Source organism: Archocentrus centrarchus, chromosome 18 (assembly GCF_007364275.1).
Source record: "Archocentrus centrarchus isolate MPI-CPG fArcCen1 chromosome 18, fArcCen1, whole genome shotgun sequence".
Lineage (NCBI taxonomy): Eukaryota > Metazoa > Chordata > Actinopteri > Cichliformes > Cichlidae > Archocentrus > Archocentrus centrarchus.
The window spans coordinates 23,014,832-23,086,543 of NC_044363.1; the positions used below are offsets into that span (position 1 = coordinate 23,014,832).

At 41.7% G+C, this 71,712-nt stretch overlaps 3 protein-coding genes across 7 annotated transcripts in view; 1 reads left to right on the top strand and 2 right to left on the bottom strand.

The window, feature by feature from the left end:
- The window catches only part of agfg2 (ArfGAP with FG repeats 2), a 19,269-nt gene extending 8,671 nt beyond the window's left edge, over positions 1-10,598 (bottom strand). For 3 of the 4 annotated variants that reach the window (XM_030753812.1, XM_030753810.1, XM_030753813.1), the window contains exons 1-11: positions 10,285-10,598; positions 9,365-9,458; positions 5,912-6,027; positions 4,912-5,056; positions 4,367-4,487; positions 4,164-4,268; positions 3,677-3,709; positions 2,262-2,510; positions 652-724; positions 483-526; positions 168-266 (exon numbers count right to left, since the gene is read on the bottom strand). In XM_030753812.1, the coding sequence (XP_030609672.1) occupies positions 168-266; positions 483-526; positions 652-724; positions 2,262-2,510; positions 3,677-3,709; positions 4,164-4,268; positions 4,367-4,487; positions 4,912-5,056; positions 5,912-6,027; positions 9,365-9,458; positions 10,285-10,451 (1,246 nt within the window). In that variant the 5' untranslated portion in view covers positions 10,452-10,598. The remainder of the gene's footprint in view (positions 1-167; positions 267-482; positions 527-651; positions 725-2,261; positions 2,511-3,676; positions 3,710-4,163; positions 4,269-4,366; positions 4,488-4,911; positions 5,057-5,911; positions 6,028-9,364; positions 9,459-10,284) is intronic. The other variant, XM_030753811.1, reaches the window with a different exon arrangement.
- A 7,264-nt stretch (positions 10,599-17,862) lies between these two features.
- On the top strand, positions 17,863-42,994 carry acap1 (ArfGAP with coiled-coil, ankyrin repeat and PH domains 1). The gene is made up of 23 exons (XM_030753997.1): positions 17,863-18,434; positions 20,925-20,982; positions 24,147-24,266; positions 24,592-24,645; positions 24,812-24,870; positions 26,124-26,307; positions 26,540-26,584; positions 26,734-26,829; positions 29,975-30,049; positions 31,097-31,209; positions 31,309-31,360; positions 31,462-31,562; positions 31,760-31,871; positions 31,968-32,185; positions 32,300-32,369; positions 32,554-32,648; positions 35,613-35,800; positions 35,935-35,982; positions 36,119-36,294; positions 36,874-36,983; positions 40,757-40,867; positions 40,946-41,007; positions 42,287-42,994. Exons 1-23 carry the CDS (start codon positions 18,382-18,384, stop codon positions 42,382-42,384), a joined length of 2,298 nt encoding a protein of 765 aa, XP_030609857.1. The 5' UTR covers positions 17,863-18,381; the 3' UTR covers positions 42,385-42,994.
- Positions 42,995-44,029: 1,035 nt separating this feature from the next.
- Positions 44,030-50,904, bottom strand: slc16a13 (solute carrier family 16 member 13). Of its 2 annotated transcripts, none has more exons than XM_030753867.1 (6): positions 49,128-49,182; positions 48,823-49,089; positions 48,391-48,534; positions 47,406-47,662; positions 46,634-47,162; positions 44,030-45,746 (listed from the first exon to the last, which is right to left on the bottom strand). In XM_030753867.1, exons 1-6 carry the CDS (start codon positions 49,180-49,182, stop codon positions 45,496-45,498), a joined length of 1,503 nt encoding a protein of 500 aa, XP_030609727.1. In that variant the 3' UTR covers positions 44,030-45,495. The 2 variants fall into 2 exon arrangements, with proteins under 2 accessions (XP_030609727.1, XP_030609726.1); XM_030753866.1 differs by lacking the exon at positions 49,128-49,182 and adding an exon at positions 50,776-50,904 and having other exon boundaries at positions 44,031-45,746; positions 48,823-49,068.
- Between the last annotated feature and the right edge of the window lie 20,808 nt (positions 50,905-71,712).

Below are 71,712 nucleotides of genomic sequence, written 5' to 3' on the forward strand. Positions count from 1 at the left end.
ATTTCTTATCTTTATATTTTTAAATGAAAATTAAATTGAATTCTTTGCTTTCATGAAAATCTCCCAGAACACGATTACAGCAGTGCTAATCTAATCAGCCGAAGGTACTCTAACACGTTAAAAAGTTGCAGCAGAAAGTATCAGAAAGAGCGAGCACGAGGGCTTACCTCCTGAGGCATTACTGAAGGGGTTACTGGGGGAGAGGGCGACGGGCTGCTGGGAAGCGGAGCTGGAGCTGGAGCTGGAGCTGAATGGGTTGGGGAAATCTGAGACACACAGGGTGGGGGTTGGGGGAGACAGGGAGATAATTCACAGTGTGCTGCCTGGGGGTTAACAGGTTACATTCTTGCCTTTTCAAACCAACACTGCTCTGAGTTTCAGTCTAATCAGGAGCGCTGGACTGTTTTTTGAAGATGAGAGAACTGAATGTAAATCGTGCAGGTTAACAGGAGCAATCGATGCGGTTCGTGCTCGGCACCTACTTGCAAAATTTTGGGAGCTGGAAGCGGTATCGACACCGGGGGAGCTGGGGAAAAAAAAAAGGGAGGATCGATCAGAATTTGACCTTTAAAGGGCTCCAGAAGCAGGAAAGTTAAAAATCTGCCATGTTTAACAAAAAAACGATTTGACGAGGCTGCTCTTTTTCTCTACCTGGCAGGAGTGGAGCTGGATGAGAGCCTGCTGCCGAAGATGGCGCTGTACTGCGGAGGGCCACTGGGTGGAGCTGCAAACAAGCATTTCACACGCACCACAACACAACCCAACATAACCTCAGGCCTGTAACGAGGCCTAATTTACGAGATCAAGCACTACTACGATTTTGAAATGTGAGTAAAAACCTTTGAAACAGTTCAATCTGCTGATCTTTGGCATGCAAGTCATCACAGAACAAAAGAATTACAAACACCCTGAATAAAATATCGTCTCTATGTTCAGCTTGATATAAATCAAAGTGAGCCGGGGCAGAAAATCAATAACCTCCCTACTCTGCCGGGCAGTGGAGGCGATGAGGATGGTGGAAAACAACAAAAGCTTCCTGGGCCTCTCACATGAATCCTATGCATTAAACCGGCCAGCTTAGTTATAAGACAAGCACAGCTGATTTAAAAAAAAAAAAAAAAAAAAAAAAAAAAAAGGTATCAACAAGGTCCTTTGAATCACGATGTGCACGATCTGAAGCAAACACAATGAGCATAATTCAGCTGCTAAAAGCCTTGGCATTTGGAGTAATGATGTTATGCAACCAAGCTGAGCTGGCTGTGATAATCTGTATCGAAGGCACACGCAAGCCCTCAAATCAAACTATCTGTTACACAGTGCTGGAAGATGTGCTCGGGTCCTTATTGAAGCCAGAGTAACACCACAACAATGAGGAAAAAAATTTAAAAAATACTCGGGTCAAGCTGAAGCGAGGTTTAATTATTCTGTATTCAGTCGGGGAGTTTAGTCCCTCCTTCCTGCTCCGGACAGGTCAGAGAGGTTGTGAGAGGATTAACGGGACTGAAAGAGAAGAAAAGTGCTGCAGCACAAGTTTAGATTCGTTTTCTTGTGTTGGTTCTTACCAGCACTTTTTGGTGGCGACCTCTGGGCCTAAAATACGAAGCCAATACTGCAGTTCCTCTAATGACCGCGTGAGGCTCCGAAACCGGTTCAACCCCCATTAAAATGGTCTCTATAGCTAACCCCCCCCACCCCCCTTATGACAATGAAGCAGCAGGTGAATTTTTAAAGCCACCTTGAGCAACAGGTAGATGCCAGCTGCACATCTGTAAGGCACTGCTTCAGCTGATGATAGTCACAGGACCTCTCAACCACGTTTATGGTTTTGGTCCCCTTTAGTGCATTTATAATGCAAACACAGCTTCCTGTGCAGTCGGCTGTACTCACAGCCCTTCCAGGAAGTGTGCGCTCCAGTTTCGGTGAGTCACACTGTGGTATTACTTAGCTGTTATTTAGCGCTAATTAGCAGTTCCCCGTGTCTGTGTGTGAGACACATCAACCCATTTGCTAGCATTATCTGACAATAATATGACTGATTATCTGAACTTAACACTCCAACCTTGTCTCAGTCCTCCAACCAACAGGTTAATCTTTTATATACAGTCTATGTGAAGACCTGATGCAATCTGAAAAACAGGACAACTCTTATTCAATAAAACTATGAAATAAATGCAGTGAACAAAAATGGAGCCACGGCTATGTACAGGTCCAAGAAATCAGCATCTATACTAAATTTCACATGACTCACAAACACGTCCTACCGGTGGCCGATGATGTATCAGAGAAGACGCTGTCCAGCTGTGACACAGCAGCGTACTTGTCCTGGGCGCTGGAGCTGCTGACCGGTGGAGTCGTCTGACCTACACCGGCAGGCTGCTGCTGCTGAGGCTGAGACAGAGACTGGGGCAGAGGCTGTGATTGGGGGTGGTTCAGACCTCCGAAGTCCACGCTCAGAGACTTCGGGAAGGCCCTGAAGGGGCCCGTAGCCCCCGAGGCCGACACCGTACGACCTGAGAGGGAGAAAACAAGATTACACCTCAGTATGTACTAATGGGCAGAGGTTTAAACACCTCGCTGTTCTTCAATAATACAGTATGATAATGATATGGTAGTTACATATGTTGCAGATATAGTCCCAAGTACTGGAAAAAGCAAAAAACAGAAAAACAATCTGCCTAAAGAAGCAAATGATCTCATGCCATTTAAAGATCATCATGCTATGAGGTGTACCAATGGCAGCATTAGTTTAGCATGTTGTAATAAAGCACACACAGTCACCATGTTTAGGGATCTTTAAAAAAAAAAAATAAAAAAAAAAAAGAACCGGAAAGGTGCAGCACAGCAGCAAGCCAAAAAAAAAAAAAAAAAAAACGTCTTAGAAACAATTGTTAGAGGTTAACAAAGACAGGAAATGACATTTAACATCAGTGTGTGTCGCAAACAAATCAGGGTTTGGATTCGCCAATTAGCTATTAGCATCGGATCAGAAAGTAAAATCTGACACAGTCTCCTCTGAGGAGATCAGCGCCGGAGCAGACCGGACCTGCTGCAGATTATCTGCTGATACAACGCGCGAGGCTGCATGTTTTTAGCATATGGGCCCGCCCATCTTCGAGAGCATACCTGAACTTCTTAACGTACTTACTGGGGATGTTAATGTGTATTGTGGGATTACAGCTGTGCCCTACATAGTTTTTAAGTGCTTCAACGCCAACGTGGTGCGAAATATCAGCGGCCCTCTGCTGACAGGGGCAGCAGCAGCAGCTATGGCCTAAAAATAGCCCCACTTTAAACTTGTTCTCTCTCCTCTGAGGGTGGGAGCAGTGTGTGTGTGTGTGTGTGTGTGTGTGTGTCTCCTTGACCCTCACAGCCTTCAGATCTGGGCTTTGAAGTGGGAAACCTGAGTGATGAAGAAAAACATTGACCCCAGTTGCAGTATGTGACACTGGCCAGCCACGGCTCGGAGGGCTAAATGAACACAGAGCGCTGCGTCTCCTCTTCTCTCACACTGCTCTAAAACAAAGTCCAGCTCACATCCACGTGAGGCCCAGTAAACCCCAGCGCGCCCCGCAGATTGGCCATATATTATAAATGATACAGCACTGGAAGAGTTTATTGATTTCAGCACACGAACACATGCACACACTCAAAAGCATCGGCCGGAGATGCGTCTTACCTAATGTGAAGTGGTTTTTGAACGAGCTACTGGCTACGAGGTTGGAGAAGAGAGGAGGAGACAGAGGAGAAAAGAGGACGGGAGACAAGGAGAAACAAGTGAGTGTCACTGACGCCACACTGAAACGGCCGCTTGGAGCCAACTCTGACGAGCGCAGAGCGACATCAGTGAGAATATTCGATGGTCTTCACACTGTGAAACGATGCACTGCCTAATGTTCTTGCTCAGAGGGCTCAAGAATAGAACAGAGAAAGCACAGTATCTATTTTTTAACCAGGAATTTGTGCAACCACAACTGTTTCCTAAGATCACATGAGAGGAGGAACTTAGCTTCGCAAATACAGCAAACACTGCAGCATTTTACTACACTCAAAAATCCATGTGACCAGTAAACTGGAACACCCTTCCAAGTAACAAAGCTACTAAATCTCATCAACACTGATAGTGGCTCGGTACTCAGTGTTTAAAGCGTGGGCGGAGGGCACACCTGAGGGCCGTGGAAGGGCGGGGAACGAGGGGCCGTGACCCTGACCTCCCAGTGCTGACGACAGAGAGCCCGGTCGCTGTCTTTCTATCCCACACAGGGTGGGGTCTGTGTCGGAGAGAAACAACAGATGGATTACAAAAAGAGGGATAAACACATGATAATGCCACAAATGTTTGCTCCTCCCACATAAAGATTCCTCTCACCTTTCAGAGGGGGGTCTCTAAAGCTTTGGGAGCGCGACGGCCGAGCCGTGAACACGTCCGTCCGCATGTCGGCGGGAGAGACGGCGGGGGCTCGGTCCCAAGACGGCAGCTGGGACTGAGACTAGAGGATGGGAGATAGAAGGAGACAGAAAAGAAGCAGATGGGAGGTAGAAAGAGAGACACAAAGCCAGACGAACTGAGTCTCTTTCATCCTCTCTCAATAATTCATAAGCAGAGGCTTTGATGCTGAGGCTACCTGGCCCTCCGACTGTCCGACCCATCAGTCTTTGTCTCTGTGCTGCAGCAAATTCAGGTCATTTCTTCACTTTCTATTCTTTCTTCAGTACTCTTTGAAAATCTCATCTACTTTCCCTTCCCCTTTTTTTTTTTTGTTTTTTTTTTTTTTTTTTTTTTTTAAATCACACACACACACACACACACACACACACACACACACACACAGCACTTTCTCTCTTAAATCCTCATCTTCTCACTTTCACTCCCCCCACTTTACCTCCATCCATTTCACACATTCAGCCGCTCACCAGTGGTCTCGTGGCTCTGGCATTCAGGGGCATGTTATGGGCTGGGCCCTGGCTCGCTAAGGGACCGTGAGAAGGGGGCATCGCCTGGACCCCTGGACTCCAGGGACCCTCCACGTCTCTCCGGTTCTTACTTTTGGAAAAATGCCTGGAAAGATACAGGGACATAAAGTGATGCTGTGAAACTAACTGGTCTCATTATCAGCAACAGCCTGACATTTGATTATCTATTTACCAAATGACATGACTGGGAATATTTCTAAGGCTTGAAAATAATAAACCCAAAAGGAGATACTGGCCTTGAGATAATTTTTCCAAGTAGGCGTCTCTCTTCCAAACATCGAATATCTAACTTTGACACGTCTAGTTTTACCCCACGTTCCCTTTTAACCTCTCAAAATAACGCTTTTTTTTTTTTTTTAATAGTTAGATTTTTAAACTTGTTTATTTCACAAGCAAAACAGCCAAACGCTACCAGCTCAGTCATAAAACAATAATATCAGAGCTAAATGCTACTGCTAGCATGCTAACATGCTCATAGTCATATAGCAACTTTTATATATACACAATACAGCTGAAAGGGCTTTATTTCAACTCATATTTCCTTTGAAAAGCAGCAGTGACACCTATACCCTGCTAATGAGCAAGTTTGTGGGTTTATTTTAATTTAGCATGTTAGCATGCTAACATTTACCATTTCTGATTAAAAAAATAGCTTTAATTAAACTATTTTAGGCAGACTGACATGTTTGACTGATAACGGTGCAAAAATAACAGATTAGGAATCATAAAAAATAAAAATAAACCTTTAGTGCTTACTTTTAAATGGTTTAATTTGTTCTATTTTAAAGATTTTTATTTTGTACGGCTTATTGAACATTTGTTGGGCATTTTTTCCGCCAATTTTTTAAATGAAAATTATTCAGTAAAGAAAATAAAAATGAGGATGCTTCTGTCTGTTTCCATCAGCATGCATCTATTCAGACAGAGCCCAGACTCTCACCATTTTTTCTTCTCGTATTTATCCTGAAGGAACTCTTTGAACTTCTGAGAGTCCTTCATGTCGGAGCAGCCGTCAGTCTTTGGGTCAAACACACACAGCCACGTCCTTCTCCCCACCTGAACACACATTTTTTTGCAAAAAGGCACGCTAAAAACCATGCAGCTCAGAACCGATTCATCAAAAAAACAAAACAAAAGAGAGATTAGTGGGTGTCTAATTCCTGGAGTAAAAAATGAAAGCACAATCCCTGGTTTTTGTTTGCCATTCAATCTCAGAGAATCTCTCACAAATACACAGATTTTCTCATCAGTGACTCATCTCTGGTGCAAGGGTGCAGCAAATATTACTGCCAGTGAATCATGACTGGCCGGATCACTCTTCAGAGGATGATGAGAAAGGAAAAGCTGGATGATACACACCTCTGCCTCTCTGCACATTATACTTGACTCACAGACCCTGGCCAACAACAACCTAATAAAAGCCAGTAAGCACTCATGCTGACAGCCTCAGACTCTTTACCATTCACCGGTATGATATAAGCTCAGGAGGGAAAGCTGCCTACACCAGTGGCTTCCAAAGTGGATGCTGTGGGTGGGTGGGAGCTTTTTATACAATTCAGTCACATTTCAGCACCAAAATGAGGCTTCATTTACTTGATAATTTAAGTTTTCAAGCTACAAAAACAATCATAATTACCTAAGCTGCAGAAACACAACTGTAGCTCAAACAATTGGATTGGGATTTTGAGACCAATATATGTATTAGAAAGTGTTAAAACATGTCAAAAATCATTTAGAGCAAGTTTTTAACATTTACTGACTGCAAGGGTTTTGTTTTTTCTTATGTGGTAGGTAGTAAACTCAATATTTCTGGGTTTATTGGACCCAAAATAAACCAATTTGAAGCTTTCACTTTAAACTCTAGGAGACAGTGACAGGCATTTTTGAGTAATAAAATATAGATAGATACTTGAAAAAATAACATAAAGATGGCCTAAACTGCATAAAATTAATCTTCAGATGGCCTGTCGATCTGTTCAGCTGGACGGCTTTGCAGATTTTGTAAAGAAAATTTGAGCGATTTCATTAAAAATTCCAGGGTTTCAATAAAATGCACTGCTACTAATGATGCAATATTGCCAGCAATGTTACACAAGAGTAGAAAGATTTAGAAATGTAAAAAGTATTTCAGGAGCTGACAGGTCGTTTGGATCATAAAGTTAAAAAAATACTACTGCTGTTTAGTTCCAAAATACTCCTCAGGTGCAGGTAAAATTAAGGGAAAGTGGGGTTTGTTTTTATAGATTATTATGCAAAGATTTTACTGGTACGGCCCACTTTATATCAAACCCTTGGCATAAACAAACACTGGGTAAACGTCCAGTTCACCTCTGTGCCCTCCTCTGTCGCAGCTCCAACAGTTATCAGCAACGCCCCTGCAAACAGCTGCTCTTTAAAGGTGCCGCCGGCTTTGGCAGATGGGGAGAAAACATCCATCCATCCATCCATTTTCTTTCGCTTATCCGGGGCCGGGTTGCGGGGGCAGAAGCCTAAGCAGAGAAGCCCAGGCTTCCCTCTCCCCAGCCACCTCCTCCAGCTCATCCGGAGGGACCCCAAGGCATTCCCAGGCCAGCCGAGATACATAATCTCTCCAGCGTGTCCTGGGTCTACCACGGGGCCTCTTCCCGGTGGGACATGCCCGGAACACCTCACCCAGGAGGCGGCCAGGAGGCATCCTAATCAGATGCCCGAGCCACCTCAACTGGCTCCTTCCTATGTGGAGGAGCAGCGGCTCTACTCTGAGCCCCTCCTGGATGGCCGCACTCCTCACCTTATCTCTAAGGGAGAGACCAGCCACCCTTCGAAGGAAACTCATTTCTGCCGCTTGTATTCGCGATCTTATTCTTTCGGTCACTACCCAAAGCTCGTGACCATAGGTGAGGGTAGGAACGTAGATCGACCGGTAAATCGAGAGCTTCGCTTTTACACTAAGCTCCCTCTTCACCACGACGGACCGGTGCAGCGTCCGCATCACTGCAGAAGCAGCCCCGATCCGCCTGTCGATCTCCCGCTCCCTTCTCCCATCACTCGTGAACAAGACCCCGAGATACTTGAACTCCTCCACTTGAGGCAAGAACTCGTTCCTGAGCTGGAGATGGCACTCCACCCTTTTCCGGCTGAGGACCACGGCCTCAGACTTAGAGGTGCTGATTCTCATGCCAGCCGCTTCACACTCGGCTGCGAACCGTTCCACTGCGAGCTGGAGGCCCCCCCCTGATGAAGCCAACAGAACCGCATCATCTGCAAAAAGCAGAGATGAGACTCTGAGGCCACTAAGGAAGAAGCCTTCCGCCACCTGGCTACGCCTAGAAATTCTGTCCATAAAAATTATGAACAGAATCGGTGACAAAGGGCAGCCCTGACGGAGTCCAACACCCACAGGAAACAAATCCGACTTATTACCGGCTATACGGACCAAGCTCTCACTGTGGTTGTACAAGGACTGAATGGCCCGCATCAACGGGCCAGACACCCCATACTCCCGCAGAACCTCCCAAAGGATACCCTGAGGGACACGGTCGAATGCCTTCTCCAAGTCCACAAAGCACATGTAGACTGGTTGGGCAAACTCCCACGCCCACTCGAATATCCTTGAGAGGATAAAGAGCTGGTCCAGCGTGGGGAGAAAACAGCATTTTCTTATTATGCACCATCAATATGAAGCACTTCGCAGAGACATCTAAACTTAAAAATTCTCATATAAATCGCCAAGTTTAAAAATGGAAGTGGTGAAAGAGACGTGGTTGTTTTTCTTCAGAGGCCACTGGTGTTTTTGTTGTGGGTATTTGTATCAATGTATATATATTTTCTTTTTTTTTTTTTTACATGTTTTGAGTTTGTCTGGCTGCTGCTTTGGCCAGGTCTCTGTTGTGAAAGAGATCTGATGTCGCCAGCTCTTCCTGGGTAAAGGTAAATAAATAAAAGACAGAAATTTTGACAGGGTGCTTTTGTTTGACTTCTGGCTAAAACTGGATATTTTGGGAGTTTTAAAAAAGTTTGTGCATCAGTGCCCAGCCCTCCCTCCCTCCCTCGCACACACACTCGCACACACACTCGCACACACAGTGAAAAAGGAAATAGATCATGGTTTTGTGGGACATAACGCGCCCCATCCTTTTGTTTCTTGGCACAGTACGAGCCTGGCACTAGCAGTCTCAAGGGGCGTTTCACATTCCATATCAGAACCACAAACACACGATTTTAACCCTGAATTTGGAACCAGGAAATAACAAAACCAAACAAAAATAACCAAACAGTAACTGATGTCCTCGGATGACTCCGCACTGTCAATAACAGGAAGAAAACGCATCCAAATACAGGCTTTTTCCCCTCTCCTTCTTTCTAAAATAAAATAAAGATGCTGCATCAGGTCCCCAGCTGGGACTTCACTCACCTCATTGCCATGGTTTTGGAGGAATTCTACTTCCTGTTGAGAGAAAGTTGTCATGGAGATAGACTTGACTCTGTGGGGAGGGTTGAGGCCTCTCCTGGGACACAGAGGAGAGATGGATGAGTCAAATGCAGGAGTGAAATGGGAAGATTTATAGTCAGTCCTCACTTCTAAGACAGCACAAAGGGACGGAGCAGGTGGGAGAGGCAACATCTGACGTGTGATTGTGAATTTAAGGCCAGATTTGTTGTGCAGAAGACACCACACACACACACACACACACGCACACACGCACACACCCTTGTGACAGAGAGAGACATATTGTCTTCCAGAGCCTCCTATTTCCTCCATGCTGGGGACACAAAGTGGGACACTGCTGTACATGTGCAAGATTGCGCAATAACGCACACTAAGTGCCGAAACCGTCTTCCTGAGTGCCGGGACTAGGCTAAACATGCAAAACAAAGTGTGCCAGCACGCGCGCGTACACGTACACACACACACACACACACACACACACACACACACACTGGAAAGGAGCCTGGAGAAAGAGAGAGACAGAGAGAGAGCGAGGTGGTGTCAAACCTGCACCATGACGAAATGAAACGTAACTCAGAGCTGGAAAATGACCAACTAGCGGTCTGTCGGTTATGAAGCTGTTGGAAGACACGCATGAGAGACAGAGACAGAGAGAGGTAGACACTGCGTAAATTAATGTGTGCACACATCCTCGGCTGTTGCACCAACCACCCCTGTTAACGCGGGGAAACGCAAAATAATACACTGTACATTCGCTTCTGGCTGGGTGGTGCATGGTGCAATCTCAGGCCTGGTACTTTTACTCTATCAGTATCCGACTGCCCTCACACTGATGCTAAATGTGCCGTAAATAAACCCCGGAGGGCCGGCGGGTTTGCACTCACAGCATTCCGGAGCACGACGTGCAGACGAAGCTGCCCACCGTGATGTCGGTGTAAGTCACCCCGGGCTGGTTGCACTCGAAGCAATGTTTGTTTACTCCGGACTGGGCCAGCTCCCGGACCTTGCGGGCGCAGATCTCTTGGTTGTCCCGGTGCTTTCGGTTCGACATTTTTTATCGTGGCCGCTGCCTGTCACACAGGTTCCCCCGGTAACACTGCGCGGTCCCCTCCGTTTGCTACACGGAACACCTCACGCCTGCATGATGGGATCGCTTTTATGCGGCTTCACCCCAATGCACGGCTACACGGACCAGAGTGGCGTCAAGCCGTGCGCAACCCACCTGCAACACAAGGGAAGTGCTGCGGATTTGCTTCAAAATAAAAGCAATCAACAGGGGACGCTTTGGATTAACTGTTACATTTTTACTTTGTGGTTGCCTGTTTCTTTAAAAAATTTGTTCCAATATAACCACTGGTTATCTCATCAAAGCTGTTTGTAGGTCAAGGTATTTTCCAGCTATTCTGTGGGTCACAGTGAATCAGCTATATTAGCCTTACTCTGCCATTAAAGAAACTGAGAAAAATCAGGAAATTGAATAAAAGTCTGGTGAACAGATGCAAAGTTTCCTTTCGAGCCCGATCTTACTGTTGAAACTAACACTTGTCTCTTAGTTTGGGAAATAGCAGCTGGGTATCTGAAAAAAACAAAGTGACCCAGAAGGAGTCACAGCTGATGTCAAAGGAGATCTTTCATATGGTATAAGACACCTATCCCACGTGCTGATATGACCTCAGATTTGTTTTTATGTTCTCCAGTGAATCATCAGAAAATAAAACATTCAGGGTACCAGTGCCGGCTTCTGTTACTCTACAGACATTAAACTGGTGCAGTTCTGCTATTGAAACTATGATTTATCCCATAATATTGATGCTTAAAGTGGGTTATAGATCACACTGATACTGTGGCTCTCAGAGTGGGGGTAAAATAGATCTACAGTTTTTAACAGAGCTCAAATGTATTTTTCAGCTCTGAAAATTTCTTGTGCACATTTTGAAAAGTGCACATTTTGATCCACCCCGTGTACTTCGAGGGCCTGTAACTAGGACAGTTTCCATGGTATCAAGGTAAAATTCTGCATGGCTTCATTGTACAGAAAATCATCTGTTTCTTAGGGGGTCAGGTGGGAAGCAGTCTCACCTGGAGCTTTTAACTGTCATATCTGTTTGAGTCTGTAGAGCAGAAAATGAAAGAAGCTCTCCTCTCCACACTGGCCTAAATGTTTGGATTTATTTGTTTATATATATATTTGTTATCTTAACCTCATCAAACAGTGTCTCACTCGAGATTGGCATGTAGCCACGAGAAGGGCCCGCTTAAAGCAGCAGAAAAAAGAATACTATTACAACAGAAAGCACAGAACATAAATTAAGTCTTAAGAGACAAAGAAAGAGATGGATAAAATGGATAAAAACAATGTCTAAATGTGTGTAGTACCGAGATGCAGTTTTCCTAGATATCACCCCACCCCCCCCCCCCCCCCCCCCCCCCCCAAAAAAAAACAAAACAAAACAAAAAAAAAACCTTCTGCAATTTTGCCTTTTATTTAAGTTGATCATATCTTATTTGTGTTTGATCAAAGGGAGCATTGATTTGATGGCCACCAAATTATATACACTTGATTTTTATTTTACTGTGTGAAGCTACAATAGAAGAAAACCCCCCAATAAAGAGTGCGCTCCTGGTGATATTTCTTTTCAGTTTGGTGCCATTTCGGGCTTTACTTTGAAAAACCTACCGGATGTGAGCCCGTCCATTCTGACTGGTTTGGCACTTGGAGAGATGCTGAGGGGATCTCCTGTCAAAGACAAACAAGAACCTGTCGAGTAGCCAAGTTTTACTTCGCAAAAAACGGTGTTATTTCTCTTTCCGAACCGACTGTCTGTCTCGATGTACCGTCTGTGCCGCGCTCTCCGTGCGCGCCATTTACGCACACGCTCCCGTTTACTGGCGCAGCGCTGCACTTTGCTTCTGGAAAGGGGACAGGTTGCTTTAAAGAGCTTAGATACGGAAAGTTGAGAGGATAAAATAAACCACCCATCACAGTTAATGGAATAAAAAGACCCACAATTTGCTTGTGGAAATAGTTTGATAAACTTTTTTTTTTTTCCTTTCATACGGCCATGGGATTTTGGTGACTGACATACTTTGAAACGCGTAGGCTGCTACAAACCTCTTCAGAGACCACCTCTGGACTGTTTATTTTGATAAAGCAACTTGGCAACAGCATACCTGACTGCACCCTTTCCGTGTCCGATGAGAAAACACGTGAGAATCACATATTTTCCCACTGAAACAGGAACAGTCTGGACAGTGAAGGCGTCACTCCGCTGTGATCCTCCGACACGCAGACTTTCAGAGAATAAGAAAAAAAGAACTCTGATGTGAAAGAAAGTGAAAAAAGAACATTTGTACAGTTACATTGTTTTCAGATGAGATAGTCAACCCTGCAATAGACGTTTCTTATCAGCAGGGGGAGCTACACACATTATCAGATAGATAGATAGATAGATAGATAGATAGATAGATAGATAGATAGATAGATAGATAGATAGATAGATAGATAGATAGATAGATAGATAGATAGATAGATAGATAGATAGATAGATAGATAGATAGATAGATAGTCTGTGTATTTCAGCACAGTGGAATGATGAAGGCCCTCTGAGCCGCTGTAATTACACCTCCATGCAAAGCAGTCAGCCACTGGCTTTACAGTGTCTGACTACAAACCTGACTACACACGTTTGTGGTGATGATGACAAAGTGCAGATTGCTTATTTAATGTTGCCCAATAGTTTGTTGTGTCTGTTTGTGATATGTATGGGAGCCCACATGTGCCAGGACAAATAGATAAAAAAAAACATATACCTTTTACATTTTTTTGCATTGTAACTCAATTTTGTTAGATAAAAGTGTTAATTTATGCTTAGAACCTTATGATGTTTTTTTAACCTAATATTTCAGATTTTCTTAAGTATTTAAATTGTTTAAGTACTATAAATGTGATTTACTCTGATTTTATTGCATCATTCTCACAAAGAAATCCTTAGTCAGTTGTGTACTACTTACTCCTATTTTTGATTTAGTCTTTATTTTGAAGTACTGTCATGATTGCTAGTCATATTTTTTGACTTACTGTTTTGCAGGCCTGTTTTGACCCAGAAAGTCAGCGTCATGTTGAAGTACTAACTCACCATTTTCACCTGGGAAGTCTGTCATTTGAATCTCATATTTTTAACTTCATCCTAGTTATGATTATTTCATCATCTTAAATTTTATTGCATTTAGGTTTACAGTGTCATACTTTCTGCATTTTCATCATATTTTGAATGACATCTGAATTTATGTTTTGTGTCACAAAGTTTTATTAGAAGACATACACAAGACTGTCCAGCTCTCATATGTTGCACTCTTTTACACGTCATATGTTGTATAAGAGACAAGTGTACTGCATGCCTGAGCAGAGCCAATCAGAGGTGTTTTGGGGTCTAAAGCAGAATTTGATTTGGGGCCCCTGCCTCCAGCTAAACCCATCGTCTACCACCCATATCGGCACCACCAACATTAACTATATATTGTCCATGCTTGATTGTGGATTGTACATGTAAGACAACCATTACCATGAGCCACCACTGGACTCAGAGCAGTGGAGATGTGGTCTCTGGAGTGGTGAATCACGCGTTCTCGTCTGGTAATCTGATGGACGAGTCTGGGTTTGGTGGTTGCCAGGAGAACGGTACTTGTCTGACTGCATTGTGCCAAGTGTAAAGTTTGGTGGACGGGGGATTATGGTGTGGGGTTGTTTTTCAAGGGTTGGGCTCGGCCCCTTAGTTCCAGTGAAAGGAACTCTTAATGCTTCAGCATATTAAGATATTTTGGACAATTTCACGCTCCCAACTTTGTAGGAACAGTTTGGGGATGGCTCCTTCCTGTTCCAACATGACTGCACACCAGTGCACAAAGCAGGTCCATAAAGACGTGGATGAGCCAGTTTGGTGTGAAAGAACTTCACTGGCCTGCACAGAGTCCTGACCTCAACCTGATAGAACACCTTTGGGATGAATTAGAGCGGAGGCTGTGAGACAGGCCTTCTCATCCAACATCTGTGTCTGACCTCACAAATGCTCTTCTGGAAGAATGGACAAAAATTCCCATAAAGACTACTAAACCTTATGGAAAGCCTTCCCAGAAGAGCTGAAGCTGTTATAGTTGCAAAGGGTGGGCCAACATCATATTAAACCCTATGGATTAAGAATGGGATGTTACTCAAGTTCATATGTGTGTGAAGGCAGATGAGTGAATATTTTTAGCAGTATAGTGTATTTTCTTGCATTAATTGCAAATGTGAAAACAGACAAATAAATGAAAACTGAAATAGCTAAACCCAATAAATAATTAAAATACAAACTATTCATTAGGAAAGGTGCTGTTCACTTGCACAGATGAATTTTAAAAAAAATTTACCCAAGTCATGTCATATTGAACACTAATGTATCCATCAGTAATAAAAATATCTCACATTCTTGTCCATACTGATCTGAGGGAAATGACCACTTGCTGAAAACTCACCTGCTGTGATCAGGAAGAAGCATTTTGGGAAGCATCATGTTGTTGCAGAGTATCAGTATAACAACAAAACTGAATCTAATGTTCTAAAGAAATCATCATCAAACATACTGAAACCGATAAGAAGAGTAAAAATAATAATAATTTCCGAGGCTTTGCATTGATCTTGGTTCATAGAAAACATTCATTCTTCACCTTTGCTTTGTAGCCTGCTGTTACATTAAGCTATTTATTACTAGCTGACACAACACCATTTACTACCCACAGTAGGTTATTATTATGCTCACATTAGATGGTCGAGGGATTTTGAATTTCCCCAACAATCTTTTTTCTTTTTACAAAAACATATTTTGCTGGCAGACTATTATTGCACAATGTAAATTATTCTATTATCCTATGTATAGTGTATAGTGCTTATTTTTATTCTTCTTATTTATATATATATTTTTACTACTTATTATTGGCTGCAGTTACAAAACACATTTCTTTTTTTTTGTAATTATACTTTTTATTAGTTTTCTGGGAAAAAGGTTTTACAGAGCATATATTCACAGTGTCAAAGTGTTACGTTCAGTACTTAAAAAAGTAACATAGAAATTTCTGTGCAACATATTAACATAGAACTGTTATAACTCTATTTCCCGGGGAAGAAGCCCAATATTAATGGAATGAGGACAGAAAGAGAAAATAATTTATGAAAGAAAGAAGAAAAAATAAATAAATAAATAAATATTTAAAAAAAATACCTAAATAAATTTTAAAAAGTATGTAAATAAGTGAAATACACAATTAAGAAGCAAACTTATTTAATACTATTTGAGTTTATTTATTGTTGGAGAGTAGATTGCCAGGAGGCCATGTCAAGCTTGATTTCTAAAAATGAAATCGGGTCTTCTAGATTTTACGTACCCAGCTTTGCCAACTGAAATTGAATTGCTCGGTCTTATGGTTGAAAGAAGCTGTTATTTTTTCCATTTTATATATGTTAAATGTTATATCCATCCAGTCATCTAGCGTTGGCTTATCCTGTGATAACCACTTTCTTGTGATGCTCTTTTTACTTGCTGTTAATAAACAAAACACATTTCACTGTGCATTGTACTGTGTATAACTGTGCATGTGACAAATAAACCTTATCTTATCAGTTAACAAGTGAGTGAAGGCTAGAGGGCTATAGGTTAGCATCACATTATGTTCACGTAGTCAGTGGTGATTTTTCTGTTGGGCCTTATGCAAAAATTCAAAGGGAGCATTCATCACCACTGTATTATAAATAATCTGACACCAACAAAAGAAACTGATCACTTGACTCAGTCACATAACATCCAGCAGAGCTGCTCTGCTAGCTAAGATAACTAATGTTAAATGTTAAAGAAGAGAAATACTGTGATGACAGTGGAGGTTATGCTATTCAAGTGTTTCTCCCCCACAGTTAAGGCTAGACAGGCAGCCCTTAGTTATTGTAGCGTGATATTCAGTCTTCATCTGCTCCACTTGACTTTTTTTACTCTCGCTCCTCTTTATTCTTCTTTCCTTTTCTGCTCTCAGAAAGAGAACTCCTCATTTTTGTTGAGTGGTTTTCATTGTTGTCATTAGATTTATTTGAAAAGAATCGTGTCACTTGCAATGGGAGTGAGTGGAGTCCCTTTATGGAGGTCAGGTCTCTCCTACTGCCATTACAAACTTTGTACATTACCACTGCTGTAGTTTGACATTTGTCAGCCCTTGGGTACCCCCCCCCGCAGCAGTTGCCCTCCTTGCCTGGTGGCAGGTAACACCTCTACACATAGTTTGTGTGTCCCAATGACTACTGAAGATAAAGTGAATTTAAACATCCTAATCCTTCAGAATAGCACATAACTGCATTTCATTAGTCATGAGAAGGAGTCTTGTCTAAATTTGGCTCATGGTAGCGTAGCAGTTAACATGGTACTTTCATGCTTACGATGGTATTTCAGCTGCTTCCTTATGCATGATGAATCTGCATATTTGATTTGGACGTGTCACGTGTTAAGGCCAAATGGAGCCATTCAATGAACTTGTTTACATTAACTTGTTAACATCCCAACCAAAAATACTATCTGAAACCAGATCAGTTTTTTTTGTCCTTACATGACATTTGTGTTTGATTGCAGTGGCGGCTCCAGAAATATTTTTCTGCAGGTGCTAAGGGGGGGGGGCTAAGCATTTTACCGAGGGTGCAATGAAGGATCATTTGTTCTTTCAGTTCTTAACACACACAGACACAAGCTATTTTCTTGGGGTTGCTATGACTTTTCCAGGGGGAGCTATAGCACCCCCCCCCCTGGCGCTGCCACTGTTTGACTGTGTTGTGGGATAGTGGCAAGACTTTCGATTTATGTAGAAAATCTGCCAACATTTTTTTTTTTAAAGTTTCATTACAGTCAATTAAACACATTAAAAATAAAAAAAACCTAAAATGCTGTACATTTTTAAACTCAAACTTCTTGTTCTTCCACTAATTTAACCACTTTTTCATTGCTAGTCACGCACTTTTATAAGTTTGTCATTTTCTTGGCACTAACAGACTTCCATAGAGGGCTCTGTTGGCACTGGGTACTTAAGAGGGTGGTTTCTTTACACCTCAACAAAAAACATAAAAGACAAGGTTGTCAGACAAGAATACACACCCAGTCTCACTGCATGTGAAGCTCACCGTTTGAGTGAAACTGAAAAGTAGAACACACAAAAGGAGAAACTAACTGAAGGGGTGAAACGTCCCGGCGCGGCCTGCTGCTGCTGCCTGTTAAATATTAGTGTCAGATTATAGGTCTCTCAGCTCGGTATTTTTCATAGGATGCAGCCCGGCAGAGTCAGTCTCTTATTATGTGCAGCTTGCTACTTAAAAACCACAATTTGCCATGAGTAAGAAACCCGGAAATAGGGGACGTGACATGGGGGGTGGACCTCTATAGCGAGAGAGATAGAGAGAGGGAGAGAGGGGCAGAGAGAGTGTACTGGAGTCGGCACCCCTGGGGAGTCCTAATTCACAGGCTGCCATCTGATTTTGATTTTAATCATTTGTGATCAATAAGGACACTCTGCGCCTCTGCTGGGACTCCTCCCGTGGCTTTTGCGCATCTTCTGCCCCGGATCACCGGCTAAGTCGTGTTTTTTTTTTTTTTTTTTTTTTTTTTAAATCTGCCGCATAAGATGTTAACAACGCGACCAACATCCCCTCCGTTCATTCAGTGGTGACAAGTTCGCTCTTCCGACGCGAATGTGCGCCAGATCGAGCAAAGAAAAAAACCCCGGAGAGAAAAACAAGTTGTACTTGTCAACGAAAACATCCAAGAGCAAGAACAATGAGCCGGGCTGCCGCTGTGGAGCGTTAAAACGGAAAAAAACAAAAGATCACTAGTTTTCGTCTCTGCCAGGCTGCCGGGCACCTCCGGGTGGAAGCGAGGGTTCAGATAAATACGCAAGTGTTTGAGAAGGGTTTGAGCGCAAGGATGACGGTGAAGCTGGACTTTGAGGAGGGTTTGAAGGACTCTCCACGCTTCAGGTAAGAGTTTCACCTGTGCCTTTTCTTAGTCCTGCTGATGTAACCAATGAAACGATGGCTCTGATCCAGGAGGAGGTTATGGATTGAAGGTTGATTCATATTTCAGTAATCAGCTACATGCATTTGTCAGCGCTGCCGTTCACACTCCTTACAGTGAGTTTGAGCCGCTCAGGTCAGAAGTCACTAAGGGCTATGAGGCACTATGGGGGCCTGCAGCTGATCTGCTGCTCCGAGCTGCTTTCCCATGTGTCACTGAACCACAGATAAAATCTGTATTAGCAACGGAAATTCAGCATTGCCACAGAGTGCTCCTTCCAGTGGAAAATGTGGCTTGGTTTTCCCAAAGTTCAGTTGCAGCTTTGAATCTTCCTGCTCCTGATATTTGTCAAAATCAACCCACCTTCACGCAGAGAAATCACTCATTTTAAAACCGAAACTCTAATTCAAGCCCTCCTGCATGTCAGCAGCAGAGCACGATAAATTTTCTTTCAACACTAAGCATCTGGTGTAATCAAAAGGGAAGTGTTTCTAAGTTGGTTTTGCAAGTGGCTCAAGAGAGAGAGAGAGCTTGGCACAACTTTGGGTGTGCCTTGACAGTTTCTGGCACCTCGCCTGAGTCACGGCGGCCGCCTCAGCCAGCTGATTTGGCATACTTCAGTCTCTTTCGCCCATCTTGAATTTATGGGGCTTGCCCAGCAGTGGAAAGTTTGACTTGTGGCAGCAGCCAGTGGTGAGGTCTCGCGTCAGGCTGGGAGAGCGAGGGGAAAGGAGGGAGGAGGACTGCTGCAGCCATCAAACACATGAACAGGCCGGGGAATACAAGGACAACAGAGGGCAAAAACGAGGGGAAATAAACTGTTCTGACACTTCGGCACAGCCGCTCAAATTATGGTACCTTCTGTTGCTAGGTTACAGCGGGGTGGGAGGGTGACAGGAAGTGAAGCGAGATGTGCTGAGGTGATCAACAGGAGACAGGAAGCGTGTTTTCTGTGGGGAGAACCACGGCGGAAACTCAGCTTAAACTCTGTCTTAATTTGGTTTCTTAGCCTCTGTCTGTCTTGCAGCGAGACATGCAGAGGATGTGCTTCTTTAATGAAGAGCTCCTTCAGCCTCCTCCACGGTGGCCTCCCTCCTTTAGACCTTCTTTTTAAACCTTTCCTCTCTTTTCTTCCTCTTCTCTTTTCGGCTGACATGTCATTTGGTCGTATTTCAAGAGCACATGACCTCAGACTTTGATTCAAACCTCCCCGCATTAACAAACACAAACAGTTACTGTCTGTCCTGGGCCTCCTCTCTTCTCTCCCCACTTACTCAGACTCGCCTCTTTTTTTTTTTCTTCCTCTGTCTGTTTCTCTCTGTATCTCTGTACTGTCGGTGGAAGGCAGCGGAAACCACATGGTTTAGCTTTTGGTATGAGAAGAGACGACAGGCAGAAAGAGGTAGAAAGAGACTGTCGGGGCAAAAGAAAAGAAAGAAAGAAAAGCCCCTAAAAAAACTAGCCCTGAAGAGGTTTTCTGTGGAGCTTTTGTCTGAGTCCAGATCCTGAACTCAGAAACAAAACTTAATCAGTTACATACTGACTGGAGGTTTTCTTTCTGGTCATGTGGGCCTACACAAAGCCTTCATGACTTAAGTGTCCCCTAAGCTCCATTCAAACCCACAGGAATGCATCTGAAACGCTTCTGAAGGTCACAGACATACTAAAAATACCAAACGCTTCATGCTTAATTACAGTTAAATGAGTGTAAAACAAGATGCCCGGGGCCTGAAATAGTGGCAGCCGTGAAATATGTGGAGTAATTCACTCAGTGTGACGAGGTTCGAGCTGCACAATATTAGGACAACAAAGAAATATGCTTTCCTGTTTGCGTGTCAGTCTGTTTCACTGCTTTAAATGCACCACAATGCCAGGAATCAGTGGCATCATCTCAGTGGAAATGGAGCATAAGATTAAAAATGTTAAATATTTATTAATTTAGTTTATAAGCCTGAACAGAATAGAATAGAATAGAAAAGAAGGCCTTTATTGTCATTATACAGGATGTACAATGAGATTGGAGCAAATAAGAGAGAAAAAAACTACTGGTAATGTTATCATGCAAAACCTCAAACATGCACTACAGAAACGCATCATATTAGAGTCTATATGTTTTCATTAAGCAATAAAATCAAATTTTCTTAATTGCCTATTCAGATCAGGGTTGCAGGGGGGCCTGAAGCCTATTGCAGCTGTTGTTGGGTGAAAGGTCATGTACACTCTGGACAGCTCGCCACTCAATCGCAGGTCACGTGAAACGATGTTTGCAGAAATATGTAAAACATAAAACATTTAGTCATTTATTCACTTTATGGTGGTAGAAACAAGAAAAAAGGATGGAGCCAATAAATTGATGCATTTGGACATTACTTTAAATTTTTTTTTAGCAAAATTAGGTTTTCACCTTTTATTCTGAAAAATCTGAAATCTTTGTCTGCATTTGTTTTTCTCAGAGCTGAGATCGAAGACGTCCAAAATGATGTGAGTGAACTCGAGACACGACTGGACAAGGTAAGGCACCTGCATCTACAGGCACTTCTGAAACGGCACAGTGAGTCACTGCTCCACTTAAAAATCTAAAATGTTCCCTTCGCTCCACACCATCAAACAAATCAGACAAGAGGTGTCACTTATCAGTGGACACACGCTCCTCCTGTGAAGTGGCAGTGAAGTGAGAGGTGGGCGTTGGTGGTTGGGGTATTTTTCACCTGACAGTGAGCAGGAAGTACCCGCAGGTGCTGCTTCCCCATCATATTGTCCTGCTGCAGAGAGAACTGCACTTTGTTCTGCTTCGACGTGTCGACCTAGATTCCCTGTTGTGTGTTTGTGCTCTAACATGCTACAGTTTCAGATCTATTCATCTGATAGACATCAGTCACATGCTGCGTTTCTGTTCCCTGATGATATGAGTAAGCACAGATCAAATTGACATATTACTATGTTGTTAATTATGCTGCCAGCCAAGGTCCCACATGCATGTTTTATGACTAAAATAAACGCCACCTGTCTCACTTTGGCCTGCAAAGCATCACACAGGCCACTGATTTCAGTTCAGCAGCAGGCGGGATGGAGACACTTGAATAAACTGGACTAACTGGGATCATGCTTTTAACTCACAGAGGCCGGACAGCTTACCTGCACTGGCGTTTCTGACCTTACTGTTAAAGAAGAAATGAGAAAGAAACTTTTCCCAGCACGTATGAGATGTTTTCCATGAGATTAGCTTTAAGGAAGTAATCCAGTTTTTTTTTTTCTGTCCCAGTGCCATCGTACATGCTCTAACAGGTCTGACCCACAAAAAAGTTTCACAAGTGACAGTGCACACGATTTCAGTTAGCAGACTACTCTAGAAGAAGCCGTCAGATAATATACTGCAGTAAAAGGAGTGTTTAAGAGTTTAAATGTCACTGCAGTAGAAGTCAAACTTAATATCCCATAAGGGTAAATATTATTTCACTTATTTACTAAATAAGTGAAACAAAGTATTAATTTAATGTTGTATGGGGTTTATTTAAACAGTTTTATGCTCTGATGTGTTGTTTAATCCGTAGCAGTGTGGAATAATGTGTGATCTGTGTGTTTTGTATCCAAATTAGTTACTGTACTTGTTAAAAGTAGTGGCGTAAAAGTATAACGCTGTCTTTAGAGGGGTGTTTTTGCTAAGAGACACGCGTCTGAATTAGCTGAGATTTGCAAACCGAGAGCGTGTCAGGAGAGCTGACACACCGCATTTCCTATGAGGGCATTACACACCTAGCAAAGCTCAGGTGATGTTTGTACTTACACTAATGACCTTTTACACTTCACCTTTCTTGACGTGTCATAGTAGAAAAAGGATATAGTATTATAACATTAATATTATTGCACCCAAACCTATTACAGGTAAATGGACTGTGCTTTGTAACTGTGACATGTCAAAAAGTTTACTGTGGCTTATCAGATATAACCATGTTGGGTTAAATGTTAAACAAATGAAAATAAGCTGCAGCACTTTAGAGATTCTCCTAACAGGTCAGATGTGATAAAGGTCACAAGCTGTAAACACACTGGGGAAGGGACCAGCTGACTGTAAAGTTTAAGTCTTTTTTGCTAAACAGTTGTGGTCACAAACAGCACTCGCAAAGCAAGCAGCAAAAAAAGAGGGAAATCATAAAGTGATCCACAGTGGGTCTTATTGATTAATAATTGAATAATTGGATGTGTAAGAAAAGAATATATGTATGTCATTTTTCAAACTTCAAAGCGTGCTCACAGGCCAGAGGAAAGGTCTAATCAAGCAGTAAGTGGGGGTGGACGCTGGCTTTATCTTTCCAAGGCAGCCGCTTCATGTAGATCTGACCCTGAATTAAAAATGTTGTTGTATTTACTTTTTTCTAAAAAAAAAATAATAACTTTCCTAGCCTCTAAGTAGCTTTATAGTTACTTTCCATACATTGCTTTGGATTTTTGGTGTGCAGGTTTAAAGTTTTATTTGAGCCTCATTTCTTCCATTGGTGCTGCTTTTTATGGAAACTTGTTTCCTGTACTGAAAAAAAAAAAAAAAAAGCCAGGCAGAGCTGAGTCAAAATTTCAAGTTATTTCAGAATTTTGACTTATTGACTCAAACTTCTGAGTAAGTTAAAAACTTGAGATAATAACTTTAAATTTTGACTTACAGTTTACAATTTAGCCAGTTAGCCTAACTAACTACTAGCTAGAGAAAAAAATAAGAAGTTAAACAGCTAAAAGAGCCAAATATTTTCCACACTTGCTGGTGGAGACCAAAATGGAGCTAAAAGGATAACAAACACGGTGCTTACATATGGTGGTCATCAGAAATATGACTCCAAATAAATGCCAGTGTTGCTCTTTGTCTGCTAGAAATGTTAGTAGGGAACAGCTGACTAACATTTAAGCCTGAGCGACACAGAGACGGTGGGTATAAAACAGGGCCGTAGCTACCCGCTGGTTACTTAAGTCCCACTCTGACGCCTTCAGATCATCTTCCCTGCTGTCGCCATCTCGGTTGCAAAAAATCGACATGACAAAGAAGGGCTGTAAAGCCACACAGTCACTGGCTAATGGCTTGTGATTGACAGCCCGTTAGCCAATGAGTGTGCTATTTCATACCACAGATAATCCTCCATTTTAAAACATTATGATCAAGATTTATAAAATAGACTTTATTTTCTATTCAGTATGTCTCATAAAGAGTGACTGAGCTCCTAAGTGTTTACAGAGGTCAAGTCAGAAAGCTGCTTTCCCATCGGACTTCTATATGACCAGAAATCTTTTTGCGGCCACAGCTATCGCCATCTGGTGGCCTTCAGATAGAATGCGGGTTTAAGACGCTTCCACAAGGAAGCGGAAGCTACATGCATGTTTTATACTGTCTATGGAGCATCATTATAAAGTGAGAATGGATGCTGGGTTTACAGCTTGTTTCAAGTGGTTAAAATCACTTCATTACTCTCTCCTGTCTTCAGTGCAGTTAGTGAGCATCCAGACTCAAAATCAGTGGACAACAAAATAGCCCTCTGGACAGTAAGGTGCATTAGGTTATACTCAGCATGAGGGTAGATTATGTTAAACTGACATAACTCCTGTTTCCAATATTCATGTCAGTTATGACACTTGTTGCCTGTTGCTGAAGTGTTCAGGAGATAACCATCCTGTTGCTTATTTGTATCATCCAGCTAGTGAAACAGTGCCAGGCCATGCTGGAGGCAGGCAAAGTCTACTGTCAGACCAGCAAGAGCTTCGTCAACGGCCTCCGGGAGCTCGGATACCACTGCTCTGAGGACAAGATGATGGCGGTGAGCAGAGCACACTGACATACCAGTCATCAGAGAGTTATTTATATGCTCGTGTTATCTCCTGTTATGTTTCCACAAAAATGGTGTCACATTTACTCAGAAGACCTGTTTGTTTATCATTTGATAACCGTTTGAGCCGTCTGACTGTTACATTCAGAGGATTTGTGCACTTTTTAATGAGACTAAGTGGACTTGAATGTAGGTTCTCAAACTGCCCCTTCAGCTATAAATAAAGCCGGTGGTTATAAATAGATAAATGAAAACATTAAAATGCATTGATGATGTGACAAATTTCAGAGTCTAATCTAAGATGTGTGCTCTGCAGGATTGCTTGGAGAAGTTTTCCAAAAAGTTGAATGTCATTTTTGATGCACAGGGGGTGAGTTTGTTATTCATGGCCTTTTGACTTCTCCATTTCAGTCATGATGCTTATCAGTTGCAGTATGTGGTCAAATACGTCTGCAGCTTACCGCCCAACATATTGCATTTGACTTTTAACTGTTATGTGAGCTCCCTGTAAGATATTTGTCATTGTCTCCTTTTAGGAAGTGATTGAGACCACACAGAAGTCAGTCAAGGCGAAGCTGCAAAGCTTTGTGAAAGAGTGAGTGAGCCGCTTTGGTGGCCCTGCCTGTTTGTTTAATCTAATCCTTTTGATTTTGGAGCTTCTCTCCCACCAGTACCAGCATAGACTTCATACATCCATTTTCTTCAGACCGAGTCATTCCCCTGCACGTCTGCCAATCATGCTCCTATTAGTGGAAATAGCTTGGTAGATTAGATAAGAAAGGTATTTGTGATAGCGTCACATGGTAAACAGTAATGCACAAAAGCGAGTATGAGTTTGAACTAGCAAGCTTTATTCAAAATAACAAAAGTGCCAGTAATAAAACAAGTATTTTATACAGTGTGTGCACAGTGCTCATAATAACTCATGTGACTGTTATTACATGGAATACAGCATGTAAGCCAAAAACGGAGTTTGTACAATTCTAACGAGTTTGAAAGTCAATATTTGGTGTGACCACCTTTATTCTTCAGCACAGCCCGAACTCTCTGAGGCTGCTTTCTGTCATTTCTTTGAGTAGTCTTCAGGAATAGTTCTCCAGGCTTTCTGAAGGACATTGCATGGTGGACCAAATCTGATTCATAGTTTCATCAGTTTTGACACGATCCCCAACACCACTGAGCAATTTAAACCAAATTTTCAAATTTCACTCCATCATCACTCCATCAGACCTGTTTCCACTGAGTCTTCAGTGCAGTTCTTGTGTAATGTGGCAAAGCTCAGCCTTTTCTCCCTGTTTCCCTTCATTAAGAATGGCTTCTTGACAGCCACCCTTCCACTGAGACTGATGAGGCTTCAGTGAACAGTAGATGGATCTCAGATCCTGTGTCAGGTCTTTGCTGGATTTTATCCTGTTTCTTAAGGACATTAACTTTCAGATACTGTTAGATAGATTTTAACTAAAAAAATGGGAACAAATTATTTGTTTTTGTGACAGGCTGCTAGTAACGAAGTGCCTAAAGGTACAATTTAAAATTGGTTCTTAAGTTCTCTGTTATCTGTAGATCCATCACTGGTTCATCCCTTGAGTTAGGTGACTTTTTTATGCTTCACAGGTCAGAGTTAAGTGGCTTAACAAACAAACAAACAAAAAAAAATCATTCCTCTGAAAATGGTACAAGGACTGAAAATGAGAAATGAGAGAAAAAGCAGCCGATGTCCTGTACTATTGCTCAAGCCCACTTTATAAAAAAGAAAAGAAAGCCTGGCTCCTTGGAAGCAAAATATAAAGAAACGAGCGGTGGCTCAGGCACGGCACAGCAGTCTTATCTTTCCTCCTGTTCACGCAGAGATGTTCGCCGATTTAAGGACAGGCGAAAAGAGTTTGAAAAAAGCAGTGAAGCCCTGGAGGGGGCGCTGGCAAGAAACGCCCAGGCTCCGCGGGGGAAGCTACATGAAGTGGAGGAGGCGAGTAACGCTCTGCTCAACGCGCGCAAGTCCTTCAGGTCTGAGGCTTTGGACTACGTTCTGGAGGTGAGAAAAGCTGAGTGCAGAAAGTCAGCCTCATACAAGGTTCACTTTAACTTCAGCTCAGCCGAAACAGCAGCCTGGATAAAATATACAGCTGCACAGCTGATCATACTTTTGCTCTGAATGATAACAGGTTTGCCTCAGGGCTTCTGTCCACACTTGAAGTTGTGGCCGGTGACTTTTTGGTTATGAAAACATGGAAGTCTCTCTAACCATTGCTTCTTTCTGCTTTTAGATTAATGTCACTGAGGCCAAGAAGAAGACCGACATTGTGCTGGCAGTGAGTTTGACCTTTTTGAACTTCCTTTTGTTTTGATAAATACATCTATTTGTCTCTGTCTTTAACATCCATGCTCTACTGTGGGACTTTCTTTGTTTTTCACTGGGTTTAATCGTAGTTTCTAAACGCTTTGTTATGCTTCCCGTCAGATGTTGTCACTGATGGATGCCCAAGCTCAGTTCTTCCAGCTGGGTCACCAGTCTCTGTCAGAACTGGATGACTATCGGCAAAAGCTGAATGAAGAGGTAATTTTTTTTTTTTGCTTTGTCATAACTCTATTTCTGCTTCAAATCACGTGGCGCTTAAAATGAAATTCTGTGACTGAAACTGCCTCAGCACGAGTGATTAAATAAGTAGCAGTAAAAAGAGACACTGCATGAGAAAAGTGTGTTCACATTTTTGATCCTCTCATGTACGTTTGTTTCTTTTGCAGTAGAAATAATTGATTGGGAGAATTACCCAGATCAAATGAACAAAACCTAACAGTTGGTCACTAAACAAAAGAAAAAGTCAAAAAGGTTCAAATGATCCAAAAAATACCCTCCTTTCTGCTGAGCAGGAGTAAGCAAACAGCCACCATGCTGCACAGAGGCTCTGGCACTGAAGCGCTCCTCTCTCTGAGTCAGCTGCCAAGGGCAGTGCCCAAAGCAGGAGAGAGAGCAAGGCACACACAGGCCCTGCTAGGGGACCAAAGAACTACCCTTAACATAAGTAACAAGGTCTGCCCCAATAGACTACATGTAAAATTTGGAAAAAGCCACTCTGTTGTCCCCCACTGGTTTGTCAGTTGTTGTTGTGAAGCCTCAGGATGGTCTTTTGAGACCAAAAGTGACCATATTTGGCTCATATGGTGGAGGGCTGAGTTATCAGCTAACACTAGCACATGAATTAGCAAAGGTGACACCTAATGCCACGTTTCCACTGGCACCTACTCAACGGTTTGTAGGTTTGTAGGATTTTCCATTAGATCCTGGTACCAGATACTTTTTTAGTACCCACTCAGGTGGGGTTTCAAGCGATCCAAGGTGATCCGAAAATGTGACGTTGAAGAACAGCGTGCCAGCAATTGGCCAGGGAGTGTCGTCACTAGATGAGTCATGAGAGCGACTCCTTCACCAGAATCAAATGTGCCATTTTAAAAACCCGAAAGCGAGAGAAATGGAGACACACAAACCAACACTGTGGTCCAACAACGAGGTGCAGATGAGAAATGAGAAAGTGTATCAGGAGGTCTTTGAGCTAATAGCCACATCTGAGTCACCTACAAATTATGTCAAGTGACTTCTGCCTGTGTTGCTGTATCGTCTCCACCCACATTGAGGTGGTATGCAATTGTTTTTTTTTTTTTTGTTTTTTGTTTTTTTTTTCTAGCCTGTCATGTCTGGCAGTTTTCGCACTCAGTGGTATGCAATTGTAATGGAAACAAAACAAAACCATGTTGAGCCGAGTCAAGTCCCACCGTGTTGAGCCGAGTCAAGTCCCACTGAGTAGGTACTAGAGCTAATAGAGCTATAGCAGCTATAGCTGCCTTTGTTGGCACCCATCTGTCACTCAAAGGGTCCACAGCCCTAAATTTACTTAATTTCAAGCCTTAAATTTTATTACTGCATAGCCTCTTCTACAGTGCCTGAAGGGGGGAATAAGCTTTAGAGACCAAAAGTGTTTTTTGGGCTCGGCTGTAAGCGGGTTAATTTCATCTCACTGGGCATTTCAAAATTGACTCACTTTTAGAGCTGCAGTTCTTGGCACTTCCACAACTGCTTAATTTTCAGTCCTGGAGTTTGCCATTTGTTTTTGTCCAATATTGATTAGTGCATCTATTGTTAATAATTATTCAGATTTAGAGGTGCTGGTAAGTTTATTTATTTTTTACTTTGGACATAACCACATTAGTAGTTTCCTACGTTTTGAGTCTTTATCCTAAGCTAAAGACTAATTGAATCCCAGTTCTAGCTTCATGTGCTTTCCTTGGATCAGATTGGGCTTTTCTGGGGATGCAACATTAAGCAGGATTGGAACACATAGTACAGACAATGCATTGCTGCTAGGTTAATTAGTTAGTGGTGACAAACTGTTATAAAAGTTGCAGTGTAGATTGCCTGCCTGTTAAAAAGAAAAAAGCCAACCAAAAGCTGGTGTACAGTGCAGGTCTCAAACACCCAGAAAGGCCTCACAGATGATTTATGAAACAGGGAATGGATTACAAATATTTGTTCTGGCTCAGGGATACATAAGATATTGCTAAGACATCTGAGTGAAACAATCATGTTTGTGCACAACTAGCCTCATGGTGTCTTTTTATTAGGAAAGATGTTGTTTGGTTAAACTCTATCCAACCAGGAACTGGCACCTTTTTGGGGTGGGGCACTGGAGTCACAAGATGACATCACACTTTCATTGTGACAGGAAAAAGTGAGCAACAACAGGAAATATTTCGTGTGTGTGTGTGTGTGTGTGTGTGTGTGTGTGTGTGTGTGTGTGTGTGTGTGTGTGTGTGTGTGTGTCCCTTCCTGCTCCTTAACAGAGGAAGCTAAAATCTTTTCTGCACTGTCAACCTTGAACAGCAGCAGCATCGTTGCTACCAAAGTGTTTTTGATAAAATGAAGAGTTTCAAACAGGAAGTAAATTGTGAAAACCTTCACTGACCGACTCAAACCACAGCAAAGCTCTTCCTGTTTGAACAGGAAATGATAACAACAAGCATGAGCAGATGGAGAGACACGAGGATGACATGCTAAGCAAGCTCTGTGCAGGAGAGACCACCCGTATTGTTTGGTGCTGGATATACAGAAGTTCAACACTTCCTAATTCCTGTTTGCGCAACAGTGTGCAGGAGTGAGAACGCACATCAAACCTGCTGATCTCTCTACGTTTCACATAGAACCAAATATGTCAGAGATGAACGCTTAAAGAGAAAACTCTCCTTTAGAACATTTAAAAGAAAATAAATGTCAATCACAGACCATGCAGGTTTTCTTTAGACACAGTTATACAGCTTTGCAAGTTTCTTGCCAACTGATTTGATCTTTAATTTTTTTTTATTTCAGATGTGCTAATAAAATCTTTTAGAGCACCTTTCTACTCAGTTGAGCACACAAAGCGCTTCCTACTGCAAATCTCATTCACTCAATCACACACATTCATGCACTTTTATCTGTACCTAAACACTTTCTGACATTCACACCCTGATGGATGCATCTGGAGCAACTTGGGGTTCAGTATCTTGCCCAAGGATGCTTCAGGCATGCGGGCTGGAGGAGTTGGGTATTGATCCGCTGACCTTTCAGCTGGTAGATGACCCACTAGAGTCTAGAATGACATGCGTTTTAGAGTGGGAAAAATATGCATCCAGCTTTGTCACTGAATAATAACCTCTGTGTCCTTTGACAGCACAAGCAGTTTGTCCTTGACTGTGCCAGAGAAAAGAGGGACATGGAGCAAAGACACGCAGCAATCAAGAAGAAGGTAATGCAGTTATAAATGTTCAGCTGAGAGGGGCACTCCACCAGCCTCTCAGATCAAAGACTGTTCAGCTGTTGGGTTGCATTGTGGGAAATGCAGGCACCAAAATTTGACAAGACACTAAAGAAGCCAGTGGATTAAGGAAGACAGCATTTGTGGTTCTGTTGCATTAGGTTTACTAGCACGTGCCCATGCTACAGTATTGTTTGATCTTTAATTTTAGTCTGTTGTTAAGTGGTTGCTGGGCAACGTGATGGATAATGAAAGGTTTGTGGCTATAAATGAACTGTTGGCATCATGAAATTAAAACGTTGCTTTAATAAGGTGTTACAGGGGCATAAATGCAACAAATTGGTCATTTTAGTCAGTTAGTAGGTGGTTGCTAGGCAACATGATAACGTCATAATACGTGATATAGATAAAAACCTTAAGAGGACTAAGACGGATCTGTGTGCTGAGTTTGGTTGCTCAACTTGTGATTGTACAGACAGAGATTTTGTGCATATAGTAAGATATGCACCGCTAATTGGAGCCCAGCAGGACGTGGACTTAGGGCTCTTCTGGAAATGATTCGGTGCTGGTGGCCTTCTTCTGGCCCCAATAAACCAATGCACCATAAGCCTAAAACATATCTGATCATGCCATTTTTGGCAAAGATGCAGATCACCCTGTCAGGTTTAGTCTGGATGTCAGTGTGAAGCGCCCCACATGGTAAATAGTGATTATAGCCTAAATATAACCAAACAAACTTGGGCTACATTTGAATGGCACTGATGCAGCATAGCTGTGTTATTTGCTTCATTCTTGGTAGAAATGCAGCACTGTTATTGATAACTTTAGGGCCAGATGTGGCAAACAGGGGCGGACCACCCAAGTATAATCATTCCACATGGTATGTGGGCCAGATCCGGGCCATGCTAATTACTGCTGTATTACATTACTCTTTGTAAACACAGTTTAAAACTGCAGGAAAAAGGCCTTGAACAGGATAAATGGTGCTACAGGAATCTCAGTGACACAATGTGACTTGTATTTCTTAAATATTTCAAGGACATGTGCTATGACGACTCCATTATGGACTTTAGTGCCGATGCTGCTAATGGGATTGCAATGGAGGGCTATCTGTACAAGAGAGCCAGCAACGCCTTCAAGACCTGGAGCAGGTGCAACTTTTCCTTCCATAAACCTCACTGTCCACCATGTGTTTGCTTGCCAATAATGAATGAAACTGGCTAAACATCTGAACCCTTTCTCCACCTCAGGCGCTGGTTTTCAATTCAGAAAAATCAGCTGGTGTATCAGAAGAAATTCAAGGTAAATTTCAAATAAATGTCATGGTTGATGGTTTGGGACAGAGAGAACTTTGGAAACACACACAACTGTGCACATAATGCACGGTTTGTCCCGTCTTTCAGGAGCAGCCTACAGTTGTGGTGGAGGACCTGCGTCTGTGCACAGTCAAGCCGAGCAGTGAGAATGAGAGACGGTTCTGCTTTGAAGTGGTCTCCCCATCAAAGTGAGTTCATGTGCGCAAACAGCTTCATGCATACCTGCATGTGTGTGTGTTTCAGTGCTGGTGGTAAAGTTTTATCAGCAGCAAATCGGTGTTAAAGCGTTCTGCAAACAGGCGAGGTGTTAGTTTCTCATTTCTCGAGTATTGTATGGTCAGTGTTGTGTGACTTTGTGTGTGTGTGTGTGTGTGTGTGTGTGTAGGTGCTGTTTGTTGCAGGCGGACTCAGAAAGGCAGCAGCAAGCGTGGATCAGTGCCGTCCAAAACAGCATCGCCACAGCCTTTCAGGAGCGCAGAGAGGACACACACAGCCCGGTGAGGACGAACACACACACACACACACACTGTCTTCAATGTGAGCTTTCCAGTGGGAGTCAAATCTTTGCCATTCCTGTGTGTTTCTGCTATCAGAGACAGCGCTGCAGCTCGGTGTCTACAAGCAGCTTGGGAGGAGGTGGAGGAGGAGGTGGAGGAGGCGTGGATCAGGAGAATGAGGGCTACAAAGCACTGGAGGAGGTTCAGGCAATCTCGGGGAACAGGCAGTGCTGCGACTGCGGAGAGCCGGGTCCTGATTGGGCTTCCATCAACCTGGGCATCACACTGTGTATCGTCTGCTCTGGAATACACAGGTATACACACACACACACACACACACACACACACACACACACACACACACACACACACACACACACACACACACGGCTTCCACTGTGTGCTTTAATGGTTTCTTTCCCTGACAGGAGCCTGGGAGTCCATTTCTCCAAAGTACGCTCCCTCACCCTCGACTCCTGGGAGCCCGAGCTTGTTAAGGTAATTTAACCATTCACAGCTACAGTGGCTCCACCTCACTGAGGCCTCTTCTGAAAAACTTCCAGAGAAAATTAGGATTGCACAATGCATTATGTAACAGTTTTCTTTATATAACACCACCCCCGAAAAAAAGCAATTAGTACTGAAACAGATTTATTTTTTCTTATTCCTTTGCTGCCTTTAGCTGATGTGTGAATTGGGGAACACGGTTATCAACAGGATCTATGAAGCTCGGATTGATGAGATCACCATCAAGAAGCCCACTCCCTCCAGTCCCAGGTACAAATAATCAATGCAATCCAAGGTGCAGACTGATTTTACACATGCAGATGTGTCTCAGGAAGCCTCCTCAGGCTGTAAAAAATATTTTTTAATATCTTGTGTAGCTTTAAAGGAACTCTGCGTAGTCAGAGACAATTACTCTGGTGGGTTATCTTGCTTTGGGCCTAACATGTGGAACAGAAAACACAGACTGTATATAAAAGGTGGAATTAACAACCAGGTAACAACAAAGATTTGTTTTTAGCATTTTGTCTGTTCCCATCTTGTTTCTTTTGGAGTCAGAAGTGACCATATAAGATATCCGCTTCATGCTCTGCGTCCATAGAGTGTATGGGGCAAGTGCTCCAGCTTTCTTAGGACAAGAGGCCACTCAAAACTAACTCTTTTGGAAACACTTTTAGTATAAATAACTACACAGCAAGCCATGTTACTTATCAGATATTTGCGATTAAAAAAGTGTCTTAAAGATACCAACACCTCAGACGTAGTTGAGCGGTCCGGTTCAGTGGCTCAGATTAGCTGAAGTATGGACTTGTACACTTAGGTATACCTTGAGGAATTAGTGCGATTTAAAAAGGAGAGTTAGAGAATAATATACTATAAACCGTTTTATATACCACAAGCTGCAAACATTTATTTCTGCTGTAAAACTGAGCATTTAACATGGGAGTCTGTTGAGTCCCTTTTGTAGCCAGCCTCAAGTGATCATTCAAGGAACTGCAGTTTTTGGCGCTTTGGCACTGGCTTCAGTTTTAGGCCTTTGAGTCTGCTGCTTTATTAAATGGGGCTGCCACTGAATGGGAAAGGTGTGAGCATATGGCAGGAAATGTGGACTCTAGAGTTTCTAGTTTACCTGCAGTAAAGGCAGGTACCGCTACCTTTGCTGCTTCACCTTTGAGTATTTCCACTGTTAGCCATCATCACAGTTAGCTAGCGGCACAGCCATTAGCACTAGCAAGTGGTCATTTGGTACTGAGACACTGACATCGCCTGCCTTTTACATTTTTCTGGCTAAAACCCCAGGAAGAGATATGAAATATGGAAAAAGAATAACCAAACTTACTTGAACAAAAGGAAGAGGAACATAAAAGTGCACAAAATGTTGGGCTTCATTCAAATTAAGGTGCTGATTATGAGGGTGTTTATGTCACAGTTTTCATGTTTATTTATATGCTGAGTTATAAAAAGGTGTTCTCATGGAGATCTTTGAAGATTACAGATAACTTTATGAGCAGCTTACGAACAATCTTAGACTTTTTTGTGCTTCCTCTTCTTTGTGTTGTCACAACAGACAGTAACTGCCACAGATACATGAAACAGATGGTTAACATTGTGACTAAAGTCTTGTCTTGGCTGTGCATCATGGGCCATGAGACAAGTTTCTTGTCTAGAAACTTGAAGTGAGGCTGCAATCATCGTATACAGTTATGGTACAAAGAAAACACGCCCCCTTTTAATTCTAAGTGGCATCTGGAGATAATAGAAATGATCTGGTCTTTACCAGGTTCTAACGTTTGGTAAATGAAAGCTCAGATGAAAAACACATGATGCATTACACCATGTGTAAGTACACCCTGTGATTCAGTAGCTCCTAGAACCACCTTTTGCAGCAATAACTTGAAGTGATCATTTCCTGTGTGTCATTTCCTCTTCTCTACAGCTCTACTGCACAGCAGTCTTAAGGTTCCACCACAGCATTTCAATCAGGCTGAGGTCTGGACTTTGACTGGGCCACTGCAACACTTTGATTCTTTTCTTTTTCAGCCATTCTGTTGTAAATTTGCTGCTGTGCCTGGAATTGTTGTCCTGTTGTATGACCCAGTTTAGCTTTAGCTGGCAGACAGATGGCCTCACGTTTGACTCTAGAATACTTTGGTGTACAGAGGAGTTCATGCTCAACTCAGTGACTGCAAGGCGCTCAGGTCCTGCGGCTGCAAAACAAGCCCAAATCATCACCCCTCCACCACCGTGCTGACAGTTGGTGTGAGGTGTTTGTGCTGTGTTTGGTTTTCTCCAAACATGGTGCTGGGCATCATGGCCAAACATCTGCACTTCAGTGTTGTCTGTCTAAAGTCTCTGAAGTTTTGTGGTTTTTTCAGATGCAACTTTGCAAACTGAAGCCATGCTGTCTTGTTCTTTTTAGAAAGAAGAGAGTTTCTCCTGGTAACTCTTGCAAACACGTCATACTTGTCCCTAATTGTTCTGTCATGAACTTCAAAATTCAACACACTAACTGAGGCCTGTAGAGTCTGAGATGAAGCTCTTGGGTTTTTTGCAGTTTCTCTGAGCATTGCACCGTCTGACCTCGGAGTGAATTTCCTGGGATATCCACTCCTGGGAAGACTGGCAGTGTTCTTGAATGTTTTCCACTTGTGAATAATCTTTCTCACTGTAGGATGACGCATGTCAGATTGTTTGGAAATTACTTTATAACTCTTGCCAGATAGAGAAGCAACTGTTGCTGCCCATCAAAGATTGTTGCTGATGTCTTTCCTCCTTGGCGTTGTTAGCACACACCTGAACGTTGCAGACCAAAACTTCTGCTTTTACAGAGGTGCTCACACTCACTGATGAGCAAATAAAGGGGGTACTTTCTTTTTAACCATAACTGTAAAAATACTTTCCAGTTTTGTCTTTTGCTTGCTTACATTATACAAATCAGTCCTTTAACACTTTGACTCTGCAAAGGCCTAAAACGTTAAGGTTTACTAAAGAAAGGAGGCACACAAACAGCCCTGTTTTAATTGAACTTGATTAAGAGACACTCAGTGCCTCAGAAACTTGTTAAATTCTTTTCTCACACCTTCGAGCAGAGAAGTGAAACAGAAAAAGAAACGGGCTGATGGACGTGGCCCTGCATGTGTGCTTCTTCTGTTTTTGCTTTGTCGCTGTGTGAGAGAAGCGTGCCCACCATGTCCCTCTCTTATTCTTTCTTGTTTTCTGACACCTTCTGTTCCTCAGAGGAGACAAGGAGTCATGGATTCGATCAAAGTATGTTGAAAAGAAGTTTATCCATAAGCTGCCTGAGACTGGCAGGAACCCGCCACTGAGGCGATCCAGCGGCAGGAGAAACCGTGCGACCACACAGATCGCGCAGAGACCGCCTCTCAAACCCAAACCGAACCGAGCCACTCTGCCTCGGGTCACAGGTAAAGCAGCAGACAAGAAGCAAATGAAAGGCATACTTTGATAATGTTCAGGGCCTGGTGTGCTGAATCTGTATGTGTGTGTTTATGGCGACAATCAGGAGGATAAACCAGTAATCACGACTGTCTCTCTTTAGGGTTAAGCCCCAGTGACCTCGTCAAGAACAATTCAGGCTTCTACAAAGGTGAGGAAAAAACATCTATAAAACACAGATGTGAGCAGAGATCCAAAAGAGAAAAAAAGCTTGTACAGTGTTTCATGATCAACTGTCTAACCTCTTGAAAAGTGTCACACAACATTACATCTGCTAAATCAATCAGATATGGAAGAGGAAGAGGAGGATCTCAGCCACCTCCACCCCGGGGCGCTGCTGTACCGCTCGGCAGCCCTGCAGAACTTCCCCGTCATGGCCGACGCATTGGCTCACGGAGCCGACGTCAACTGGGTCAATGTGAACGAGGACTCGAGCACGCCGCTCATACAGGCCGTCTCAGTGGTGAGAAGAACGTTCAGTTCAGTTCAGTTGAGCTTGAATCTTTATGATTTTGGTGACCTCTTAGCTCTAGACACAGACATCTGCGTATGAAGACGGGGATGGATGGAGGCTAGAAAGTTTTTTTTTGGTACCAAAATCTTTCAAGTTTCTTTTCTGGTGAGCAGACGTGTTGGAGCAGCTTTTGGTTGAGTGCAGTTAAACACTTGTAGAGAGCAAAAGAGTGATGGATCTGCTGGTTTGTACTCTCTGAGGTTGAGCTTTTAAAAATGTACCTGCTTTTGAAACAGGTCCTGAAATAGTGGCTCTCGCTGTCACATGATCGCCGATATGTCGCAGTTTCCCCTAAAAATAAAGTATCTCATAACTGACACAAGTACAGTTGCGAGTCCATTTGCACGCAAACAGTGTGTTAAACCCTTAGGATACTGTGGAATTTCTGTCCTTAACCAGTATTTTAGTCATGCTGTGTTAGATGAGGTGATGGTGGTAAAGTTTCAGATGGTCACTGTATATTTAGTCAGTCTGTGAGGGGGGGGGGGGATCAGTGCAGCAGCTCACTTGTTCTCCTGTTTCTATCAGAATGCCCTGGCAGCTTGCGAGTTCCTGCTGCAAAACGGCGCCAACGTAAACCAGGCAGACAGCAATGGTAGAGGACCGCTGCACCACGCCACCATCCTGGGCCACACAGGGTAGGGCAAACACAAACAAAGTCACCTCTGTCGGTGCAAACCTGACCTCAAACCTGTATTCTTTCCAGTGGCCAGCAGGGAAAAACTCCACCAGTTGCAAAAAGGTGTCTGATTGTCTAGAAGTTGATGAGACGATGAATCCAATCCTCACTTGATTTACGACTTTAGTAAAGAGTCTCCTCTAGGGTTTAATCCCGGGATCCGGGATTCCCGGGAAATGCGATCAGAACCATTTCCCGTTTCCCGGGAAACGTTAGACGGGAAACCGGGAAAAAAGTCGCGCGCGTCGATTTGACTTTCAGAAAGAAAAGAAAGCTTCAGAATGTTAAATTTAAGGAAATATTGAGAGAAGGGTTCGTTTAATGCGAAAAGCATTACTCTTCATTTCAGGCACGTTCAGCCTCCGTTTAAGGCTTCAGCCTTCATCGCAAGCGTTTTAATAGAGGTATTACACAGTTGTACTTTTTTCCTCTTTAATTTGTTAAAATCGTAGGCAATGTGTTTACCCTAAGGTATTTTGTATTATATAATTTTATATTATTATATATTGTTATATTGCATTATATAGCCTATAAAATATGCCTGCCCTGAACAATAAAGAAATATCTGTTTAACTTCGAGTGTTTCTTTTCCTCGTTTGCAGCCGCTTACTAACAACCATGAATTAGGATACGGGCCTAATGGGTGAAGAAATGATCATGAAATAGATTGCTTTAACATATTTCGCTTTTAAAATGGAGTTGAGTAAAATGTATATTTTTTAGGCTATAAGGATTGGCCAGTTTTTCAAAAGACGATTCACAGCGAACCTACTTTAACCCTCAGACACGGTGTTATAAATTTGCTGTTGCCAGAATGGCAATGACCAAGTCGTAGTGCATTACTCAAGGCCCTGTGTTATGCCATATTATAGTGTAGTACGGTAGTTAACTTTTCAATGACTATTACAGCGTTCCACTGGTGGAGATACAGTGTAACAGATGTCGCCACGACAGCGTGGCTGAGCCATTATCAATGCTGTGGAGATGAACCGTATTGTTTTGCACCAGCAGTTGTAAAATATCTTGGTATAATTCCATGTACAATGGAGGAATATTTGAATTATATTTGTTAAGGGAGTGTTGAGGAACGATACAACACCGCATAGCTCGAGCACTCAAATGCCGAGATGTAGGTTTTATTGCGTTAATCAAGCCAACGTTGCCCCCTACTGGGCATAACAGGACATAGCTGGAAAGCTACCTCTACAATATCACAATAGGTTAAGGCCGACACAGGCTACAGAAGGCCTAATTAAAATAAAAAAATAAATAAACTTTTTCCCGGGATTCCCGGGAAATGGCTCGTCATTTCCCGGGATTTGATTCATGTCATTTTCGGGAAAAATATTAAACCCTAGTCTCCTCTGATGAGTTTATGGGCTCGAATGCTGGTTTCAAGTCTTATTTAACACAGCATGATGTTCATTCTGTAAATTGTGCCCCCATTTAGAGGATAATGGTTGATAAAGCAGGGTATACTTAAAGCAGTATACCCAGTATAGTATAGTAAAAAAAAAAAAAAAAAAAAAAAAATATATATATATATATATATATATATATATATATATATATATATATATATATATATATATATATATATATATAAAAATATAAAGGCCTGGAAGACAACAGAGGAGTGGCAAGATCAACAGCTAACACATAAACAGGGGTTATAAAGCGAGTCTCTAATGTATTTACTGTGGAGGCTATCACCGTAGCCTCCACTCTCACTTGTAGTACCTTCGGCTGCTTGCCCAGAAATAGAAAAAAGTGTCATTGACTTTCTATGGTCTCTGCTCACCACGTCATTGCAAACCACTTTCTTTGTGGGTGCAGCTCAAAGGGCTCATCACGGTTCTCCGCTGGCAGTGCGTTTGCAGGTATACGGGCTGCCCGTAGCTGCTGAGAGCATCTGTTGCCAGATGGAGGAAATGTCCAGAGAATGTGGCACAACTGGTTTGTGGGCTACTGATGCATGTGCTGCCCTTGGTCTGTCAACCAGCCGCAGAGAAGAGCTGAAGTGAAAAAACAATGACAAGTGTCCACTGCAGCCACAGCCTGTGCTTTTCATGCTGTTTTGTTTTTTTTGTAATCTTTGATGTTATTTTCCAGCTCTCCCGTTCTCGGTGAGCTCCACTGTTGTTCTCCCATCCACGTGTCCCCATCAGCATTCAACTATGCACAGTAGACCAACCTACTCAAATGATGGTACCATAAAACAAGCATAAGGGCTAAACACACCAGTGAGGTAGAAAACTGCCTTCTGGTTATAGGGATCATAAGCAGGAACAACAGGATGCTAAAGGTCAAAGAGAAAAAAAGAACACAAGACGATCAAAAAACAAACTCAAGGGTTCAAAATGTCCATCTTTTGTACAAAACTGAAGATATGCACAGACTTATTTAAACTAATTACACAGCAAGACTGACTCAGTCTGCCTGCAACGGTGTCGAGTAAAGCAGAAAGAGAATCGAAAACTTCTTCTAAAGAACAAGTAAGATGGAGATGACTGAAAGTTTTTATCAATTGGTATTTAATCTCAAAATAGTGCAAAGCCACCCACTATAGCTTTATTGCAGCAACATTTTTTTTTATGAAGAAATCTTCGCCAAATTAATGTGTGTTAGTTTAGCAACCTGAACCCAAAGATCAAGACAGAATCTGGCGTATCCTCACTAACTCGCACCCCTGCTGTGTGAGTTTGGAGCGTAACTTGTGATTACTTAAGAGAGGAAAATGATTCAGACACATTCATGACTGCATTTCTTCAGAAGTGTGTAACTGATAGTTTCAAGAAATGAAAACCCACAGGAAGCTGATACAGAAATAAACCTAGAAACTTAAAAAAAACCCTTTGTGCTTTCCACCAAATTTAATCAAATGACTCTGGAACTGAATTAGAAATCTACTGTGGTGCCTACTGTGTTGGCCAAAGTTTAAAGTAATGTCAGCATAAGTGCACGTAATTCATATGAGCCCAAGGTCCGGGCTTCACACTCTTCCAAACACCAAGACCAGATATCCACAATACTCTCTCGAAGAGCAGCCCAGCTTACCTGCTGGTCAGACCTTACGTTTGCGAGGGTCAGCCAATCAGACTAAAGGGAAGGTGTTGGCAATGAGCTTAATAGGCCTTAATTGTGCACACAAGGCACACAACGAAATGATCGTTCCAGATCACTCATCCAGAGACGAGCATTTGCGGTCATGCAGCCAGAGACCGGCGCTACCATTAATGTGGTTTAAGTGTCTTGCCCAAGGAGCAGCTTGCCCTGCGCCACTGCCACAGTTCTCATGTTAAATGTGAACATGAGAACTCTGACTATTCAGTTTGTTTTTACCGGTTCTGCTGCAGGCGCTCTTAGCACTTGGAAAAATATAGATGCAAATTTTCCATTTCCTGTAAGATATTCATAAGAACATCATTCTGGTGCAGCACCACACCTGTGGTTTATACCGCAGCATGAGTTTAATATTGATTGGATTTTTTTTTTAAATTGTTGCAAAGACGACCTGCAGGGATAAAAAATAAAGGAGAAGAGGAACTAAACTCCAGAAACTTTGGTTGGGAAAGTCAGTTTAAACTGCAGTTCCTCCACTTGATGCTCAGGTGAAAGTGTTGAGTTCCTTAAATGCTTGGGTCCTTGGAAATGGACAATGGACAATCAATATTGATTACCAGGCTATCCACCTGCTATATTGTCTCGGGTACTCTCTTCCCTGTTTCCCAGGTTGGTTTGTCTGTTTTTGAAGCGAGGGGCCGACTACAATGCCAGAGACAAGAACCAAAAGGACCCCATAACTATCGCTGTGGATAATGCCAATGCAGACATCGTCACTTTGTAAGTGTTTGCACGGGAGAAATGGTGCGGGCAGCGTGAGATGCAGCAGATTTCCTTAATCGGTTCTCTGTCTTTCAGGTTGCGGATTGCCAAAATGAACAAGGAGATGCGGGAGATGGATGGAGCATTTGGCCAAACAGGTCATTCAGAGGGGCAGGGATCAGGGGGGGTACCGGGTGGGACCGGAAGTGGGCTGGCCCACACTAGGAAGAGTCTCCAGGCTATAAAGAACCATATAAGTGGCTGGGCTATGGGGATACAGAACGATAAACTGGGCTAAAAATCAAACCCGCCCTGCCATTCTTCACTTTTTAGACAAAGTGAAGAAAGAGCTGGAACAGAGGGTACGATGGGTGCAAAGACACCTGTTCTTCTGAGGAGCACGCACTTTGAATTGTAAATGCACATCACGCTGCACTTTGAAACCCACAAAACATCCAGACGCTTTTGTCAACAGAGACCTGCATGTTAAACTGTTGCATAGCCGAGCTTAAAGAAACTGTGCATTTCATAGACCTGCGTCAGGCCTATTTTCAGTATATTTTGGATACTTTATATCCAGTCTGTACAGCGTGCTGACTTGTGTATTTGTAACTTTCTGATTCCAGTTATGTAAGCTAAATTCAGTGTTGGGTTTGGTTCTCAAGGACAATTTTCTCCCACTATTCTGTGAATGGTGACTCAGTTTAAGCTTTGACACCGTTTTATATACTTGTTTTTACTTAGCTCAATTCCATGCTGTCAGCCATGTCAACTCTTTTGCTGCAGCCACTCTGGCTTAACAGTGGGTTTTGTTTGCATTTTTTTTTTTTTTTGTCATTTGGCTCTTTTTCAAGCTGCAAAGTCCATTCCTTTGTGATTGTCGTCTGGGCCAGTTTAACGGCTTCTTGTCAACTTTATACTTCAGTTCCCAATGTCCAGTTTTCAGTCACGCAGGAATGGAAAAAAAAAAAAAAAAAAAAAAAGTTGTTTGTCTGCTTGAAAGAACTGCTGGTCAGTATTTGACGTGCTGTGCTTTGTCTGTTGTTGTTGTTGTATGCACTCGTGTGCCTTTTGCCTTCTGCCCTCTGAGACGTCCGGCTGGTCTCTACTGCTTGTGCAGTGTGCGCCACCTACAGCAAACTAAGAGGTAAAGTGCATGTGCATGCCATTATGTGTGTTTATGTGTTCAGTTGCATGTGTCTTGCTTTAGGGCTACAGCTCTAAATGTGTCCGGGAAATAGTTGGTGGAGTCACTTCAATTAACTGTGTAGCTTTTGATGAAAGATGGCTGCGGCACATTAAAGTTCGGATGTTCTCAGAAAGCAAACGGCATTAAAGGATGGTACTAACATGAATTCTTTTAGACTTCAAGTAGTCCCAAAAGCTTGTCAGGCTCACGTCTTCTTCTCTGGTCTTGTTTTTTTTTTTTTTTCCCAGGTGATGAAACCTACCAGGACATTTTCAGAGACTTTTCACACATGGCCTCAAACAACCCCGAGAAGCTCAAACGTCGCAGCGCAGACCCCAAATCTTAACCAGCTGCCTCCTCCTCTCCTCCTTCCATGTACAACACCACCTACTTTCAGACACGTATAGAAAAGATTCAGCTCTCAGGCATGCAGACACACTCTCTCTTTCTCTCTCTGGCTACCTGCCACGGGTTCGGTCACAGTTCAGCTGGTGTTGACTTCAGAGGGGACGAACGGTCCAGACAGTGAATTCTTTGTGTGAGCACGTCAGAGCAGAACAATCGCATCCAAGTGGAAACATTGAAGCAGCTTTATGAGACCAGCGTGAGGTGTCTGCAGCAGAGGGCAGCGCCGTTACTCTGCCAAAATCTTTCTAATTAAAACCAGTAAATCTGTTTTTGTTTTCGCTTTTTTTTTTTCTATAAGTGAAAAGGGCTGTTTTGTTTTTGTTTTTTTATGTTCTGCCATTTCTACTGATTGTTACATGAAACTAAGTGAAAATGTTTGTAGGAAATTGTAAAAACGTTACATTTTATTTCTACTGTCTGCCGTGGAATTGGAGCATCTGCAGATTTTTTTTTACATTTGGGACGTTGTGTTCATTTTCTATTTTGTCTAAATTATGTGAGGTACATTAAATTTGCATTCAGATCAAATAAAAGAAAATGCAAACTCATGTTTTGGTGTGTAAGTTTTTAGAATCAACTATTTGAACTGAGGCAGTAATAAGACAGTAATAACAAATCTTAGTTCTTCTTTCAAAGCGCTCCACATTTTTACTCCAGGATCCAATCAGAGCAGCTTTGCAGTATCCTCATTCAGCTCCCTTCTAGTTTCTTTCAGCCAGCTTTCTTCTGATTGGTAAATAGGAGGTCTAAACTGTGAGTGGGCGGGGCTTCTGTGTGTTCACAGACAGCCCCCGCACCTAAGATTACCATATTAGGTATCTGCTCTCTATGACATTATACTGAACCAGGAGTAGAAAAAGCAGAGTGTTTTGAGCAGCAATTAATGCCGCTAATAAAGTGGCATGTAATTATTATTAGGTACACCTGTTTAGCTGCTTGTGAATCATCCAGTCCCATATTTGCAATTTGTATACTTGTATATTGTCTTATAGTTTTTATACTTATTTGTTTTTTTTCTGTAAGCACGAAGTACCGCAGCAATTTCCTAATGCTGTGAACCTGTTCACCCATATGGCAATAAAAACCTTCTGATTCTGATTCTGATTCTGATTCTGATTCATGGCAGAAACTCATTTAAGCATTTATACATGGTCAAGATGACCTGCTGAAGTTCAAACTGAGCATCAGAATGGGGAAGAAAGGTGATTTAAGTGACTTTGAACGTGGCATGGTTGTTGGTGCCAGACAGACTGGTCTGAGTATTTCAGAAACAGTTGATCTGCTGGGGTTTACAGAGAATGGCCTGAATCTCAGTTTCTGCTGTAACATTCAGATAGTAGGGTCAGAATTTGGTGTAAACAACACGAAAGCATGGATCCATCCTGCCTTATATCAGTGTTTCAGGTTTTTGGTGGCGTAATGTGTGTGTGGGGGGTTTCTTGGCACATTTTTGGGCACCTTAGTTTAACCACCACAGCCTACCTGAGTACAGTTTCTGACCTTATCCATCCCTTTATGACCACAGTGTACCCATCTTCTGCTGGCTGCTTCCAGCAGGATAATGCACCGAGTCACATAGATCAGATCATCCCAAACTGGTTTCATGAACATAACAGTGAGTTCACTGCACTCAAATGGCCTCCACATTCACCAGATTTCAATCCAATCGAGCATCTGTGGGATGTGGTGGACAAACAAGTCTGATCCACTGAGGCCCCGGCTCACAACTTACAGGACTTAAAGGATCTGCTGCTAGCATCTAGGTGCAGATATCACATCACACCTTCAGGGGTCTAGTGGAGTCCATGACTTGAAGGGTCAGGGTTGCATGACAGCAAAAAGGGGTACCAACACAATATTAGGCCGGTGGTCTAAATGTTGTGGTTGATTGGTGTACATGACAGAAAATAAGGAAAAGCATAATTGGTTATCGAGGCGCAATACTGTTTGTATTACTGTCAAAAGCCCAACAGAGGGCGCCATCATCCTGTTGTTTTGGGTGAAAACAATATCACTAAAGACCTGCCGACCTGGTAAAGGTTAAACACATACACTAAAAGAAAATAAAATATATTGTTTTTTTTTTTTGTTTGTTTGTTTTTTTTAAATCAAGGCTGAGTACAAGACATTTTTAAATATCACTGACAGTTTGCAGGTAACTGAAGAGGCAGGTCTATTAGTGTAAAAGCTCAGCTGTTTAGTGTTGCAATGCCTTGGCTGTAGACAATATTGCCTTTAGCATTGCAACACCAGTGAAGTAAGCGTGCCAGTAACCAGCGGGTCACAGTGACCGTGTCGTGGTCTTGTTTCAAACACGACAACTGTCCCGCTGCTCTCAAAGCCGAACAGCTCTGGTTTACAAAGCCTGCTCTGGTTTATGCTCAACAAAAGTACAAAGTGCTCAAGCAAATAAAATGACGTCATCATAAAAATGCAACTGAGAAAACACCATCTTGCGTTCCTGCTGAGCAACAAAATGCATCGGCGGGATGAGAAATTCCTGAAGATTAGCGCTGAACACCAGCAGCTCATTTAGCTGTGCTCAACATAAATCAGTGTTAACAGCGAGGGACATGCTGCGGTCTTTACCCGAACATCTGCTTCAACAGATTACAACTATAATTTGGCTTAGGGCCCTTTCAGGGCTGGTCCAGTGGTCAAGTGCCATTCTCACAGCAGCAGAATCACCTTTAAAGCTTTATATTCACATGAACAAAGAGAATAAAACTTGATGACATATCCAGAATTAAAAACAGCATCTGGCTTTGCATGAAAAACAGTCACGTGTGTGAATTTTAAATAAAATGCCCAGAGTTTCTTTTAAGGCAGAAGGTACTGACTCCAACAATAAACTGAGGTTCATATTTGTAACAAAGTGAGGAGCTCACTGGCCCCTTTCAGGCGCTACAGGTTTCACACGAAGCTGCAGCTTTCACTTCGAGTCTCTGAGGTATGATGTAAATACGCAGCTGTTCACAGACACGTGAAACAGACGCGTTTTGATCGTGTCTTCAGAAAGGCGCCATCGCTCGCAAGGCTCTTGAACCATTTACTGACAGAGTTTTGGATCATCCAGCTCCTCCGCGGGTTTTTGTTTGTCAGAGGGCAAACTGTTCATCTGTTCCAGCTCTGAATGCAAACCTTTCTCTTTGCCATCCAGGGAACGTCTTTGAGGAGGCGGCGGATCGGCGCGGGAGAAAAAGTGAGGCAGAGTGGTCACAATCAGCACACCCAGAAGGAGGAAAGAGCCTGCTACCACGAAGGAGGCGATGTAGTTTCCTGTGATGTCCTTCAGCAACCCTTAAAGAAAAAAATAAATTGTCACTACAGTGTTGCTTGAAATTTAAGAATGTGCAGAACTGAGAATGAGATTATGAAAGACTGAGGGAGAAACTTATGAAGTGGATAATACTGGCCTTGTGCTGATGACTGCAGTGCAGTTAGAAAAAAAAAAAGACTGGACAAGGGAAAAACACAATAAAAACAGCTGACACTCGAGCAACAACAACTACTCAACTACCTCTTTCTAAAGAGCAGTCTCTGTAATCACAGTGGAGAGTGTGTTAAGTGTTTCTCGAGGGCATCTTTTTTTTTCTGCCTTCCAAGCGGTTGAGCATAGGCTGTATATAAAAGATGGACATAGCCACCATGAAGTCGCCCACTGGTTTTGAACTCCACATTTTGAAGCCTCAGCATTAATGTTTTGGCTGCCACCATCTTATTTTTTTTGGGAGCCAAATGTGACCATATATAGATGAGACGAGATTCTAAGTTATTAGATAATGCTAATTAGCTAGATTAAGCTAATTGCTATAAATAGCATCAGATGACCTTGAAGCTGAAATCACCAAATTTAAATCAAGAATGGTGTTTTTTTTAATGGGAGTAGTTAAGGAACTCTGTGACAGCACCTCATTAGCTACATTCCCCTAAAAGGTTTTTCTTTCTTATTTGGGTGTGACAATAATGTTTTGACATATCCTGCCTGTGTTGGGTAACTATGCTGGCTTTAAAATGGAGCTGTGTGATAAGGCTGTAATGTTAGGCTTTTATCTTCACCCTGTTGTTTTTTAGGGCTGATTTAGGTCACCATAAATAACAAAAAAAAGGCAGCACGAGCTTCAAGATAAATACCTAAATAGCACTAATAGTGTTAACATTTCAGCTTTAACTCAATTCACACCTACCTGACAGAGGAGCCCCCAGAAGTCCTGCACCACTCTCGATGAGCTGCAGCAGTCCGAGGGCCCCCATCATGCGCTCCACGCCCACAATCATGGGGACTACTGCAAATACCAGGGAGGTCAAAGCCCCAGAGCAGAAGCCGTAGAGGAGGCTGATCGCCATCAGAGCGGTGTAGGAGCCAGACATGGAGCTCACGGGCAGCAGCATGATGAACACTCCTGCTAGGCATGTCCACAAGCTCATTAAATGTATGACCCGAAAATAGCCCAGGTCGGAGAACCAGCCTGACACTACGCGGCCCAAAATGTCTGTAGCACCTGCAGCTGACATAACAAAGGCAGCTTGGTACTCCGAGAAGCCAGCCTGGCGACTGTGGGCCACCAGGTGGAAGTAAGGCACGAAGTAGCCAACGTTAAAAAGTGTAACGGCCAAAGTGTAGGTGAGATAGGGCCTCTCAGTGAGCAGGGACAGCTCCAGGTAAGAGGCGACTCGCCGCAACATGGAAGCATATGACCTGCTCTCTGAATCCACCTGCAGGGGAGGAAAACAAGGAAATAGCTTCATGTTTACATATCACTGCATGATACTTTATGCTCTCAGGGTTAATTTAGAGGACAGACTAAGCAGAACAAAACTGAAATAGCCAAGAAACTTTAACTTTAGCCTCCTATTCTGGTACTTATCACAGCAAAAGTTTGATATTTCTCTGTGAGAAAGACTATTGGATATTTTTACATAAAGCAGACCACTGAAATGCGGTCCTCTCTGTTCTACCTTTGCCGGTGCTTTAGACCACTGCTGCGGACGGATTAGCGCCCCGCAGGGTATAATGTTGAGGCTGAGGCCCCCCAGGATCAGCAGGGCCCCTCGCCAGGCATACGTCTCCACCAGCAGCTGAAACAGTGGGTTGAAAGCGAAGGAAGAGAGACCAATGCTGGAGAACCCCAGTCCCAAAGCCAGAGCACGCCGGCGAGTGAAATTAGCCATGACTGTGGCCACCATGGGAGTGAAGACCATCCCCCATCCCAAACCTGGACCACAAAGGGAGTAAAGTACACTGTGAGAGCAAAGCGTGCAGTTCACTAGTTTAACAGTTAACTGTTAACCCCTTAAGCACTCTGTCACCTATCAAAAAGTACTAAGATCATTTTTTGATATTTTGTGGATCAAATGAGAGTAAACACCACGACCAGAAAATAATAACACTAACAAGGTGCACAAGGTAAATGCTAGCCGAGCAGCTAGAGTTAGCTCAGGGCACAAAGAGAAGTGGAGAAGCAGCATTAATAAATCAGTGATTTAAATAAGCCCTCAACAGGTTGCCTGCCTCCAGGACTTCATTCAGCAGCACAACAACAGTGTAGCTGTGTGAGTTTATTCATCCCTGAAATGTGTCTTCCCGTATAGGCAGGAGTTGCTGCAGTAGGTGCAGAAGTCACCTTTCTTTAAAAAGTGCATCTAAGTATGACTGTACAGGCTCTGGATTTTTTTTTTAACATTTTTCCTTATCACAGCTATTATAATCAATACCATTACATTGTGAGACTGCTGCCTCCAGCTAATCAAAACTGTAAATTAGAGAGTAAATAATAGCCAAAAGCGCTACAGCTCTGCAGCCACACTTTTCACAGGATGTGCAGAAAAAATAGTTGCTGTGTGAAGAAGCATCGTAAAGCAAATAATAGACGCAGCCGCCCCCCCCGAGCAACAGGAACTAAAAACGTTTTGATTGGTGTTTTAAGACTGTTACACCTCTTACCTGAAATCACTCCCATTGTGAGGTAGAGATGTACGAGACAGGTGGCCTGCGAGGCGAGCGTGAGGCCGAGCCCAGCGAGAAGGCCCCCCATCATCACCACCACTCTGGTATTATATGCATTACACAGTGCAGCAGCCAGTGGACCTGCAACACAAGCGAGCACAAATATTTCCATCATTTATTCATGAATAAATGTATCCTTTTTTTCCCCTTTTAGAAGATTTAAGGTTAAAAGATCTCATTTCAAACAGGATCACATGGATCCTGTACTAGTTTGTTCTGACTCTTTAGGCACAATACAAGTGTCAGTATGTTAAAAAGGAAAAATAATTACTATAATAATAGCAAGCACAATAATCCATAATAAACACAGCTGCTAGCTGCACTGCTACAAACTGCACACTCACACTTTAACCAGCATCAAAGACTCACTGAAGAACTGCTGCGCTGCCAGGCCCGTGGACGAGATCCAGGAGATGGCCTGAGCGCTCTCCTCAAAGTACTGAACGAACTCCACAAAGAAGATCCCCAGGCTCCGCATCAGGCCGAACACGAGGCTCGTGCTGATAAACATGGCAACGACCAGCACCCAGCCCCAGCCTCCATCCGGGCCCTCGGCTCCATCGCGCCGGCTCTCTGATTTGGGCTTGACGTTGGTCATGTCCAAAAGAGAGTTATCTAAAATGTTTTTGAAAAGGAAAAAATGAACATGAAAGCAGCGTGAGGAGAACCTCAGACAACTGAAGAGCGCAGAGCAAGTTTCATATCCTCTCTGTGGTTGTCAAAGGCCATAATGATTAACTTCCCACAGGCCAATAAATAGTCTGGTTAACCCATGCGTGTGTGAGTCAGCTGCTTAACGGGTTGGACTTCATTTGATAAGAAAATATAGGTGAGAGGTGACAGCTAGTTTTGAAGTGTTTGTGGATCAGGTGTGATTAAATATTTACATGTTCAAGGGGGATTGATAAGTGAAAAAAATCACTTTTCACTGTGAGAGCCCAATGTGGAAGCATAAGTGTTTTATGTCATCATGAATTATCACAGATTCACAAAGTCAAATCAGTGTGTTTGTTTGAACCATAAATTAGGATGTTATGGTATGTGTCCATGTTTGACTTATCAACAAGACTATATCTGGGTAACATAAAGCACTTACAGTTATAAAAAGTCACAAAATGGGGGATAATCATGTATAATTGTCTATACATGACAAGTAACATGTATAACATGTATTTGTAATCATCATTACAGCATGAACACAGTGGGAAACACAATGAATGATAAGGTAACATTCACCATAAGTCCAAGTGTAAAAAAAAAAAGTTTGCAGAAAGCTGATCACATGATGCATTTTCTTTATCTTCATAAAGAAAGGAGCCAAACTGTTGTTTCGATTCCTGTCAGCTTGTTTCTGTTGAGCTGTCAGCTGTTTGGCTTCCTGAAAACTGCACTTCCACTTCAATGTGGGTCATCAGCTCACCATATATAAAAAAAATTAATTCTGTTTACACAGACCATCTGCTGTCTCCACCAGTGGTTTCTTAGAGCCTACAAAGATGGAGCGGCTTTTAAGATGGTATTCTGCTTTCCCCTCTTATTAATTTATAGTGAGCGCTCTCTATAATGAAGTTGATTTTATTTCTTTATTCAAAAATAAACAAACATGAAAATTAAAATACATCGCTATTCAAGCAGCCTGTGGGGACTAAGTGGTTCCTTTAAAGGCTTATTCATTCAAATGTAACAGTTTTCTGTTACACACACATGCACACAGACTCTAAGTTTCTCCAGCTGAATTTTCTTCATAGCCAGGCTCGAAAACGCTAAATCTTTACAAATTTTAGTGATAAAGTTCACACAATCTAGTTGCTAGGTAGACTTTTTTTTTTTCAGCATCAGGAAGCTGATAAGTTTTAATGTTTATGTGCATGTTTTTGCTGTATAATGTAATTCCACAGCTATCACGTTTTTTATTTTATTTGCAGTTTTAAAAAAACAACTTTATTTTGAACGTGAGCTGAGTACTGTGCACGTGCCTTCTCTCCAATCGTTATCACATGTACTTGGCGTTGCTTCATATGGCGCATGCGCACAGGCTCCCGCAAGCGACTGCACGATACAATATGACATATTATTTTTTTACTTCGAGCTAAACTCTTCCAAACTATGTTTTAACTGTGTGTCTGCGGTTTCCAGCGGTGGGTCGTGGTTAACATATGTGTGAGTAACGGTGTGACACCGTTTACTGTGAAAACTTCACCTTTTCTGGCGGAGTGTGAGTGAAAAAGCCGGTGGAGACGCTACATTACATTAACTGTTTACAGCATTTTAAACAGCTCTCCGCCTGATAAAAGCTTCACTGTGCTGCTCATATCAACTCACCCCCGGCCTGTCAGCTGTCCCCTCGTGGTCCACAGTCTCCAGTTTCACTTTTGTAAACAGATAAATTGCATAATGAGGCTCTACAGTCCCAACACGGGCAGCGAAGGAAACCTTCAAACTGTATGCGTGCGCAGTCTTCACGGGGGCGCGCCTATCTGCCGTAAAATGGAATAATAATAATAATAATTAAAATAATAATAATAATAAAATAGTAATAAAAACACCTGTTTGTCTAAACCTACTGATCTGATCACTAATTTTACATTTGTTTCATTTTGAGGGAACTGGAATTTCAGGCCATTTCGGAGCTTATACAAAAAAAAATTTCTGACAACTTTGAGTTCAGATTAGACTTCAGTAGTTGTCTAAATTTCCTAGTAGATTTCTAAAGATAATTTTTGCTATCCTGTCATTATCACACTTCTTGACATGTACTGCTGAGCATTAAATGTGTTGAGAAAACACAGAGTGGGACGGAGGGTCTCTGAGTCCTTCCCTCCTGCTGCACCTGAACCTGACTCTCAGACTGACTGACTCTCAGATATTATCTTTTTTTTTTTTTTAAGCCTGTCATGTTTGGCAGATCTTGCAAACAGAACTGTGATCTGAATGTATTGTTGTGCCAAACATATTTGCTATTTCAAGATGAGCTCTATAGGTTCTCTATAGGCTCCTCTTGTTATTGTGTCACACAGACACATTTATTTGAATTATTTTTAACATGCTATTTGACAAATTGTGTTGGAGCTGACAGGCTTAGAAAAAAGAAAAGAGAAAGGAAAAAAGGAGAACGGGAAAGAAGAAGTAGAAAAAAGAAAGAAAAAAAGAGAGAGAGAGAAAAATAGGGAGAAAATAGAACAAAGAAACAGGAAAGAGTGCAAGTAGGTTAGCCAAATAGTTCATCACTTATAAAACATAAGATATTGTCAATATTTGCAATTATAAACTGTGTGGGAAAAACAAAATAAAAGAAGCATGGTTACACAAACCAACCGTGTCATGAAATGTACTTACCAATGACGGGAGAACGCCACAGCTCCGCCCATCAGAAGCTAGAGGCGGGCAAAGAAAGCCCCAGGAAGCCCAGGCCACCAGAAGCCCATCGAGACCTACGAAGACCCGAGGCCACTCATTCCAAGGAGAACCGCACACCCACCCCAGCAGACGGGAGAGAGAGGGCCCAGACGGAGCCCCCCACCCCCACCCCAGCCGAGGCCCCAGAGAACCCGAGGCGATCAGAAGCCCCCCGTCAGGTCGTTGCCTCAGCAAGATACCTAGAGTGACTCATGTTGGAACATTTTTCTAAACTGCTCAGATTAACTCTTTTTCTTCTGCACAGACTTTGCCATTGAGAAACTTCCGTAGGAGTCACTGGATAAATGTGAGTGTGAGACGCCATGGGAACCTTTTGAAGCATAAAGCGGCCACAGACTCCCCACAGTTCATTGTGTTTTGTGTTTTTGTGCACATCTTAGAATAAATGTTGTGTTGGATTTTTGTATCCTGTGTCTGACATGACATGTACAGTATTTTGAAACTGGATACATCAAAGATAAAGTCAACATGAAAAGAGATCGGAGAAAAGATCTTTAGCGGATTAAATATCAGGATATTACACATTTATTTCACAAATGAGTTTCCAAAGTTGGGATCTTTTTTTTTTTTTTTTAACTCACTGGTGACAAAAATGACCTTAAATCCAGATTATTTTTCTTGTTAGGATGACTGCATGAATCCATCAAGATGAGACACTCATGAACAATGACTTTATGTTGTAGGCCATTTTCCCATAATGCAGTTTGACATGTCTGTCGGCAAGTTGGCTGAATCCTCGTTAAGTTTTGGGGTCCTGCAGTTGATCGTGCTGCCTCACTGTCACACTGTCCTGAACATTAACATAACTGCACTTTTCCAACTCTGGAAAGTTAAAAATATTGCTGTGAAAGGCCTCATGCAGCCATAATACAGGTTACATTGGCTGACAGTGACGAGGGGTGCAGGTGGAACCATCCATTTGAAAAAAAAGCAATAAAACACAATGAAAACACCTCAATACACACAAAACTTTATTATTGGTAAATTGTACATAAATCATTAAAAGTATTTATTCAGCAGAAAAATGTCCCTGTCAGTGTTATATGGATTAATATGACTGCTGCAGAGGGTTAAGCTTGAGCACATTTTACACTTTATATTCTGTTACATCTCCAGTGATGCATCATAATCCATAAGATAAAATCATGTTTTCTTATGTTCTCTGACAAACAGCTTTTAGTCAGCTCACAAACACAGACACACAACCTGATTTAAAAAGTATAGAAATATATTTATAGACAGAAATCACAGCTGAAATTAAAGGCTTGAGCAGTGCGCTGTGTGGTTAACTGTTAATATTTACAGGAGGATTAAAAATGAATGAAACGTGTTGTGTTAGTGAAACAGCTGGTTAAACTGTTAAAATCATAAAAGTGAACTCTTTTTACCACATTAATGAACCTGCAGTGAGTCCGTGAGGTTTAAAGCTCAGTGTGTGGAACAAATGAAATTATATCTCTCATTGTCTCTTTGACTGAACCACTCATGCTGTCCTCCTCTGTCCATAGCTGCAGACCTCTCACACTCCTCAGTCTTCCCATCTGCAGCCCACCGATCATAGCAGACTAGATTGTCACTGATCCAGAACCACAGATCCAGCGTGCAGGAGTAGCGCAGTCCCAGCCACACATAGGAGCTGCTGGCTTTCATGGCTTTCACCTCAGCCGCTCTCTGCTGGTCAGGGTTAGTGATGGAGACCAGGTCACTGTAATTCTCTCTGCAGTAATCCAAGGCTTCCTCCCAGGTCTTGTTTTCATTGATCAGAACCAATTTATCTGCAATGAACAATCAATCTTCAGTTAAATCTGCGTAACAACAGCATGTGTTTCAGTGCACACATTCAGTATGTAACAAAAACATCCTAGTTATCCATTTCCTTCAGCTGTGTACTTCATTTGTTCAACTTCATGTATAAAATATTTAAATTGCTCAAATTATAACATAAATATATTTTCACCTCTTAAAGAAATTCAACTTTTCTCTAGAAGTAAGTGACTGAATAAATACAAATATGCAGTATATTCAGCTGGATCTTCTAAGTGATTCCACTGGTGCTGCTGTTAGAGAAAAATCTGAGATAAATCTAAAAACTCACCATCATAACAGAAGAAAGGTTTTTCTTTGTCACAGTCATCAGAGCTCCATTTTCCTGATCTGTCTAACAGAGTCACAGCACAGTTCTTGTTGTTTTGTGCATCCTTAAATAACTTCATATCCCAGTATCTGAAAGAGAAATGACTCCCATCTGACCACCTCCAGCTGTCTCTGAACAGGCCGATCCACACATTCATCTTAGTGCTCCTAGAGTTTGTCAGCTTCTTAAATTCTTCCCCTTCTACCTGATTGAGTCCACTGGCCAGGTCAGTGTGATGTTCTCTGCAGTAGTTCTGAGCCTGTGTCCAGTTACTCTTGTTCTCTATCAAATAGATTGTTTTACCATTTTTCTTCTTTTCTGTGAAGCCAACAAAAAAACTTCATCATCACACATGACTTAAAAAATACACAAAGACACATAATTTGTCTCATTTCTCAAACTCTCTGTTTGAGTTCATGTTATGTGAACACATTAACATTTCTATCATAAAATCGTACTATTATCCTCCTCCTCTCACCATCATAGCAGATGAACCACCAAGATTGGTCACATGTGATAACTTTCCACTTGTCTCTTAACCTCACACAGTTCTTAGGACTGTTTTGATCATCTGGTTGAGAACCTTCCCAGCTGGATTGATTTTGAGAGTATTTCACTCCTGGCAGGGACCAATGCCACATCCTGTTGTCTCCTCCTGTCTTGTTGAACAGCCCGATCCAGGCTTCACCTTTATCCTCTGTGGATTCACGCAGTCTCATCATGTCTGCTGTGTCAAACACACTGGCCAGGTCTGTATAATGCTGTCTGCAGTAGTTCTGTGCAGCTGCCCAGGTCTTGTTGACTCTAATGAAGTGGTACTTATACAGCTGACAGGTGGAGACGAAACACTGACCTAAAACCAGTAAAATATTAACAACAATGCAGAAAGAAGCACACACAAGTTCCCAGTTAAAAAGTCTACGACAGCAGTGTGGCTCTGAGTTCAGAGACCTGGTTAATAAAGGAAAGACTCAAACACAGAGCTGATAATCAAAGAAAAAGGACACATCAAAACAAGCAGAAAACAAATGGATGGAAATCAAATGGAGAAACAAAGATAATACAGGAACAACATGGAAAAAAACAAGACATGTTTGCAGGAATCAACACCAGGAAGAGAAGCATCATCATCTATGACAGGTAAACTGAACCAGAGCCTACAGAGGGGGAGGAAATGATAAGAGGAGAATTAAACACAGAAAGCTGCACGAGAAAATAACCTTTAAAAAATAACAGAAAGAGGAACACAGAGGAAATACCAATAGAATCAGAGCAATAATCAACAATGATAAACAAACATCATAACAGAATGTAGACTGAAAATACAAACAAGCAAATGAATAAAGTAGCGCTGAGGAGATGATCCACTCACCCATCAGAAAAAGCAGAAACAGACTCCACTGCATCTTCAATCTGTCAGATTAAATAAATATTTCTGTAGAAAATGAAAACATGTTTTCTGTAATGATAAACTCTATAACAAGGTAAAAGATAGCACAGATGAATGTAGGATGTATAAATAGACAAAACAGATCAATAGAACAGGGTCGCTCTGACGTTATTACATCACACATTTTATCACCATGCAAATATGAAGAAACGTAAAAGTCTGAATAGTGAATAATAAAATACAACAATAAAGGTCTTTTGGTGTCTGCAGGACTCTGTTAAAGACCTTTTATGACACAGTGGTAGCATCTGCCCTTTTCTATGCAGTGGCCTGCTGGGGGGGGGGGGGGGGGGGGGGGGTGCACCGAAACGGACAGAAGCAGGATCGACAAACTGGTGCGGAGGTCTAGCTCTGTGCTGGGATGTCCTCTAGAGCAGAGGTCCCCAACCCCCGGGCCGTGGACCGGTACCGGGCTGTGGGACATTTGGTACCGGGCCGCACATAAAGAATAAATAACTTAAATTATTTCCGTTTTACTTATTATCTGCGCCTAAACTATATTTTATTTTGAAAAATGGGCGGATTCGGTTGGTTGACCTACATAACGCTTCTTTAAATTTTTGGGTGCTCAACAAGAGTAGAAAAGCGCTATGTAAGAACTAGTCCATTTACCATTTTTATTTATCAACACCGGGGATAGCAGTGAGGTAGACCCAGCCATCAAACTGACTCTCCAGCGCTTGACACCGCGGCTCTGCAGCCACGCTCCATGTGAAATCGGCCGAACCCAGTCAAACCAGAAGCCAGCAAAAATGAGTATCAGAGAAACAAGCTCAGGGGGCTTACACTGATTCAGTGTTATGGTGAGTTGTATTTTTCATGCGCTTTATACAGTAAAAATCACCTAAGTCGAAGTCGCACAAATCGGGTTTTCGCTCTAGTTGGATGGCATCTGCAGGTCCTGATTTTTCCTAACATTAATTCCAATAAAATCATCACATAAATCCGTCGGATATTCACCTACCTCGGATGAAAAATCTGGTCCCATTGTAATAAATTTCCAGTTAAATGTGATCGCATAAACTGGATGAGTTTAGCGCTAAAACCCTCCTCAGCTCCTGTCCGCCCACTTCCATGCATCGGCTCGTTCGTGCACAACTACACACACACTAACAACGCCTGGAAATTGTTTTAGTGTTTATATCAGTTCATTTCACCGGGGACAATCGTGGCAAGTGTAAGCTACAAACTTGCACTTACGAGTAAAATTTCAGATTATAAAATTTGCAGAAGCAAATTCATAGATGAAGCAGAAGCCATTGCAGCGAAATTCGATAATAGACCCCAAACTGGGCCATTTGAATCCGACTGAGGTGATTTCTACTGTATTTGTTTTTGTGGTGTATCTTATTTTGAAGGCATGTTTTACCATGGCTCTAACAGCTGACCAGGGAGCGCTGTGGGCAGAGAGCCTGTTATTCATGTTGAGGCGGGATGTTACGAGAACGCTGCTGATAGAGTTGCATACGAATACAAAGTGGATTCCCGTTTTTTATTATTATACGTAGAAAATATCACACTTGGTTATGGTCATATCATTTATTTTGACGTATTTATTCGCCACACCTTAAAAGCCGGTCCGTGGAAATATTTTCTAACACTAAACCGGTCCGCGGCTCAAAAAAGGTTGGGGACCACTGCTCTAGAGTCTGTGATGGTGGTGGGTGAGAGGAGGATGTTAGCAAAGCTGACATCCATCATGGACAACCCCCATCACCCTCTGCATGAGACCGTGGGTGAGCTGAGCAGCTCCTTCAGTCAGAGACTGAAACATCCTCGCTGCAGGAAGGAGCGCTTTCGCAGGTCATTCATCCCAACAGCAGTTAGACTGTATAACGCATCATAATGTCTTGAGTCACTTGGACACTTTACCTCCTCTGCCATCACTTTATCCCTACAGTCCAGATACATCTTATTTATTACACTCACCCATATAATGCATACCGTGTATGCTGTGTACCTTACCGGCTACAAATGAATATAATGTTTTTGATATCTGTATATAGTGTTTTGATGTGTGTGTATATGTGTGTATATGTACATGTGTGTATTGACATTGATATATATATTTTATGTATATAGTGCTTATGTATATGTGTATAGTTTTTACTATTCTATTTTATTTTATTTTATTCTACTCTATTTTAGTTCATTTGTTTTTTACTCATCCTTTTCATTTTTCTCTATACTGAGCTGCTGTAATGCGCAAATTTCCCCATCGTTAAAGTTTTATCTTATCTTATCTTATCTAAAGAAAGAAATCCTGTAAATTCAGTTTGCAGTCACCCCCAAAACCTAAAATTCATGTGTTTCTTTCAGACAACATGACAGAAATAATAAGCAGTCCCAACACTGCAGCTCTGCACAGCAAAAACATGTAAAAATGACAGATTTTAAACTCACAGCTGGTTAGTTTTTCTATCCTGGCTTCACTTTGATGTCTCTCCTCAGTGTGTTCAATCAACCTGCCACAGTAACACGCACACAGACGGCTTTCTGCAAAGGTCTGGATTTGAATATTAAAATACTGGATATTCAAATATTGTTGACTCCCCAAAAGCACAAACATAAAGTATCATTTTGTCTCTTCCTTTTTTATACTCATAAAAATAACATTGTATAATTTTCCTCAGTAATTTAGTAATTTTGTCTATAGTTTTTTTTTACTGGGTCCTCATTGTTGACTTTTAGGAATGAAAAATATGATGATGATTTAGATCACTGTCATGCTGAAATATTAGAAATCATGGAAAGTTGTACTATTGTGAACTTGTTCTTTACCTGAGTGTTTTATTTTGAAGCTTTATGCCACTTTACAAGTGGAAGGTAACATTTTAGTTTTACTTAATCTGTGCATAATTTAATATTTAGGTTTTCTTTCATGCTCGGTACAAATACACAATAATCAGACCCCCATCTTATCATAAATACCTCATAGTACCATATCGCCCCAATAGAGCACTTTGTGCTCAGACTGCTGGCTAACTTGTCCTGTTTATGTCCTGTATGGCTGAGCTTCATGATAAGACTTCTTTGTTTATCAAAGGTCAAAGGTGAAGATATAACACATCCCTCAAAAAGTTTAAATATTGTTCAGTGTTGCTGTGATAGAAGCAAGACGCTCATAAATAAACTCAAGTTTACCGGATTTTTAAAAATTTATTTATTTATTTTATCTTATTTATTGTCTTTTGATGTTGCTTCTGATTTAAGTGTAGTTTTTAAATCAGAGCTTTTCCAAGTTTGTGGATTTGATCTGCTTCTAAATTTTAGGTTGTTATTATAATAATTTAAATTTAAATTTTACACTAAATTTTAGCTTGTTGAACATTGAGCATCACTTCTGTTATAGAGTTTTATAACTATCAAAAATATGTTTTTAAATCATTTCTATTCAAAATATGAAAATGTACATTGATATTTCAAATGTATGATATGAATGTTATTTTAGAAGAGTCACATTATCCTTAAGAAGCACTAAAGAAATAAATACTGTGAATGCATCACCTATACTCCACCTCTGCATATCCACAAATGTAAAATGACAAAAACTCCCAGTCGTGGTCAGAAGTTTCCATCCCGTCATCACGGGCATGAATGTCGTGGCATTTTTGGGGCTTTCAGTGATTTCTTTGAACTGTTCTTTTCCCAGGGTGGAATAATTGTACAGCACACAGCTTTAATGACTTTAAAAAACAAGAATCGGGTGCACAAGTTTGAACTTATTCTGGATTTTCTCTAATCCACACAGGCTCAACAGTATACATGCACCCTTAAATGTCCCTTAGTAAGCTGGATCTCTACCAGATGCCTTTGGTAGGGAAGCTTCTGGTGTAACTCTGGCTCGTTATTTGATCACTCGTCTTGACAGAATTAAGACAGAGTTGATAGTAATGAATAAAAATAACAGGTGCTTACACACCTACATACACATGTAAGACATACAGTGGCACTGTGAATATGCCCTTACCTTATCAGAATCAGCACAGACTCCACAACATCTTTGAACCTTGAGTCACAATTTAAATTGAATTTTGTTTCATCAGATTGTGACTGTTTGATGAAGTAGGACCAAGGAGTAAAATACGCCATGCAAACCACAGCTAACGGTTTTATTGCAATATTTCATGAAAATTACATAAATTTTATGGGACTTTTATATTTCAAGTGTAACTTTATCTAAAATCACTCATCTTCTGTTGTCTTGTCTAACTACACACACCGGTGGGAAGAGGATGTTACTGTAGCACAAACTGTGAATTTCTCAAAAACTTCTCACAGGTTCTCACTTGGATCGAGATTTGGTGAGAGCACTCCCATTAGGAAAGAGTGATTCCACCTGCAGCGACTCTTCTCAGGATCATTCATGAAACTGCACTGGTGCTGTCTCCTATCTTAATGTGAACATCTGACATATTTCTTTATTTGTTAACCCTCTTTGTTATTGTTATTTACTGATTTGTCTTGTGTGAGTTTTCCCCTCAACTTGCCACAGCACTATAACAGTGGCTCAAACAAGTAGTCCAGTAGGACTCCTCTATCACACAAAGACAGGATTCACTGGCAGTAGAAAGTGAGGACATTCTGCTGGTTTCCTCGTGTCAGCAGTGCAGAGCTGTGGAGGCCACAGGTCAGAGTGATCAGCCAGGACATTTACAGAGCACTGGGGCAGGTGTTGTGCAGCTCACTAACACTCATGGGAAAAACAGGCTTTTAAATTTAAAACAGGAACACAAACATCAAAAAAACAAAGTCGGCTTGGCCAAGAGTGAATGAGGGTATTCTGTGGTTTGCAGGAACTACAGAGACTTAAATAGTCTCATTTAAAAATATATATATTATTTTTCATGAATCACACTCCCATGGAAATATGGCCTGCTTGGTAGCTGTTCACAGATTTGCATCAGTGCAGACATCAAACAGCTGTTTGTTTCTATCTCCTGATTCTGATCAAGAGTCACATAATCATGTTTCATGTCTCTATAATATCTATAATGAAAAGCCCAGGACAGTCATGCTCGTCCAGAATGAAGACTTTCTTTTTTCTTCTGATTTGAAATCTTATGTCATCATAACGAAATGTTTCAGCATAAAATGATTCCAGTGTTTCTGATTGTGAGGCAACACTCTGAAAATAACTTTTATGTTTTACACCAGGGCATGAAGGAAGCTCCAGAGTGACGTACTTTTCCATGTTGGTAGCAAAGAACTGGACTGAATGCTGATCTACAACTGCCATAAAACGTAAACCTGACTTTATCTTTCAACATCTTTACCATATCAAGCTAACTCTCATGTGGCTACTGCAGGATCCAAAACCTCATAAAACGCCTCACCAGGTGGGTTTGTGAGCAGAACAAAGCCACGTAATGATGCAGTTTACAGCAGATGGAAACTTGTGGCATTAGCTGGAAAAAGGATGACCTGGACTTTTTGTCATGTAGGAAAATAAAATAATCAAAAATTGTTTTCTAACCCTCCATGACAACACGTTACCCTCAGGCAACAAACCACTATTTTGGCCCCCCACCCCCCTTTAAATTTTTTTTTCAAGTAAATCAGAAGTTCACAAAGTCTGATGATAAGCCTTTACCAATGAATCTGAGGTAGGTGTGGTTTTGAGCTTTTGTCTGGGGGTGGAACAGTCCTTTGGGGGTCATAGCCAGCTTGCACACACTGCTAGTAGAAGGTCAGATAAATTTCATTTTTTCAATATGTTTAAATTTAAATCACATTGCATAAATAATACCTGCAATGTGCATGAAAATGTAAAAAATCATATTTGATTGAATAAAGACATTTTTGTCTTTATTCGTATACTAAAATGGTAGCTTTTCATTTGTTGCCTCAGGGCAACATTGCAGGGATGCATAGTTATCAACATAATCAATTTTTTGCTGTATTATCTATGATTACTCACTGGAAATGGATGCACAAACATTCTGTGGGTGTGCGGTACATGATCACACAGTGAGGCTGTGACCAGTTCTAAGTTTATGCTTCCTAATTTTGAAAACAGTCGTCCTGTCTGATGACAGTGAGTCTGTGGATGAAGACGAAAATGAAGATGGAGGTCAACGTTCCCAGTGGTTCTCTTGTGGTTCTCTTGTGGTTCTCTGGAGCAAGGCAGGGTGTGGGTCCCCGGGGCCTGCTGGAGGTCAGGGATCTAATTTTTCTAGGTGACAGTGACCCAGTCAAGGAGACCGTGCTGGGGCACCATGGTGGCAATATCACCAGGTGATAGTGAGCACCAATCTTGAGCCAGGGCCACAGCGCGGTCTGTTTTAATCCCGTGCATGCAGCCTGTTAAAGGGATAAACCAGACTAATCTATGGTCTACAGAATATTTATGCATATATGCATATTTTATGATTGATATATTATTAGTGACCCCCAAGCTCCAAAAAAAATAAGGTGAAAGATTTTTTTCCCTCCTAAGATAAAAAAAAAATCACGCCATAGAGGGCTAATCTCTTCATATTTTTACTTTCGTTAGCGCTGAGAATAAAATTAATTTAGACATGTTAGCACTTCATTATGAGCACTTATAAGCACCATGTAATTATTTTATGTATTATCCATAATAATGTAAATAATGTGACTGTTAACATATGAAGACATGTGAGTGTTTAGTTAAAGCGTGATAGAAAGAATTAGGGGAACTTATGTGGCATGTGCATGGAGTATTTTCAGTCTGATTTGCATTAAATATGTTAATATCTTCTGACCATGTCCTGAATTGAACTGTTCACAGCATGCTGTGAATTCCTCCAGATGATTTCCATCAGTCTGACTTTTCTCTCAGACGGTTAATGAAGGAAATACAAGAAACTGACTTCATGCAACTTAATGTGGGGCTGTAGTACATTCCTGAGGCACAGAGCCATTTAAAGGGTGGATGTGACTGATTTATACACACACACCTACACATGACACAACTTCTGTGTTAAAATTAGACCTCAGCAATTGTCTACAATAATCAAATACATTTCAGAGTAGATTTCTAAAGACAGTTTTCATGATCCTGTCATATTATCACACTTCCTGTTATTCACTGTTGAGAATTAAAGATTTAAAGAAAACATCATTCGATCTCACTATGCATTTAACACATGTAACATTAAGCCATGGTCACATTGTTGAAGGTTGTTATGGAGACACCGCAATTGTGCACAGCCATTCTCATTGTAGATATAATGAGCAAGGAAGCAATAAATGTTACAACAAGTTTATATATATATATATATATATATATATATATATATATATATATATATATATATATATATATATATATATATATATATATATATATATATATATATATATATATATGCATATATATGAGGCTTTTATGGGCAATGGAAAGTGGCGTTTGGAGGCTTTTGTTAATTCAGACTACTCAGAGATGGGTATTTAACGGGTTATGATGCGACATGATTGATTGGCGTATAGTACCTGTGTAAAGGATTCTGTAAATATTGCTATCTCATTTTTGACAGAGGTGGTCTTTGGTGGCTTTTGCATTTTCATATTTATTTGGGGGACTGGGTGGAAAGCTCTGGCGGGCCAGATGTGGCCCGCCGGCCACCAGTTGACATTCACTGGAGTTCACTGGAGGAAAGAAAGAAAGAGCGAGTCAGCACGGGAGAACCAGAGGACCATGAAAATGCAGAGTTTCAGTGCTTAATCGGTTTAACCCTGCAGCCTAATGCTTGTTGCCCAGATGTCCAACTACATTTCTACTTGTTTGTAAAGCCTCGTGAAGGTCTTTTGAATGACACAACACAGATTTTTGTACAGTAGCCCATCTCCTTTTCATTATCTTGTCTCCATACAGGTAAGGGTCAAAGGTCAATCTTGAAATACAGTGTCTTAGCCACCTTTAGTTTGATTCTCAACACTGGAGTTTGATTCACTGCAGCTTCACTAAAACCTGATTTTCTATGAAAAGTCAACATTGTCAAAATTAATATTTTATTGTTTTTTTGTTTTTTTTTTTCAATTATTCATTGAGCTCATAACTGCCAGCAGAGCCTGGAAGAGAAAAGATCCCGAATACACAGCTTGACACAAATATGTCAGTAACCAAAGAATAACAACCCAAAAACACAAAACATCCAGTGCCTTAGATTAGGAACCATGATTCTTTGTTTGAGGACCAGAGCTGCTCCATATGGTGTATTATCAGATCATCACATGACCTGGTATAAATATGGAGACAAAAGAGAGAAAACCAAGAGAAAATGTGTGGGTTTCATGGAGATCTGCCCTTTGGGTGTTTGGGTGTACAGACACTAGAGGGAGGCAACCACAAGTCTAAAAACTACAGCAGCCCAGAAAAAGCTGCAGGAGGGTTTCCTTGTTGCTCAGTGGCCTGCTGTACCAGTAACAGCCTTAAAGCCCAGTTTTTGGTACCAGTATTATTCCTTATCAATCTTTTCCTGTTATGATGACTGTATGAATCCATCAGTCCATCCAGACACTGATAAATGATGGCTTTAAATGATGGCCCTTTCTCACAGAGTACATTAAGTGGTGTTTTACTTGCTGCCTCATTGTAACTCTGACTCACTGGAACGGTTGAGTAGAACCGAGTCATCATCAATATTATAACTGTGCTTTTTCGCCTATGATAAGTTAAAATATTGCTGTGAAAGGCCTCATGCAGCCATAATACAGGTTACTGTGGTATTGTTGAAACTGAATGACTGATATTATCTCTTTGAAAACATTATTTACGTAGTTTTTTACCAAAACAAAATGTTTGTGGAGATTAGATTTTAGATCAGCGGTGACTTTTACAGGAAGAAAGAAAATCTTCCTCCACTCTTTAACAACACAAACTGAACCACATTCAAACACACTGTTCTGACCGCCTCCTGCTGCTCTCCTTCCTGGATGAAGAGTTGTAAAATGTTACTGCTTCTATAGTTATCGATATATTTACTATTAGCTGACAGTGACGAGGGGTGCAGGTGGAACCATCCATTTGAAAAAAAAGCAATAAAACACAATGAAAACACCTCAATACACACAAAACTTTATTATTGGTAAATTGTACATAAATCATTAAAAGTATTTATTCAGCAGAAAAATGTCCCTGTCAGTGTTATATGGATTAATATGACTGCTGCAGAGGGTTAAGCTTGAGCACATTTTACATAATTTATATTCTGTTACATCTCCAGTGATGCATCATAATCCATAAGATAAAATCATATGTTTTCTTATGTTCTCTGACAAACAGCTTTTAATCAGCTCACAAACACAGACACACAACCTGATTTAAAAAGTATAGAAATATATTTATAGACAGAAATCACAGCTGAAATTAAAGGCTTGAGCAGTGCGCTGTGTGGTTAACTGTTAATATTTACAGGAGGATTAAAAATGAATGAAACGTGTTGTGTTAGTGAAACAGCTGGTTAAACTGTTAAAATCATAAAAGTGAACTCTTTTTACCACATTAATGAACCTGCAGTGAGTCAGTGAGGTTTAAAGCTCAGTGTGTGGAACAAATGAAATTATATCTCTCATTGTCTCTTTGACTGAACCACTCATGCTGTCCTCCTCTGTCCATAGCTGCAGATCTCTCACACTCCTCAGTCTTCCCATCTGCAGCCCACCAATCATAGCAGACTAGATTGTCACTGATCCAGAACCACAGATCCAGCGTGCAGGAGTAGCGCAGTCCCAGCCACACATAGGAGCTGCTGGCTTTCATGGCTTTCACCTCAGCCGCTCTCTGCTGGTCAGGGTTAGTGATGGAGACCAGGTCACTGTAATTCTCTCTGCAGTAATCCAAGGCTTCCTCCCAGGTCTTGTTTTCATTGATCAGAACCAATTTTTCTGCAATGAACAATCAATCTTCAGTTAAATCTGCGTAACAACAGCATGTGTTTCAGTGCACACATTCAGTATGTAACAAAAACATCCTAGTTATCCATTTCCTTCAGCTGTGTACTTAATTTGTTCAACTTCATGTATAAAATATTTAAATTGCTCAAATTATAACATAAATATATTTTCACCTCTTAAAGGAATTCAACTTTTCTCTAGAAGTAAGTGACTGAATAAATACAAATATGCAGTATATTCAGCTGGATCTTCTAAGTGATTCCACTGGTGCTGCTGTTAGAGAAAAATCTGAGATAAATCTAAAAACTCACCATCATAACAGAAGAAAGGTTTTTCTTTGTCACAGTCATCAGAGCTCCATTTTCCTGATCTGTCTAACAGAGTCACAGCACAGTTCTTGTTGTTTTGTGCATCCTTAAATAACTTCATATCCCAGTATCTGAAAGAGAAATGACTCCCATCTGACCACCTCCAGCTGTCTCTGAACAGGCCGATCCACACATTCATCTTAGTGCTCCTAGAGTTTGTCAGCTTCTTAAATTCTTCCCCTTCTACCTGATTGAGTCCACTGGCCAGGTCAGTGTGATGTTCTCTCTGTTTGAGTTCATGTTATGTGAACACATTAACATTTCTATCATAAAATCCTACTATTATCCTCCTCCTCTCACCATCATAGCAGATGAACCACCAAGATTGGTTACATGTGATAGCTGTCCACTTGTCTCTTAACCTCACACAGTTCTTAAGACCGTTTTGATCATCTGGTTAAGAAACTTCCCAGCTGGATTGATTTTGTGAGTATTTCACTCCTGGCAGGGACCAATGCCACATCCTGTTGTCTCCTCCTGTCTTGTTGAACAGCCCGATCCAGGCTTCACCTTTACCCTCTGTGGATTCACGCAGTCTCGTCATGTCTGCTGTGTCAAACACACTGGCCAGGTCTGTATAATACTGTCTGCAGTAGTTCTGTGCAGCTGCCCAGGTCTTGTTGACTCTAATGAAGTGGTACTTATACAGCTGACAGGTGGAGACTCCTCCTGCATGTTCTGCACCACCCTCATATACTTCTCTGTTATTCCTGACTTCCTCATGCAGTACCACAGTTCCTCTCAGCACTCTATAATATTCTTTCTAGATGCAGAAACACACAGTGCATTTCCTCCTGTCCTTCTCCATCAACACTCTCAAAACAAACATCACATCTGCAGTGCTCTTTCTCAGCATGAAGCCATACTGCTGCTCCCTGATCATCACCTCTCTCCGTGATCTGGCTTCAACAGCTCTTTCCTATGTGTTCATGGTGTGGCTCATTGGCTTTAACCGTCTGTAGATACTACAGCTCTGCAGCCTTGTTTTTGAAAATCCACACCACTACACTTCTCTGTTCCTCAGGTATCCTCTCACTCTCCAAAACTGTGTTAAACAATCCTGTCAACTCCACTGCCCTCTCTCCTAAATATCTCAGTACCTCCACAGGTATGTCACCTGGACCAACCATCTTTCCACTCTTCATAGCTGCCCTCACTTCCTCCTTACTAATCCTCTGCACTTCCTCTTTCACTAACTTTCCTCCATCCACGTTCCCCTCTCTCTCATTTTCTACATTCTTCAGCTCCTCAAAGTACTCCTTCCATTTTCACACTTTCTTCACTTGTTCATACATTTTTAGCTCTATCCTTAACCACCCTAACCTGCTGAAATCTCTCTGCCTAACCAATCAATACGTCATTTTCTCCTTCTTTAGTGTCCAGCCTCACAAACAACTCAACCTTTTCCTTTCATTTTGCCCTCTTTCTTTGCTGAACATCTAGCCTCCCAGCACTCCTGTCTTCTTTCTTCCACTCTCTGACTATCCCATGTTTTCTTTGCTAATCTCTTCCTCTGAATACTTCCTTGCTCTCCCCTCATTCCACCACCAAATCTCTTCGCCCTCTTTCCTCTGTCCAGAGGATACACCAAACACCTTTTTTGCAATTTCTCTCACCACTTCAGCTGTACTACAAAGTCATCCTGCACCATCTGATGCTGCCTACCTACATTCTCCCCTGCCACCACCTTACAGGCTCCTCTTTCTCTTAGATTGCAAATTTTTACATAAAAAGTAGTCCACCTGTGTGCACCCTCTCCACTCTTACACATCACTATGTTCCTCCCTTTTCTTGAAGTGTTCACTACAGCCATTTCTAACCATACATATAAAACATATAGTAGCAGTCTGACTATACTCTTACCCATCAGACTGACTCCACATCTTTGACCCTTGAGTAATAATTTAAGTATTATTTTATTTCATCAGATTGATGAAGTACACATTTAGAAACTTCATGTCAAACAAACAAAAAAGCACATTATCCCCAGCCTGTTAAGGAAGAGGAACAAGGAGTAAAATATCTCATGCAAATACTGTCATAGATGGCCGTGTGGCAGGCAGGATGTGGACCCAAATGCAGGACTCCAGGGGCAACACCTAAACTCAACCAACACAGTTTTATTCCTGGTTATCCATAAAACAACAAGAAAAGGTTCACATGAGTAAATAATCCAACAGACTAGGGTGCTCTGGAAAACACAGAACAAGGAACCACAGACTACCAAAGATGGATGAAGGAGGACACAACAGGGAACTGAACATAACTGCAGGTTTAAATACACATGCAGAGTAATTAAGGAGAACGGACAGAACAGCGGAAAATGGGACACAGAATTGGAGTAACGAGACAAGGGGAAGCAAAATGAAACACAATGCACACAAGACAAGAGCCAGCACATAAAGCAGGAAATTACTAAACACAACAGAAACGCAGACTTGACACAGAGAACACAAGAGAACAAGGAATGAAGTACAAATATACTGTAACCAAGAACGAAACTCAGGTAACTAAGCTGAGAAGGTGCAGACACTACAATATACTGAGATTCACACACTAAATAACTGAAAACTTAAAGCGCTGGGTCACAGATACAGGTAAACCACAGCTAACAGTGCACACTCAAACACTCGGCTGAATACAGACACCAGAGGAGGGATACCGATACTGATTTTTCAGAACACTACCAATGCTCTGGTTTCACTTGCACTATAGTTGTATGAATAAATAAATTTGCCTTTCCTCCCCTGCTGCACATATGTAAATAACATAGTAGGTTAATGTTGCCTATGATGGTGTAGGACACTCTTATGAAAGAGATTCTTGACCTCAAGTTTCACTTACTGGTTTAATAAAGGTTTTAATTTTTTTTAATAAAAAAAAAAAAGACTTTTGTTGCTTGATGCTGCCTTTGGGTCTACTGGAGTTCACACCCTTTGTGGAAACACTGATCTACTTCATGGCACATCTATAAAAATATCCAAAAATGCAGAACACACACACACACACACACACACACACACACACACACACACACACACACACACACACACACTGGTGTTGCACATGCCTTCTCTCCAATCATTACATCGCATGTACTTAATATCACTTCATATGGTGTGTGAAAGGAACTCTTAATACTTCAGCATACCAAGACGTTTTGCACAATTTGATGTTCCCAACTTTGTGGGAACAGTTTAGGGATGGCCCCTTCCTGTTCCAACACACTCCAGCACACCAGTGCACAACGCAGATCTACAAAGACATGGATGAGCGAGTTGACCTCAACCTGACAGAACACCTTTGGGATGAATTAGAGTGGAGACTGTGAGCCAGGCCTTCTTGTCCAACATCAGTGTCTGACCTCACAAATGTACTTCTGTAAGGATGGTCAGAAATTCCCACAAACACACTCCTAAACCTTGTGGAAAACCTTCCCCAAAAGAGTTGCTGTTATAGCTGCAAAGGATGGGCCGAAATAAATCCTATGGATTAAGAATGGGATGTCACTCAAGTTCATGTGTGAAGGCAGACGAGTGAATACAAATGAGAGAAAGCCAAGAGAAAATGTGTGGGTTTAATGGAGACCTGCCCTGTGGGTGTTAAGGTATACAGACACTAGAGGGAGGCAACCATAAGTTTAAAAACTGCAACAGCCCAGAAAAGGCTGCAGGAGGGTTTCCTTTTTGCCTGCTGTACCAGTAACAGCCTTAAAGCCCAGTTTTTGATACCAGTATTATTCCTTATCAGTCGTTTCTTGTCATGATGACTGCTTGAATCCATCAGTCCATCCAGACACTGGTGAATGTTGGCTTTAAACAATGGGCCTTTCTCACAGAGTACATTTTGATATGAGTCACATGACCAGATCCTATTTTTTCAGTTGATAGTGTTTTTCTTGCTGTCTTATTGTAACGCTGCTATGACTTACTGGAAGAGTTGAGCACAACTGAGTCATCATTAACATTATAATTGTGCTTTGCCTTCCATGACAAGTCAGAAATATTGCTGTGAAAAGCATAATGTAGCCAGAACAGAGGTTATTTTGGTACTGTCAAAACTGAATTACATGTTATCTCTTTAAGGGGCCTTGTTTCCTTTGTTCTTAACCAAATTCTATTCTTTTGTTGGATATTATGTTTTAGATGTTGCTCTATTTAATTAATACAGACATATCAAATGTATCAATCAGTCAAGTTTGATTTATGTACCATGGATTTATAGAGTAACACACATCCGAAATTGCAGAATTCAGGTGACAGTCAAAGATGAGGAGTTAACATAAGAAAAAACACAATAATCACTCTAATAATTATGCCTTATTAGTACTGGGTAGCCCCCCCCCTTTCCTTTCCTTTTTTATGGCATAGATTCATCAAGGTGCTAGAAACATTCTTCAGAGATTTTGGTGCATGTTGAGCATCACACAGCACATGTGTGTGAACCTCCCGCACCATCACATCACGAAGGTCCTCAGCAACCTGAACCGTTGATACGAGGCAGGATGGATCCATGGTTTCATGTTGTTCGCGTCAACCCTACCTTCCAAATTTTGCAGTAGAATCCAAGATTCATCAGACTGGGCAACGTATTTCCAGTCTCCTGCTTTGATGAGCCTGTGTGAACTGCTGCTTCAGTTTCCTGTTCTTAGCTCACAGGAGTGGCACCCGGTGTGCTCTTCTGCTGCTGCGGTCCATCTGCTTCAAGATTCAATGTTTGGTGTGTTCAGAGCTCTTCTGCATTCCTTCAGACATTCTTCACCCAGAAAACTACCGCTCACTGGATTGTTTATCTTTGACCGTCCTCTGTAAACCCTAGAGATGGTCATGTGTAAAAATCCCAGCAGATCAGCAGTTTCCAAAATAGACCACCCCGTGTGGCACCAACAAGCACGCCACATTCAAAGTCACTTAAATCACCTTTCTTCCCCCATTCTGATGCTCAGTTTGAACTTTAGCAAATGGGCTTAACCTCATCTGCATGCCTAAATGCACTGAGTTGCATCATGTGACTGGCTGATTATAATATTTGCTTTACCAAGGAGGTGAAGTAGGTGTATAAAATAACTAAAAGCAACATAGTGTAATAAAATGATGATACATTTTGTGGACTTGTTTTTTGTATTGGTAAGCCAGAAATCAGAGAATGTGGCACTTAACCTGGACTGCAGACTCTCAGCACACTCAAAGCACCTCGTGCATTATGGAAACCCAGATAATAAGAGAGTTTACTTTTTACTTGATGTGTTAGGAGTCACAATAGAAACGGGAAAAGGTTACACTTTTACTATACCACCCAAACATTAGAGTTTCCACAAGGCTCCCGTGGTCTTTGCTTGAGCACACTGAAGCAAACCTTTCGAGCGCTACTTCCTTCATTGTTTCTGTTGCTAGTCATGCTTACATGGTAAATATCCCCCCACTAAAACTATTCAGCTCGTCACAGACTTGTTCAACAGGCCTTATGGCAGGATTGTATTTCACAATAGCAGCAGTAGTTGGGTAATGCTGAATCATATTTCGTAGCCGACTTTAAACACGCTCTGACAAGTACAGATGTGTCAGTTTTCCCTGCGACCTCACACGTCTTTAATTTATCAAGATTTCTGTGAATTTACTCAAATCTGAAGCTGATTATTTGTATTCCTTTATACTTCATTACTTCTGTCCCTCTATGCAGTTGAAAACTTGCGTAAATGATTTTGGTTTGTTTGTGCTTTGCGAAACACTTCTCCAGTAACATGATTGTAACTGTGGTGGCTTCCTGAGATCTTCAAACTGTCAAAGTCACTATAATGTTTGCAGTAATGCTCGCTTCATGTAATAAGCCCCACGTAGTTCCCATTTCTCATTCACTTCCTCAGATTTGGACAATGCAGACGCCCTCTTATCTGACAGCCTTCATAACACCCATGAAGTCATTTGAGAGGGAGAGCCCTGCAAATCTATGATTGGCACCAGTCAGTTGAAGGGAAAAAGTCATATGTTGTTTTGGGTTTTTTTAAAGGAGGAAGGGGTTGAAGATTGGAA

Coding starts and splice junctions, on each gene's coding strand:
- acap1 (XM_030753997.1), top strand. CDS start 18,382: ATGACGGTGAAGCTGGACTTTGAGGAGGGTTTGAAGGACTCTCCACGC. Junction 20,983..24,146: donor TCGAGACACGACTGGACAAG/GTAAGGCACCTG, acceptor TGTATCATCCAG/CTAGTGAAACAGTGCCAGGC. Junction 24,267..24,591: donor CTGAGGACAAGATGATGGCG/GTGAGCAGAGCA, acceptor TGTGCTCTGCAG/GATTGCTTGGAGAAGTTTTC.
- slc16a13 (XM_030753867.1), bottom strand. CDS start 49,182: ATGGCCTTTGACAACCACAGAGAGGATATGAAACTTGCTCTGCGCTCT. Junction 47,163..47,405: donor GGTCTAAAGCACCGGCAAAG/GTAGAACAGAGA, acceptor CCTCCCCTGCAG/GTGGATTCAGAGAGCAGGTC. Junction 45,747..46,633: donor TCTGGGGGCTCCTCTGTCAG/GTAGGTGTGAAT, acceptor TTTTTCTTTAAG/GGTTGCTGAAGGACATCACA.